The following is a 72,089-nucleotide window of genomic DNA, read 5'->3' as shown; positions in this document are numbered from 1 at the left end:
CTGTGTTTATGCAGGGTGTCCACGGGTCCTTAATAAGTCTTAAATTCAGATTTGATGGGTCTAAAATATTTTTGGTCTCATTACCGCTAAATATCTGTTTACAGTCATTGGACAGAACAAAGATTCCCCCAAACATTTCTTCTTTGTACATTCAAAAATGTATTTAAAACTTTAATCTTATAACATTATTTATATATTATTTATTGCACTTGTAATTTTGCAGTGTCAATTATTTAATCTGCCTGGTTAACAGTCCTATATAATTTTTTGTTGAACTGTAATAATTTGAAATGAAACATGATGCATACATTTAAAAAATAAGCCTTTATAAAGGTAAATAAAAAGAATGTGCTGATTTAAGTAGGTTAAAGTTGAACACTGATGAAAATATTGCTTATAACAATATTTTTTGTGAGGAATATTGTCTGCTGATAGGGAAAGTTCACTGTATATTGTAGTAATAAATATCATGACATTTTAGTTTTAGTGAAATTTAGTTTTCTTTTTACATTAAACACATTAAATATTACATATACTGTATTTATGTAATATAATGTGTATTTCCATTAGGTTTAGGTTCTAAATTTCATATAAGGTGGTATTAAAAAGTAGTAACAGTGTAGAAACCCTGTTATGAACAATATTTATGTTGGCTATGCCTAGTGAGCAGCATTTAAATGCATCGTAAACGTGGTCCCAACACACCTTGCTTTGGTAAAATTATAAGGTATCATCACATTTATCATTTATCCAAAAATTATTCCCATAATGCATTAAAAAAGGCCACCCAAAATGGTTGATGAGGTGAGAGAAATAATTGATTTTAAAGTTGAAATCAATAAATGCACTAATAAAAATAATACAATTAAAATAGGATTTTTACAAGTACTTTAGGGTATACAATAGGTCTAAAGGCACACATGAAGGAAACCCGTAATTATTATTATTATTATTATTATTTTTTTTTTTGCAATTTCTTAAAAAAAGAATATTACTGGAGCAAAACATTTGGCGAGGAAATAATTCTTAAAGTTCAAAAGTTCAATATCCAATGTGTAAATGGCGCACACTGATTCAGAAACTTCAGCCAAAGTACATTTTTGACAATATCTGGATAATATTTGAACAGTAATTTGGATAGTATTTTATTGCTTAAATTTAATGTAATTAAAATGCTTTTTTTAAATAAGTATAGAAAAATTAAATAATAATTAAAAAGTTCTGAAAGCTTTTTACACTGCTTGAAAGAGACACAATAATAATGTAATATTTAATAGTAATAATTTATAGTTATTTATATAGTTATATATCATTTATATAGTGACAAAAGCTAAAAATTATTAACAGGCAATTTGTCTCAATTTTAGTGATTTTTAGTGATTTGCTTATTTAAAAAAATAAAATAAAAATAATAATAAAATAAAGTAGATCAACTTGCAGAATTGGCTTTGGTACCCATGAGTGTCAAGGATCAGTCACATTTCCACATGCAAAGTGAAGCATGAATGTTGCTGCAGTGAGTTTTCATCTAGTGGTTAAAAAAATTTAATCAAATGTACATTTTATTTAGTTGTGTTTTATGCTTATTAGAGTATTGTGTTTTTTGCTTAGCAATATGACTTAAGCCTCTTGTGTGCTTTGCATGAGAAGTGATGTTTATACTTTGTTGAGTCCGTTTTACTATTTATGTGTATGCTTATCAAAATATTGTGTTCCCCTTCAGTCGTTTCACTACGTTACATATGGGAACTCGCCTGAGAGACCAATCATCTCTGAGCCTTATTCAAAAGGCCAATGATCATTGGCGAGTGGTATTTGCATGCCAAGCCACTCCCCCGTACATACGGGTATCTAAGAGGGCGGCTTGCAACCACTCATTCAGATTTTCGCTTCAGAGCCTCTCTGTGCTCGAGCCGAACAGCAGATTGAATTCCTGCGATGAGTTCTCACTCTCTTCCCCGTTGCCGATCTAAAAGAGTATTTTGGCAGCCACCTGGGCAGACCGGGATGAAAGAGTGAATTTCTCACGGCTGTGAAAGACATTCCTTTGAGATGCCTTTCTGGCCGTGCGCTTCTGGGTGCGGCAGTTTCCTCACTTCGCTGGACGGACATGAATGCTGCCTCGCATGCCTGGGCTGAGAGCGTGCTGAAGCAGCGTTCACAGGTGGCTTGTGCGTTCATTGCGAACGCATAACCATGGTTACGCGGAAGCCCCGCCGCTCGTTCGCATTCTCACGACGACTGGCTTCTCATAGCTCACTCGCAAGGATCTGTTGTGTGAACAGAGGGACCTGGTGCTTCGGCACCTCAGCCATCTGGGCCTTCAGGTCAACCGAGGGAAGAGCAAACTCTCCCCAGTGCAGAGGATCTCTTTCTCGGTGTGGAGCTGGACTCGGTCAACATGACAGCCCGCCTCACCAGCAAGAGCGCGCAGTCAGTGCTGTAGTGTCTGAGATCATTCAGACACAGGACAGCGGTCCCTCTCAAAATATAGAGGCTCCTGGGGCATATGACAGCTGCAGCCGCAATCATGGCGCTGAGCTTACTTCATATGAGACCGTTTCAGCGCGATCGAGTCCCGAGATGGGCATGGCACCCTGGCACACTCCGGACTGGCGTTTTCCCGCAGTGTTGCCGCCTAGTCAGCCCGTGGCCCACCACGGGTTGAGGTGCCATGTGCAACGGGCAAGCAGCATCGGGCTTCTCAACAGGACCTCGACTGCAGCGGCATGTCAATTGCCTCGAGTTGTTGCCTGTGCTTCCGACCCCTCGTCGCTTCCCACCGACGTTACGCCAGAAGCACTTGCTTGTTTGCACTACGACCACGTGTCACAGGTCACAACTCGCCCACCATCTGCTCCTACGGAGTCGAACGTGGCAAACATCGCTACGTGCCATTCACATAAAACCAGGGAAACTCAACCGTGCAGCCGTTCGGCTCTCACGGCAGTCCACCCACCCTGGAGAATGGCGACTCCACCCCGTGACAGTCCAGCTGAATTGGAGCCATTTCGGCAAGGCCCAGCTACATCTGCTCGCCCTTACCGAATCCTCCCGTTGCCAGTTGCTTTTCCTCAACAAAGTTGCACTGGCACACAGCTGGTCTCCGGGGCTCAAGTACACCTTTTCCCCAGTGAGCCTCCTTGCACAGACCCTGTGCAAGATCAGGGAGGACGAGGATCAAGTCCTGCTGGTTGCGCCACACTGGCCCACCCAGACCTGGTTCCCAGAACCCATTCCCCTCACGGCAGCCCCTCCCTCAAAGATCCCCTTTACGAAAGACCTTCTTTCTCAAGGGATGGGCACAATTCGGAAACCCCGTCCCATGGAGCTGCTCCTGGACGAGACGCGTCAGACCTCTCCGGCCTTCCACAGGCCATGATAGAAACTATCACTCAGTCCCGAGCTCCCTCTACTAGGCAGGCTTCCGCACTGAGGTGGGGTATGTTCGTTGACTGGTGTTCCTCTCGAGGAGAGGACCCACAGATATGAACGATTACAGCAGTGCTTTCCTTCCTGCAAGAGAAGTTGGAGCGCAGGCTGTCCCCTTCGACTCTCAAAGTGTACGTTGCTGCCATTGCAGCGTATCGCGATGCAGTGGATGGAACATCCCTTAGTAAGCACCAACTCATCGTGAGGTTCCTGCGAGGTGCGAGAAGGATTAATCCTCCCAGACCGCACCTCATACCCTCTTGGGATCTCTTCGTTACCCTCTGCGGCCTACGGGAAGCCCCATTCGAGCCACTTGCGTCAGTTGAGCTGAAATTCCTGTCACTTAAGACGGCGCTCCTGACTGCACTGGCCTCCATCAAGAGGGTAGGGGACCTACAAGCCTTCTCTGTCAGCGAAACGTGCCATGAGTTTGGGGCCCGGAGATTCTCACGTCATCCTGAGACCCCGGCCCGGTTATGTGCCCAAGGTTCCCACCACGCCCTTCCGTGATCAGGTGGTGAACCTGCAATCTCTGCCCCCGGAGGAGGCAGACCCAGCTTCTGCGCTGCTGTGCCCTGTTCGTGCTCTGCGCTTATACGTAGACCGTACTCGGCACTTCAGACGCACTGAGCAGCTCTTTGTCTGCTTCGGAGGTCAGCAGAAAGGGAATGCTGTCTCCAAACAGAGGTTGGCCCATTGGGTGGTGGAAGGCATCTCCCTGTCTTACTTGTATCAGGGAGAGCCATGCCCCTAAGGTGTTCGTGCCCACTCCTCTAGGAATGTTGCCTCATCCTATGCGTTGGCTCATGGCGCCTCACTAGCAGATATCTGTAGAGCTGGGCGACACCTAATACCTTCGCTAGGTTCTACAACCTTCGCGTAGAGGCCGTTTCCTCCCGTGTCTTAACATAGACTTCAGGTGAGCGGGAGGACGGCTGGTGTTGGCTTGCTGCGCCATTCCCATGTGGATCCGTGCGCCATATTCCCAGAATGTTCCCTCCGGCGAACCCTGGGTCCTCCATGCCCCGCAGTCAGGCCTAGATGCGGAGTAGTCCCTGACTGTGATCCTGCCTGGGTCTCCTTCGCCCCGCAGGTTGTGGCTATATTTTTCAATATTTCCAGCGGAGAAAACCGCTGTTTCCCTCGTGTATCCCTAAAAGCTTTATGTATATATAGAATTATTCTCATTTCCACATGTAAAGATCTCATGTGCTCCGCCCCCCCGACCCATGCTTCAGTACATCTGGCATCCCTGTGGGGCCCCCTCTACTGGCCCCCAGGGCGTTGGGAAGGTTACTTTACAATTTCCATCTGCTGACACGTCCGCCTGTCAGCACGTGGGGTTGTGCGTAACGCAGCGTCAGGGTCGTGGCCTGTTCCATGGGTCTGTTCCCATATGTAACGTCGTAGTGAAACGACTAAAGGAGAACGTCTAGGTTACGAAGGTAACCCTCGTTCCCTGAAGGAGGGAACGGAGACGTTACATCCCCTGCCACGACCTGACGTCGCACTGACGCCGGCTCGATCCGGTTCCTCAGCGGAAACCTGAATGAGTGGTTGCAAGCCACTCTCTTATATACCCGTATGTACAGGGGAGTGGCTTGGCATGCAAATACCACTCGCCAATGTTCATTGGCCTTTTGAATAAGGCTCAGAGATGATTGGTCTCTCAGGCGAGTTCCCATATGTAACGTCTCCGTTCCCTCCTTCAGGGAACGAGGGTTACCTTCGTAACCTAGACGTTCTTAGCTTATCCACACACTAATAACAAAATCAACTCAATTGTGAATTGAGTCGCCCATGCACTTCACATAAGGAGAGCTGTTTGTGATTTATCTTTTAGAGTCTAGTTTTAGTGGTTATGTTTATTATATATATGTTTAAGCTTATTCTTTTTTTGTTAAAATACTGAAATCAATTTCAATCAAACAGTTGTTCAGCTGAGTTTCATGTTGGTTGCATGGAATTGCTTCTTATGGAAAGTTAAGAAGCAAGGTTATTGTAGTTTTACTTTTTTTAATTTGTTAGTTTTCAAATTTGCAATAAAATTCATTTTTTTTTTAATAAGTTTCTTTAACAGTTTTTTTAGTTTTAGTTTTGTTTTTATTTTGTGAACACATTTCTATTTAGTTTTTATATAGTTTAGTTTCAGTTTTAGTTTTAGTTTTTTAGAGATCAAATAGAGATCACGATTTCCCCCGCAATTCTAAACTAGGCAAAATAATGTGAGACAAAACGTCAATTGCTGCAGTCTATTTAGAAGTGTTTTAGTCTATTAAACATTTAATACATAATATATGTATTTAAAATATAATGTATTTAATACATCAACATCAATTTATGAAAAAGTGGTTTGAATGAATAAATGACTCACTCATAAAAACATTACTGGATGAATCAGCGTTTTGGAATGAATCTCTCTATTGAATGACAAATACATTTTTTAACAGTTACTTGTTTCGTTTTAGTTTTTCATTTATTTATTGACATTTTTATTGTATTTCAGTTTACAAAAATGTTTTCTAATCAATCGCTTTTGTCTTAGTTTTAGTTTTCGTTGACGAAAATAACCTTGCTTAGAAGGCAGCAAAGCAATTTACTGTTTTTGCAACAAAGTTGTTATATAATGTTAAAGCCTTCCTTATGTAAATGTACAAGCTGTCCTTCATTCTAATGATTAGTAGTCCAGTCCCTGGAGACATTACAGACTGTGCTGGCCAAAGTGTTTGAGTGTGTTTGATAGAGGTGACTGTCATGCTTTAGCGTTGCTGCTGAAAGGACACACAGACGAGCGTTTTGTCTAATGAAATCAAATGCTGCCCAAAGTGCTGGCTATCAGAAGGCAGGTGTTTTTGCATTACATGAATGTATGCCAGCACACGGCTCACTGCGCCAACCTGAGCAGGCCTTACAGGACAGAACACATGCAACACTTTACTGTAAGGTATCAGTTAATGCATCATCTTGAAGAAAAACCAGCCAAATTTAACAGCATGTATTGTTCTAGGTAGATGTTTGGTTTTAAAAATATTATTTTGCATTGTTAATTCATATAACATGAACTGATTTTAATTTATAGAACTTAATTTTTTTTTTTTTAAAATGCATTAGATACAGTTGAGGTCAAAAGTTTACATACACCTTACAGAATCTGAAAAATGTTAATTATTTTAACAAAACATGAGGGATCACACAACATGCATGTTATTTTTTATTTAGTACTGACCTGAATGAGATATTTCACATGAGATATGTACATATAGTCCACAAAAGAAAATAATAGTTGAATTTATAAAAATGACCTTGTTTGAAAGTTTACAAACGCTTGATTCTTAATACTGTGTTGTTATCCACAGCTGTTTTTGTTGTTGTTATTTGTTTAGTGATAGTTCATGAGTCCCTTGTTTGTCCTGAACAGTTAAACTGTTCTGCAGGTTACACAAATTCTTTGGTTTTCCAACATTTTTGTGTTTTTGAACCCTTTCCAACAATGACTGTATGATTTTGAGATGCATCTTTTCACACTGAGGACAACTGAGGGACTCATATACAACTATTACAGAAGGTTCAAACACTCACTGATGCTCCAGAAGGAAAAACCATGCATTAAGAGCCGGGGGTGAAAACTTTTGGAATTTGAAGATCAGGGTAAATTTAACTTATTTTATCTTTTGGGAAACATGTAAGTATCTTCTGTAGCCTCTGAAGGGCAGTACTAAATGATAAAAATATGATATGTAGGCAAAATAAGAAAAATGTACACATCTTCATTCTGTTCAAAAGTTTTCACCCCCCGACTCTTAATGCATGTTTTTTCCTTCTGGAGCATCAGTGAGTGTTTGAACCTTCTGTAATAGTTGCATATGAGTCCCTCAGTTGTCCTCAGTGTGAAAAGACACAAAAATGCTGAAAAATCAAAAAATTGTTAGTTCATTCTGTCTATTGTAGTTAACAAATGGAGGCTTTTCATAAAGTGTTATGGTCGTAACGCAAATGACAATAACATAGTAGTGATGTCTGTAATCTATAGGTTAACATTATGCAACCTAGCAATGAAAAAACAAAACAAACACTATAAAGACTAAAAATGTGACCCAGGACCACAAAACCAGTCATAAGGGGCAATTTTTTGGTAATTGAGATGTATATATCATCTGAAAGCCAAACTGAAATAAATAAGCTTTCCATTGATGTATGGCTTGTTATAGGACAGTATTTGGTTGAGATGCAAGTATTTGAAATCTGAAATGTAAGGGTGAAAAAAAATCTAAATATTGAGAAAATCACCTTTAAAGTTGTAAAAAATGAAGTTCTTAGCAATGCATATTACTAATCAATAATCAAGTTTGGATATATTTATGGTAGGAAATTTACAAAATATCTTCATGAAACATGATCTTTACTTAACATCCTATTTTTTTTAGCATAATTATATATTTTTTAATCATTTTGACCCATGCAATGTATTTTTGGCTATTGCTACAAATTTAACCGTGCAACTTATGACTGGTTTTGTGGTCCAGGGTCACATATTTGCTGTAGACATATAGCTAACAGTTCCAATTAATGAGTGCAATAATAGTTTTGTAACCAAAGGCAAATATATGTGAACTCTATTCAAAAAGGCAAGCATAAAACAACATAAATACAGAAATGCTTAATTTAGTGAAGAAATGGTGCTCTCTTACCTGCTGTGATTGAATGTGTGTCTCTCAGAGCGGTTTAGAGCCGAAGACAGTCCCGTCTGTAAGTCTCAGAGAACTAGTACCGTGTTCATATCATTACGGGTCGTCTTTGTCAAGGATCCGTCCTTGTGAATAATGCACGAGCTTCTTTCGGAAACCCTGTAAGTAAAACCCAGCAGGGTAAACGTGCCTCACTTCATTACCTCTGAGTACAGAGCACTGCTTGTTGCTCGGCTTTCTGGGTTCAGTATGAAAGCATGGCCTCCGTGAGGACGGTTTTGTTTGGCTGTATCTCCAGGCAACAGAGAGCCGCCGTTCTGCTGGCTGGTTTTATTGCTTTGTTGTTGGTTTGCTGAGTGAGCAGCACAATAGATGTCAAATACAGTATGTTATATATTTATGCACAAATGTTAGTATGCATGTTATGCAACATGTGGTTCGTTTTTGTGGTAAACCTTTATCTTTTGAGATCAGCACCTGGCAGAGACCTAGTTAGAAATGGATAGTTTGGCTGAATGTAAATTCTTGCTGAAAGCAAGTTGGATGCATCTTTTTGCAGTATATGTTATTTAAATTACTCCAAACTTAGTGTTTTATAATTTATAAAAGGCTTTTGTTTTATTTTGCTCTGTGTTTGTATTTTTGTAAATTTGTTATTTATTTAACTTTATTTTATTTTGTTTTACTTTATTTTATTTGTATTTATTTTATTATTATTATTTTACTTAATTATTTTTTTTTAGTTTTTTTTAATTAATTGCACCTTATTTTATTTTTCATTTTACTTTATTTTGTGTTTTGTTTTTGTTCTATTTTCTAATCTTATTTTACTTTGTTATTTATTTTGCTTTGTTTTACTTTTTAATTTAAATTTTTTTAGTTGTACTTTTTATTTTATATTATTTTACTTTATTTTATATTTCTTTTGTAATTGTTCTGTTTATTTTTTGTTTAATTTTATTAGTTTGAAAGTTTAACCATTTCCATGCCTAAAATTTGTTATTTACTTCAGATTATTTTGTTTTACTTTTTTTTTTTTCAATTTTTTTTTTTTATTTGTTTTATTGTTATTTGTTGGTTTTGTTTTACTTTATTTTATTTTACTTAAATATTTGATTTTACTATTTTGTTTGGCTTTTTTAATTTTGTTTTTGTTTAACTTTATTTTATTTTACCTTATTTTATCCTTCATTCCTCATTCATCTTTATTCTACATTATTTTGTTTTACTTTGTTATTATATTTTGATTTATTATGTTATTGTTATTGTATTGTTTTTTTATTGTTTTTGTTTTATAACATTTATTTTACTTAATTATTGTATTTTATTATTATTATTATTATTTTAAATTTTGTTTTTGTTTAACTTAATTTTATTTTTACCTTATTTTATTCTTTATTTTAATTGATTTTGTTTTTTATTCTATTTATTTTGTTTTGTTTTTATCTTATTTACTGTATTATGTTATTTACTTTGCTTTGTTTTTTTAATTATTTTGTTTAACTTTTTTAATTTATTTTTTGTTTAACTTTATTTTATTTTACCTTATTTTATTCTTTATTTTAATTTATTTTGTGTTTTGTTTTTATTCAATCTTTAAATCTTATTTTAATTTTTTTATTTATTTTGCTTTTTTATTTTATTTTATTATTTTGTTTTTTTGTACTTTTTAAATTTGATATTATTTTACTTTTTTTTTTTTAATTACATTTTAATTTATTTTGTTGTTGCTCAGTTTATTTTTTTGTTATTTTATTTTATTAGTTTAAAAGTTTAACCATTTCCATGCCAATAACTGCTGGCCTAAAACTGTGATGCCATTTTATACAGCATGACCTAGATCTTACAGTAAGTGGAGAAAATAGTGTTTCTGTTAGATAACAGCGGGTATGCCATGGCATCGTTATACAAGAAATAGGATATATCTGACAGTAGTGAGATTTATTTTTGACCCGTTAAGTATAACATTTCACTTACAGTCACGCAAAATATAACTACATTTGCCATTGCAATTTAAGACCAAGAGAGGGCAGTCAACTGCTTTAATGTTTAGTTACCTGATACATGGTGCAGAATTATTTCAAATGCATGCAACAGAAGTCATGCAACATGGATGCAAAACGAAATGCATTTTCTTGTAAATCACTTCAAAGACAATGTCTTAATGCAGTCTCAGATGAGTCAGGAGTAAAAGGACTCACTCAGAGTTTGACTCAGACGGGTGACTTGAGGTGAAGTGATATTCAGTCACACTGAAATGACTTTGATTAGTAGATGGGTTGTTATCTGGGTCGTTTGGGTAAGGTGACGGCTGGTCTGGATCATCAAACACATCCCCTCATTTTGTAAAGTAGGACATGTGTCATTCTGCTGAGTAGGATGTTCTTCCGGATCTGCATCCTTAGGGTTTGAAATAATGGCTATGTTTGATAGGGATGTTTTTCCAGGAACAACAGAAATGATGATGCAGAAACACATAATACTCTGTGAAATCATGGTCATCCACTCTGACTGCTGTTATTAGATAATATATGGTCTTCTTGCCAGAGGAAAGCCTTTTGTTTGGTGTCATTTTGGATACAGTTGAATGTAGACAAAAAAAAAAAAAAAAAAAAATCATTAAAGGTTGTAATTATGCTTGTAATTATTTTTTTTTATAGTTGTTTTGTTTTTGTTTTACTTAATTTTATTTTACTTAATTATTTTGTTTTATTTTATTATTTTGTTTTGTTTTACATTTTTAATTTTGTTTTTATTTAACTTCATTTTATTTTACCTTATTTTATTCTTCATTTTTATTTATTTTGTGTTTTGTTTTTGTTCTATTTGTTTTGTTTTGTTTTGTTTTTAATCTTATTTTACTGTATTATGTTATTTATTTTGCTTTGTTTTACTTTTTTATTTTATTTCATTATTTTGTTTTACTTTTTAATTTTCTAGACCAGAAAAAAAAATATTGTCTTGTTTTCAGAAAAAACAAGTCAAAATTAAATGTGTTTTTGCTTGAAACCAGCAAACAAGATTATTCTTCTTACCCCATTGGCAGATTATTTTATTTGTTCTAAGCAAAAACTTGCTGAATTTTGACTTTTTTTTTTTTTTAAAGAGAATAGTTTTTACTGGTCTAGAAAATCCTTCTTGATTTAAGAATTTTTTGATAATTTGGCTGGAAACAAGACTAAAAATCTAAGTAAGAAAAGCATTTTTTGCAGTGTTTTTACATTATACATTTGTATTTACTATTAAAATGATTCAATTAAAGTAAAAGTACATTTTAATTATTTAAATATCTTTAATTCTCATTATATTTACTGTTAAAAACAGGAAAACATTTTGTAAAAAAGTACAATGATTTTTTTCCACTCAAAAATTGCTAACAATTTTTTTTTTTTACAAATAATGTTATTTTGTATTATTTTATTATGTTTGTGATAACACACAATAAGGTGTCATTTGTTAACATTAGTTAATGTATTAACTAACATGAACGGACAATGAACAAACATTTATTACACTATTTATTCATCTTTGCTAATGTTAGTTAATAAAAATACAGTCATTCATTGTTTTTTTGTTAATTCACAGTACATTAACTAATGTTAACAAACACATCTTGTTATTTTAATAATGCATTAGCAAATGCTGAAATTAACATTTACTAAGATTGTACTTAACTCATATGAACTAACTAAAAAAGTGTTTTAAAAGACATTTTTGTGCACTACCTTTTTGTATTACATCCTTTTTTGTGCTTGGTCTTGTTTCAGATGCTTCAGTGCATCTGTCACTAAATTAATCATTAATATCCTTGCCAAAAGCCCATCAGCAAATTGCTTGTGTGGGAAAGGTGATCTAAGGGCTCCTTGGACATCTCAGAGTTTCCTCACACATGACTGCTTCACACCTAAACACACACACACACACACACACACACACACACACACACACACACACACACACACACACACACACACACACACACACACACACACACACACACACACACACACACACACACACACACACACACACACACACACACAGATCTGCTTTCTGCTTCTGAGAAGCCAAACTCCCTCCTGTTTTCTTCTGCTCTTTCTGTCACATCTCCAGTCAGATGGACAGAGCCATGATGGGACACAGGAGATTTGGGATAATTGAGAAATAAAGTTTGCTGGCAACAGTTGATTAAGTGCAACATGGTTAAATAAAATATGAGAAAATTGTATTGTAAAATCAGTATCATGAATTATATTGCATCATTGAGTTGAGTGAATTGTTAAATCCTTAAGGCAAGACACTGCAGGTGAATAGGGTAAAAAAAAAAGTTATTACCTCACTTACCCATTTAATTGATTACATTGATAATTGCAAACATTTTTTGTATTACAAGTTTTTTAAAATGTTAGGTTTAAATATGCAAACGAGGCATTATTTAATAAAATATGTGCTAATTTGCATACATTTCTAGTACAAAAATCTAAACACTGGATGTAGTCAGTTTCCTTTTTTTGACTTATTAGAGTCAAATGTTTTCACAGAGGGGATTTGGGGAATCTCATTTTGTCACGACATAATTCAGAAAATACATGGAACAGACAGAAAACAATGTTTTTTTACCATTTCTGGGGGAATAAAATGTTTTATAAAATCAATATTCATGAATAAAAATGTAAAGTTTGGTGTGTGTAAGAGCTACTGAAGTGGATATTCATGGCTCAGTGTAGGAGAAAAAACTCATTCTGATAAATCTATTGACACAAATAGATAAAAGTGTTATAAAAGAAACACTTTTTCTTTCCACTAGTCTGAAAAACACTTTATGAAACACCAAAAAGCCCAAAATCGTAGTTTTCCATTCTGTGGCACCTTTAAATCAATATCTCATTTACAAACTCCCTTAAAAATCATTAAAGCTGTCACTCAACTTAGTTTGCGATCTCACAAAGCTCTATTATAATCAATGAAGCTGTCTCCACTGCACAATCAATCTCTTATTTACACTCTCTCTACTCTTTGTTTATGAAAGGATTTGTGAGATATGTCTGTGATACATTACTCAACGTTGCAAAGAACACACAGAAACCTTTGAAGCTTCAGATCACGTCAGTCGCACATGGTGCTCCTAAATATTTTTTAACACTTTCAAGCAGTAGTTTTTTAGTCTCAAATGCAAAGTATCTTTACTGTCACCTCGTATAATAACCCACTTTATAACTGACGTGACTTCAGTCTTTATGAATTCTTCATTCCCCGCTCTAGTAAACAGCTTGCAGATCTCTTGTTTTGAAAATGATTAAACTCTCTCTCTCGTATTTTCCATTAAAGGAAGGTGTTAAAAGCTCTGAGATGTTCTCTGGAAAACTGGCAAAGGGATTTTGAATCAAGGATGTGGTTTTTGCTCAGTTTTTTGGTTTTAGGACATGTGCAGACCTCAGCTGACCTACTTCATAAACATTTACCTGGAAGACGTTCAAGAAATCTTGTCTGAGACTCATCCGACGGTCAAGAAATAGAAACCTTTCTTTTACAAGCTAATTTTAAAGTCTACTTTTGGTCTAATGTTTCACTGGCTTTGGTGTGTCTCCTCAGACTTATTTTAGGTTTATTTAGGGCATGTTAAAGCAACACAAGCAAAGTTTTCCTTCCTCATTTGGTGAAATGTTTAAGGTGACTCATGAGTGAAACAGATTTCAACAAACTCTTGCGGTGTTGGGTGTAAAGCAGCACTTTTGTCCTTTTGATTAAGACTATAATTGTAGGATGACGAATGTAAAAGCATTCAGACACACTCAGATTTTTTTTTACTTAGGTGTGTTGAAGGCGTAGTTTGTGTAAAAATGAAAATTTGCTGTTAATTTACTCACCCTCCAGCTTTTTCTTCTTCTTCATTAAACATTAAAGAAGATTTTCAGATAAAACCATGGTCCTGATGATTCATAAAATCAATGAAAAGGCTGTTTTTTTTCCTCCCAGTATTTTGCCTATTTTTTTTTCACCTTTGCATAAATTAAATAGCCACTATTTACTTTTTACAGTTTTGTCTTGCTTTTCAAAGAACAAAATCAGTTACAAAACAACTATTTAAAAATATTCACTTAACACTGGAAATTTGTAACATTCTAGTAGACATTATAGCCTTCCAACCAAGCACAATTTAAACTGAACACAACTGAACACAATCTTGCTACTCAAGCAGTGAATGAACATTTGATATATATATTTATTTGCTGCTTTTCCAGTTTGCATTTACTGACACTTTTACCTTCAATACTTGAGTACATTTAAGATGAAAAAGTGCAATAAATATCACATACTTAAAGACTTTTACTCAAGAAATTTAATTAATTTATTTTTTTTTTTCTAAATGGTGACTTCAACTTCTACCAAAGTCATTTTCTGGTAAGATATCTGTACTTTTACTCAAGTATGGCTTTCAGGTACTTTATACACCAGTATCAGTCTTTGGTTTGAGTCAAACTGTTTCCTCAGTTCGATGACTGTTGGAGGAATAGGAGCACTGAATCAGTTCATTCATCACAGGATCAGATACACCGCTATTTTGACTCTTTTCCAGTCGGAGTGTCTGTCATGCATCTGAAAGTGAATTTTGATTGAGTGACTTCTAGATCTGTGCTACTCGAGCCGCAGTGTTTCAGAAGATTCACTTTGATTTGTGAACTAAAAAGAGCCGATTCAAAAGAATGATTCGTTCGTGAATCGGACAAAATTTCTGACCGTTTCTCCAATGCTCTGGCACTGAAAAAATGAATAATTGAAGTGGTTGCAATCAGTTTATTTTAGCTACATTTAAATATAAATTAGTTGACAAACGTTCAACATTTTTTTTATTTAAATGCAGCTAAAATATATAAATTAAAACCACTTACTTAAAAAAAAAACTGTAAATTCAATGAATATTTTTTCAGTTTATGTTGTAAATAATGTTCAATTTCTTGCACAGACTGATCGTTACCCTTCGTAAGACCTCAATATATCACCAGGAGCCATGTAAATAAATTTAATTTGGCTTGCATTACTTTTTTGGAATCTCAAAGTGAAGGTCGCTTCTGCACTGTAAAAAGTTTTAACCAGTTTCAACTTCAAAACCTAAGTTTAGAAGCTGCCTTAAGATTTTAAGTTAAATCAACTTAAGCCATTTAAATAAACTCATTCTTATTGTAATAAGTTAAAATGACTTAAAAACTTAAGGCAGCTGCTGAACTTAGGTTTTTAAGTTGAATCTGGTGAAAACCTTTTACTGTGTGGGTTACATTTTATATATGTGACCCTGGACCACAAAACCAGTCTTAAGTCGCTGGGGTGTATTTGTAGCAATAGCCAAAAATACATAGTGTGAGTCAAAATTATTGATTTTTCTTTTATGCCAAAAATCTTAGGATATTAAGTAAAGATCATGTTCCATGAAGATTTTTGGTAAAATTCCTACTATAAATATATCAAAATGTAATTTTTTATTAGTAATATGCATTGTTAAGAACATAATTTGGACAACTTTAAAGGTGATTTTCTCAGTATTTTGATTTTTTTTTTGCACCCTTAGATTCTAGATTTTCAAATAGATGTATCTCGGCCAAATACTGTCCAATCCTAACAAACCATATACCAATAGAAAACTTATTTATTGAGCTTTCGTATAACGTATATATCTCAGTTTTGTAAAATTTAACCTTATGACTGGTTTTGTGGCCCAGGGTCACATATCACACAGGACCACGGTTTCAGCTAAAAATCTTACTGTTCTACCGAAGGAAAAAGTCATCTTTGATGACCTACAGATGAGTAAATTAACAGCAAGATGAGTAAATTCATTTTTGGCTGAACATTTCAATAGCCGTCAGGAATATTAAGAGTAAAAAGTGACAGAATGAAATTAGATCTTCATCTCTTTGATTCACTCCAGATACAGTACTGCTTTCTAACGTGGTACTGCTTTCATTTCCGAAACCCCCAGAATGAAACCCCCATTTAAACACAAACACATGTGAAACTTTACCTCATACAATCCCACAAATCACAGTTCACACGAACCCCCACAGAAATGACTTTTTAGAGTCAGAATTTGGACACACACAGTAAAAGCAGTCAAGTTTAGTCATGTCGTTTCACATAGAAATGTTTAATTTACAGTACACTTAAACAGAAGAGAAAAACAGTATATTTTCGGCATGTGTTGAGCAGAGGGTCTCAGTACGTCATTCACAGATGGTTCTTGTTAGTGGTGAAGGCGGTGGGCTCTCAGGACCCTTTACATTTCACAGTTAAAGAACTTTCTTACACACCGTACATCTGTGATAGTGTCAAAAACCCTTCGAGTGAGTGATTGTGATCTATTTATTCCTAAAGATTAAAGACAGACACTTGAGAGGTCAGATTTAGTGGTGCCTCTATGTCTGTTCCAGATATACGGATACGCCTTGATATTTCATTAGCTTTCCATTATTAAATCCAAAACCTTCTTCCATTAAAAGAAGTCATAAAAAAGAAAAGAAAAACAAACAGGGTTGAGCAATTCGACAGATTTAAAGGAATTCTCCGGGTTCAATGCAAGTTGAGCTTCTGTGGCCTGCTTTCCTTTACCACAGGAGTAATTCAGGCTTGTGAAAACAAACAAACAAAAATCCCATTAACAGTAATGTACTTACACTGCACAAAATCCAGTACAAAGATCTAAACATCCTTAAAACAAGATACATTAACTTAAGAAGCAAAATACTGAAAGATTCATGACAATTAAATAAGTTTAACCTTAATAAAAAAAAGCAAAATAAGTTTTCCCTTTTAATTTTTTCTTTCAAAGCTTAAATCCATCTATTTTTCATACAGTTCTCAGAAAACAAAACTTAACCCTTGTGCTTTGAAAAAAAAAAAAGTTACACATAGGTGCAGAATGGACAAAAACTGTCATAAAAATGTGATTTTATTAATATTTTTTTCCACTTCATAGACGTCAAATTTTTAACCAGCATATCTATGTTCTATACATAGATACCAAACATTCATTAATTTTCAGATTTGTAAACCTTTAAATGCTGGTTTGTTTGCATAATGCCACAGGTGTTTTTTTAATGAAAAAATTATTATTTTTTTCTTTACTTATTATATTCATGGGTGTGTCAGTGAAGAACAATAACATTCATTTTGAGGCATTTAGATTTTTATGTAGTGTTAGATTTAAAAAAAAAATGTATATGCCAAATTTGAGAAAATGGCACAGTCTAGTAATAAATGGTAAAAATGTAAAATTTGAAGCCTTGCCGGTAGAATGAATGCCTATTAGCAAATATTGCATCATTTTATAGTCAAATGGCCCTGGGATAAAAAAAATTGCAGTTTTAATGGGTTTCAATCTGGACATTTTTGTCCTTAAGGTCCTGAGTGTGAATATTTTTTGTACGAAAGGGGAAATTTATTTTTTGAAGGAAATGATGGTGAAATATTAAAATTTAAATAAAAATAAACACCTGAGCCAAAATGTATGCAGTTGGCATTAACACAGGCACACTTGTAACAAAAAACTAAACTGAAATGGACAAAAATCAAGGTCGCACAAGGGTTCGTATTTTTGCATTTTGCTTTTTAAGTTGTAACAATGTTTAGTTTTACTGAGTAAGAGAATCATTTTATAATGAAAGTCGTGCACACTAAATTATAAAGTCGTTGTGATTAAATTACTTATTAGCTGGTCTATTTAATAATTTATGCACAAACTAGCAAAGTTATCTTAAAAAGATGAGATTTAACTATTCACAAAGTACTGTTAAATGGAAAAAAATTGACGTTGGTGATGCATAACTAATTACATCTGCCTAAGAAAGTAGTCCCATCACCAAACAAGCAGTTTAAACAATTTTACAGCTCAAATAACACATCTATTTACAGAATAATTAATATAAGTTGAAATGCATAAAGCGCAAGCCACAGAAACTGCTCATAGAGATGAATTTGTATTGAACCCAGAAGATTCCTGAAAAAAAGATTTGTGCAAAATGTCCTCATATAAATTACTAGTTATTTAAAGATGCATCTGGTTTACCTTTAAAAAAAAAATCTTTTGCAAATGTTGTTTTTGAGACTGGTTGGCTACAATATTTATGTGCCTTTTAGATACAGTTTGCAGTTTTCGGATGACAGTAATTTAGATTTGCTAAATATAAAACTTTTTTTGGTCACAGATAGAACATCAACATAAAAAGCTTTTCTTACTTAGATTGTTGTCTTGTTTCCAGCCAAAATATTTAAAAATTCTTAAACCAAGAAAGATTTTCTAGACGATTAAAACTTATTTTCTTGTTTTCAGAAGTTTTTGAGTAGTTTTTGTTTGAAACAAGCAAAATAATCTGCCAATGGAGTAAAAAAAAAAAAAAAAAAATTCTGTTTAAAAAAACAAGATTATTTTTGCTTACCCCATTGGCAGATTATTTAGCTTGTTCTAAGCAAAAACTCAAGTAATTTTGACTTGTTTTTAACTGAAAACAAGAAAATAGTTTCTACTTGTCTAGAAAATCCTACTTGATATTTTGGCTGGAAACAAAACAAAAAATCTAAGTAAGAAAAGCATTTTGTTGCAGTGTAAAGTATATCCATATACAATATGTACAGTTCACTTAAGGTTGCATGTATAAAACTTTAGAAAAAAGGTGAGGAATAAAATCAATGTTGTGTTATTATAAATAAAGTTCTCTTTGAGAAATTGCTACACAGGCTTGTCCTCAAAGAGTATCTGAGCGTACACTGTTCCTGTCTTTGAGGCCTTGGCTTCAGGCAGAGGCTTCATGAGTTCCAGCTCAGCGTACGTCAGACTCTCCTCTGCAATTTTGGGCTGTTGGTTCGGGAAACAAAAGCAGAGTTACAGCTCACATAAAAACATTACATACAACAACTGGCAGTACAAATTTCTGTGTATTTCACTCATTTGACTTACCAAAACCACTTTTCTGGGCTGAGGTTTTAAAAGCTTCGGCTTTCGGATTTTGTCTGCAATAGGGGCTGAGATGGAATATTTGAGCTGTTTAAACTGTATAAACTGAGATTTATACATATAATGTGGCATATAGAGGTCATTTTGGGAATCTACCTTTAGCTGGTATCTCTGGTGGTACGTCTGGCTGCTCCATGCTTTTATTTTTCTTGTACCTCCGCACCTTTTTGGGAAGAGCTGGAGAGAGACTGACCACACTAGTGACCGTCTCGCCTGAACTGGACACACATGGACATGGTTTCAGTTTGTGAGGAAGGTTATCCTTCTCATCTGCAGTTATATTTTTTTCATGTTTTCTCACCTGTTCTGTGGGCTCTTCACCAAATGATAGTTTTCTGTTAAACAGGAGCATATGAAAAAACATTATGTAATTATGTATATCATTAGAAAGCATCATTAACATGCACACTGAAGGTCACCCAAAAATGACAATTTTGAGTTTGTTTCTTCATCAGATATTGAGAAATGTGTCATTCCATCATTTGCTCACCAATGGATCCTCTGGAGTGAATGGGTGCCGTCAGAATGAGAGTTCAAACTGCTGATAAAAACATCACAAAAATCCAAAAGCAATCCACACCACTCCAGTCCAGTCCATCAGTTAACATTTTGAAAAGAGTGTGTGTTTGTAAGAAACAAATCCATCATTAAGACTTTTAACTTTTGACTAATATACAAGTCCTCTCTCCATAAAAGTCGTCTGGTCTGAATCAGGAGAGATCAAGCACTTTTTACAAGCCAAAACAGTTTAAACAGCTCTAAACAAATATGTGACTGGATTTTAATTTGAGAGGACTACAGAAAATGGTCTTTTTCATTTGAGGAAGTGTTTTTATGAATCACAGATTTGTATATTGGCCAGGTTTAAGTTTAAAACTCACCCCCTTGTTATCCAAGATGTTTATGTCTTTCTTTCTTCAGTCGTAAAAAAAGTATGTTTTTTGAGGAAAACATTTGAGGGTTTCTCTCCATATAGTGGACTTCTATGGTGCCTGTGAGTTTGAACTTCCAAAATGCAGTTTAAATGCAGCTTCAAAGGGCTCTAAACGATCCCAGCCGAGGAAGAAGGGTCTTATCTAGCAAATTGAAATTGTTATTTTCTAAAAAGCTCTGCATGAACTCTGTATTCCGGTTCAAGACAGTTAGGGTATGTCAAAAAACTCCCATCTCATTTTCTCCTCCAACTTCAAAATCGTCTTACATCGCTGCAGAAGTACCGACCCAGTGAACATGCAAAGAAGATCAAATGCCCTTTACAAAAAAGGTAAAACAGCGATGTAGGACAGTTTTGAAGTTGGAGGAGAAAATGAGATGGGAGTTTTTCAACATACCCTAACTGTCTTGAACCGGAATACACAGAGTTGACGCAGAGCTAGACAAGGCGAGCATTTAAGGTTAAAAAGTATATCAATTGTAATTTTTTTTTTCTTAAATAACTAGGGGTGTGACAAGACCCTTATCTCACCATACACGAGATTGGGTTCACAAGAAGAAATCCTTTTATTCAACAACAAAAAACACAAAATGCAAAAAAATAGAGGTGCATTTTGATATGCACTTGTACTTTATGATCTTAAAATGCAGTAATAAATATGTTAACTAATGCTGCATGATTCTGGATAAATTGAAAAACTATTTTCTTTTATAAATTAGAGATCACGAGTCTGAATAAAGAAAGGATTAGAAATCTAAACAAAATTACGTAATTTACTAGGGGTTCTGACAGAATGTTCATTGCTTAAGTCTATATTTGAACAAAATTAAAGCCAGTGTCTCAATTAATGAAAGTTTCACTATTGGAATCTCTTGAATGTATAATTCAATGACAAATACTTTTTTTAAAGGTGCACTTGTCGCCACCTCCTGGCGGAAGAGGATAAGTGTTACACCACATACCTGATAGAAGATACTTTCGTTTTGATCGCTACTGTAGAAAGTAAGTGTTTATACACTGCAAAAAATGCTTTTCTTACTTAGATCTTTTGTCTTGTTTCCAGCCAAAATATCTAAAAATTCTTAAATCAAGAAGGATTTTCTAGATGAGTAAAAATTATTGTCTTATTTTCAGAAAAAACAAGCCAAAATTAAGTGATTTTTTCGTAGAACCAGCAAAATAATCTGCCAGTGGGATAAGAAAAAAATATCTAATTTCAAACAGAAAACAAGATTATTTTTCTTACCCCATTGGCAGATTATTTTGCTTGTTTCAAGCAAAAACACACTTAATTTTAACTTGTTTTTTTTTTTCTGAAAATAAGACATTAATTTTTACTAGTCTAGAAAATCCTTCTTGATTTAAGAATCTTTAGATATTTTGGCTGGAACCAAAACAAAAAATCTTAGTAAGAAAAGCATTTTTTGCAGTGGCACCGCTGAATCGTTGTCATTCATGAATAAGATCGCGTGGGTGTTTGAATAGAGATTGTGATATTTTAACAATTATTCATGCAGCTCTAATGTAAACTCTGCAAAATGTTTTGCCATGATATCGCCACGAGATCTCGTCACACCCCTAAAAATAACTCATTGTTTCACTAGATAAGACCCTTCTTCCTTGGTTGGGATTGTTAAGAGCCTTTTGAAGCTGCATTTAAACTGCATTTTGGAAGTTCAAACTCACAGGCACCATTGAAGTCTACTATATGGAGAGAAATCCTGAAATGTTTTCCTCAAAAAACAATTTCTTTATGACTGAAGAAAGAAAGACATGCACATCTTGGATGATTTCTCTTATTAAACATCTTAATGATTCTTACAAACATACATCTTTTGTCTTCTCAAGACGTAAATTGATAGACTGGAGTGTTGTGGATTATTGTGCTGTTTTTATCAGCAGTTTGAACTCTCATTCTGACGGCACCCATTCACTCAAGAGGATCCATAAGTGATGGAATGACACATTTCTACAAATCTGATAAAGAAATAAACTCATCCACAACTTACAGTCTGATAGTGAGTATATTTTCAGCAAATGTTATTTTTGGGTGGCCTGTTCATTGATTGGTATCTGACTATTTTTTTTATCACCAACAGCAGAAATCATACCTTTTAATCGTCTCTTCCTCTGCAGATACTGACAGCTCACAGCTATAGTGAACATGCACATGCACAAGAGCCCAACACAACACACCAGCACAGCACACAGATACACATCTGAAACACAAGAAAAATACACTAATGCAAACTGTATGTTCAATGCACAGAAATTATACACACAACACAGCAGTAACAACACATTACATTATTCTGTATAACCTTGATGTATTAAGGTAAATTTACTCACTCGCCTCATGACCTCAAATGCATTTTTCTTTTTTCTTTTTTGTTTTAATCACTTTATATTACTCTTTTCCAATATACTGTAAACAGGTTTGATGTCAATGGCATTTGGCCAAGAAACACAACAACCAGAAACATTTAATGGCACAGATATCAAACCTGATATGAAATGTCCTATTTAGTCTCAATTCAAATTTAGAGAATAATGCAAATTTGGTAGCACTTTTGAATAATGGTCCATCATAAAAAGGTTAATAGTGATAATCAGAAAATATTTTTCACTTAAAAATAATATCTCTGATTTGGTAATACATGAGGAATTAGTAATGCATTTTTCGACCATGTTTACAGTAAAAAATAAATACAATGAAAATAAATGAATAAAAAGTCATTGTTATTTAATAGTTATTAATGAATTACTATTTTAACGGATATTGTTAATGTGAATTATTATTGTTATTAATGGTTATCATAATAATTAGTTGTATTTGATTACATAATAGGGACGTATCTCAGTCCCCAATTCATTTTAATTCAAGTAATTAGTCATATTAATTAATAGTAATTAATTCATTATTTTTCACCCAGAGCTGTTGTAATAATTTAAGAAGATTAGGAATATAGTGCATATACATTTATATGGTTCTTTCAGGTCCTGGTACCCATTCACTTTCAATATATGGAAATGACCCTTACGAAAATTAACCGTTTTTTTTTTTTTTTTGTAGAATTGTAGTAACCATGTTTTTTGGCATATTGACTACTATATGTATAACCACAGTTAAACTATGTTTAGAGTAGCATGTTTTATTTGTAGTAAAACCTTGGTAATTTTTTAAAGGGGTATGATAAACAGCAAGACCCTGTGATATTCTTTTCTAGGAAATTTGTTGAGTCAGTTCCATATAAAGTATGTAATATTTATTTGAAACATGTTTCAACTTTTTAGTGAACTGCGTCTTTAAGTAAAACTGAAATTTTTTCCATTTCTATTAGACTATTCACTGCATTTGAAACGTGTTTAGTAACACTTTTTTTTTTTTTTTTGGTCCAAGACAATATGGTTGAACACAGTTTTGTGGCTTACCTTCAAACAGACTCCACAGTTCCTCCTTTGGTTTGCCGGCTGGGAGAACATGGACTGCGAGAGGAAGAAGAGAGAATTGCACACTCATCACTGTGGCTCCAGACCCTCGTAATTACATGGCACATGCAGTTAAATCAAGCAAATTGCAGGGGCAATAGTGTGTGGGATGACAGCAGTGAGGCTTTCCCTCTCTCTGGATATGGCCCTGGCTAACACCCACTGTGATGCCCTGAAATACCCAGAACCACAGCAGCTGACGACAGTAAGACTAGCTGGCCCAACAAACACAGCCACCTCGGCTACTGAGGAAGCTAAACCACCTATTTGGGTGTGCAACAGACCACTAAAGCGCAAAACTGATTCACGTGAATCAAATGAGTTGAATTGATCTGGTGTGATGTTAGCAATGGAAGTGTAAGTTAAGAAATAAAACAGTAAAGACTGTGTTTTATTGTTTATATGATATACACTACTGCTCAAAAGTTTGGGATCAGTAAGATTTTAAAATAAGTTTCTTATGCTCATTAAGGCTGTGTTCATTTGATCAAAAATACAGAACAATTATATTATGAAATATTATTATGTAAAACAATGCTTTTTCTATATTAATATACATTAAAATCTAATTTATATTTGTAATTAAAGTTGAATTTTCAGCATCATTACTCCAGTCTTCAGTGTCACATGATCCTTCAGAAATCATTCTAATATACTGGTTTTCTTTTATTTTTTTATCAATGCTGGAAACAGTTGTGCTGCTTAATATTTTATGGAACCTTTTTTTTAGGATTCTTTGATCAATAAAAGGTTAAAAAAAAACAATTATTTAGAATTGAAAGGTTTTCTAACCAAATGCTTTTCGAAAGTTTGGGGTTAGTACATTTTTACATTTTTATTCTTTTTTTTTTTAAAGAAACTAATGCTTCACTAATATATTCACCAAGGATGTGTTAAATTAATAACACGTGATAGCATATATTTACACTATCAGAAAAGATTTATATTTTGAATAAATGCTGTTCTTTTTAACTTGTTATTCATCAAAGAATCCTAAAAAAAAATGGCAGCACAACTGTTTTCAACCTTCATAATTCTAATAATAAATCAGCATATTAGAATGATTTCTGAAGAATCATGTGACACTTAAGGCTGGAGTAACAGCTGACGAAAATTCAGCTTTGATCACAGGAATGAATTATATTTCAAAGTATATTAAAATAAAAACTGTTATTTTATATTGTAGTAACATTCTGCAATATTACTGTTTTTTTCAGTATTTTTGATCAAATAAATGTAGCCTTGATGAGCATAAAAGCCTTCTTTAAGAATCATTACGAGTCCTACTGATCCCAAACTTTTGAGTGGTATTGTATGTATCATTAGTACAACCCAATCTCATTGGAAAACATAACTGGAGACACTTGTTCAAAATTGTATGATGTTGCTTTTTGTGATTTGCACTAAAAGTCTATTCAGTTTTGTATGAAACCGATAAACGTAAATCTAGCAACATTTTATTACATTGGTTTTTGTACGTATCTTAGCAGTTTAAAAATGAAATTTACGGTGAGTGGTGCTAAAAGATTAATGCTCTATCGCATAAAAAAAAAAAAAAAAAACATAGCACCTCAACCCTAAACCTAACCGATAGTGTTAACATAGACAAACAGGAGATAATGCATTTGCTGAAACAACGCTGCTATTTTTTCTTGCTTCTACAAGTCTTTGTGCTCTTTTATTGTGACTTCACATTGCAAATGCAATGCTGTACCAGGTGCGCTCCCAAGCAAGTTTACTGCATCAAAAAAAGCCACGCATATGGAGCTGTTTAAGTAATGCAAATGTCAAAATGTATTTGTTTGTTTTACTGTCACTAGTGTTCATTTCCAGCTGGGAACTGCAGTGAGTTGAATGTAAAGATATGCTTTTGGAGTTGCGAAACTAATAGTTGTATTACTAATATTAAGCTTGTTATTCTGTACTTCATTTTAACTTCATTTTTTGGGCCTTTATGCATTTTCTTTATAGAATAAGAGAAAAGAGCAGAGGGGACACTTTGGGGAATTTGAGTCTTATTTAGAGTCAATATGAAAAAAAAATAGCATCTATACTAAACTCAACCCTAAACCTAACTGAAACTGTTAACATAAACAAAAAGGAGATGATAATACATTTGCTGAAACAACTCTGCCATTTTTTCTTGCTTCTACAGGTCTTTGAGCTCTTTTATCGTGACTTGTGTTTCACAAGACTCTAGGTACTTCACATTGCAAGTGCAATACTGTATCGGGTGCGCTCCCGAGCAAGTTTACTGCATCAAAAAAGCCACGCATATGGAGCTGTTTAAGTAATGCAAATGTCAAAATGCATTTGTTTGTGTTTTACTGTCACTAGTGTTCATTTCCAGCTGGAAACTGCAGTGAGTTGAATGTATAGATATGCTTTTGGAGTTGCGAAACTAATAGTTGTATTACTAATATTAAGCTTGTTATTCTGTATACTTCATTTTAACTTCATTTTTTTGGACCTTTAAGCATTTTATTTATATAATAAGAAAAAAGAAAAGAGGGGACACTTTGGGGAATTTGAGTCTTAATTAGAGTCAATATGAAAAAAAAAAATAGCATCTATACTAAACTCAACCCTAAACTTAACTGAAAGTGTTAACATAAACAAAAAGGAGATGATAATGCATTTGCTGAAACAACTCTGCCATTTTTTCTTGCTTCTACAAGTCTTTGAGCTCTTTTATCGTGACTTGTGTTTCACAAGACTCTAGGTACTTTACATTGCAAGTGCAATACTGTATCGGGTGCGCTCCCGAGCAAGTTTACTGCATCAAAAAAGCCACGCATATGGAGCTGTTTAAGTAATGCAAATGTCAAAATGCATTTGTTTGTGTTTTACTGTCACTAGTGTTCATTTCCAGCTGGAAACTGCAGTGAGTTGAATGTATAGATATGCTTTTGGAGTTGCGAAACTAATAGTTGTATTACTAATATTAAGCTTGTTATTCTGTATACTTCATTTTAACTTCATTTTTTTGGACCTTTAAGCATTTTATTTATATAATAAGAAAAAAGAAAAGAGGGGACACTTTGGGGAATTTGAGTCTTATTTAGAGTCAATATGAAAAAAAAAAAACATAGCACCCATACTAAACTCAACCCTACACTTAATTAAAAGTGTTAGCATAAACAAACAGGAGATGATAATGCATTTGCTGAAACAACTTTACCATTTTATCTTGCTTCTACAAGTCTTTGAGCTCTTTTATTGTGACTTGTGTTTCACAAAAACGCTTAACATTGCAAGTGAATGCTGTACCGGGTGCGCTACCGAGCAAGTTTACTACGTCAAAAAAGCCACACACATGGAGCTGTTTAAGTGATGCAAATTTCAAAATGTATTTGTTTGTGTTTTACTGTTATTAGTGTTCATTTTCAGCTGGAAACTGAAGTAAGTTGAATGTATACATATGCTTTTGGAGTTGCAAAACTAATAGTTGTATTACTAATATTAATCTTGTTATTCTGTACTTCATTTGAGTCATTAAGCTTATTGTTTTATGTAGAATCTATATGCCACATTTGAAACAGAATTAGAATATAGAACATGAATGGTATTTCCAGCTGTGCATTCTTATTAACCACACTGCAAATGTCTCCTGCTTTTTCTGCTTGCACATGAACTACTATTTATTTCTCTATTCGTGGCTCCTGCAGAAATGTGCTTATTTTTGGAACTCTTGCTCATGCTTGACCAAACTGGGGAGGGACAAAAGCTCTATTGAGTCATATGGTTCAAAAAAGGAGCCAGATACAAGATCTACAGTGATTTACTGACGGCTTCTGTCACTGTACGGGATGCCAAAGGGAATTTGTTGAGGACCTCACAGATGCATGAATAGAAGATGCATGTTTCAATAGAGCAGCTGCATCAATTGACATATTAATGAGAGCATTCAGCCATGAAAAGAAGCAGTGAATATATGCAAGTGTATAAAAAGCAGGGTATTTAGCAACACTTAGACTTGATGGTCAGCCTGTCTTATATTCAACACGACAAGTTGCTTGCCATTGAGCAGTGGAAATAAAAATGGCCACAACAACAAAAAACGCATAAATAATACAACCCATTTATGTCAAATCCATTTTTTTTCTTTCGCAGAAACGACCTTCAATAAAGACTTTATTGATTTGCAGCACATTCTGACAAGAGTCATGCAAAACAACTCCCTACAGCGTCGTCAAACCCACAAACACGGTCAGTATTCCCTGCTTTCTCTGTGCTACTGTGTATTTAAATGTGCACCACATCCTCCCTCACATGGCAGAGATGCTCAATGCTTCTCCTTACAAACACTGTCAGTGGAAAATGTGATCTTGTTTTAGGAAACAGAACGTTTTGAGCTTAGTGGCTTGGTTTTGGACTCTTTTACTTGGATGACCTACTGTGAAATGAAGTACAAATCCTTATCTAAACTGAGTTGTTGGTTATGTTTTTGCATCAGGTTAAGTAGTGCAAGCATTAAAATAAAAACATGCCATTTATCATGTTTTTTACAAGTTTTTGAGCTCTTTTATCATAATTTGTGACAAGTGCAATACTGTACCGGGTGCGCTACTGAGTACATTTACATTAGTAAAGCCATATGTATGAAGCTTATAATGTGATGCAAACATTAAAATATGTTAGTTTACAAATCACACACTATAGTAAATGGCATTTAGAGGTCATAACATAGTATTTGTGTTTTACTGCTACTAGTTAATTTCAACTGGAAACGGCAGAGAATTTTATGTGGGTCAAAGACGAAAAAGCGTTTAAGCATAAAAAGAGTAAATATAATACTGCTTTAAATTGTTGTTGCTTTTCCGAAAAAAAAATCTTAAAGTTTTCTGTTTAATTTACCTGCACTTTTGTTTTTATTTTTCTGAGTAAAAAATAAATATCATACTTATTTCCCTAATTTACAGAAGACCACTAAAATGTCATTCAGTGTAACAATCTTGTCAGGCCTATTTACAACAAAAATTCATTTATGACACATTAAATTTATGATGATCACCCCAAATACTAATTAGTTGTAATTCTACATTTTTAATTTGCCACTAGGTTTTGCCCATTTGTCAGTAAGATTTTTTTTACTCATTTGAAACATTTAAATATGCTCCCTTATTCTTTTACATAATTTAATATGTACAAGTCAGAATAAGCTTGAATGTTTGAATTTCAACCAAATTTTGACATTTTATTCTATAAAAAAACATTTGAAACCATTAAAGTAGACACTTTGCTTACATTTAATGTTTTCTATGGACATAAAATCACTTTAATGTGGACAACCTAATGTCTTTGACCCATGTACCCAACACATTTTTCCAATGAGCCTCTGTTGGATTTGCCACTTGCTATTGCTTGATGTTAGTCAATTTGACAAACATTTGTAAACAGGAGGAGGCGATCAATAGTAGTTTTCGTAAGTATTCCCTAAAGGAAGAGACTGCAAGTTTTAAACGTTTGCTAGAAGTGAATTTTGCAGATGTTTGGCAGTACACTCACATGCAGCAGGTCTCACACACACATGGACTAAAAGCCACAACCATCCAATTTGGATTTGGTGATATCTTTAAGTAGGCCAGACGACGCCCACCCACAGCGAGCGCTGGCTCCCCTTTTTTGGGAAACTCTGATCTAGTAGAGTCCCTGACCCCGTTTTTCCTCTTTGCTGTGAACCCCTTCACATATGGGCTTATTTTGTCTTGAATCCAGAGTGCGACAGTCTCTCCGTCCTCCATGCCGCTCATGTGTCTGTCTGTACAGTAAGTTAGTAAAGGAAAACACCACTCCGCAGCCAGCGTCAACAGCGTCTGGCTGTCGCTACACTAGTGTTCACTTTGTTGTGAACTCAACTCGGACTGCCAAAAGACAGATATATAGCGCATAAATATTAGATCACATTTCCACATGTTTTTAATGGAAAATCAAACACATACAATGCCGAAGGAGTTTCTCGACATCTGTTGCTTATGCGGTGAGTATTTTGTCAGATGTCTCAAACCTCGAGACAGTTTAAGAGTCTAGATGAGAGAAACTCTCAACAGACGTCACTCACAACCAGGGGCAGAAACGAGCTTTTCCATATTCCATTATTGCTTTTTATGCATTATAAAATCAAAATTTCACATTGGTTTTTGTTAATAGCATGAAAAACAAAGCGGTTTTTCAAACTGGCTTAAAATTCTATACAGAAAGTGAGCAAAGAACGTTCCCCCGTCACTGAAACGTTCAATAACTCAACGTTCAACATTGGTTATCAAAATAAATCTTTAATGCATTGTGAGCTGATCTAAATATAATGCCTCAGTTGACCATTTTTATTCATGTTGCTTTAACCCTGAAAGTGTTAATTGATTAAGTTAGTTTGATTATGCATGGTTATTTTGGCCCTGTTTCATAAAGTTGAGGGGTTTATTTTGGTGTCATTTTTGCCACAATCCCTCCTTAATTTCCGACCCTGTTCACAACAGTATATGGACCAACCTCAGAGCTGCATGGAGGTTGCTTTTATATTAAAACATTCCAATACACTTTAAAATATATAAATTTAGAGCTTTTTCTACAATTCCAAAATTAAAGACCTTTCTAGATTTCTAGACAAGCACCATGGGCTTTTGAGTGGCACATAGGACTCGTCCCTTACCAGTTGTTTTTAGTTTACTTCACAGCCATGAACTATACTTCATTCAGTCCAGGCTCTTTGGACAAACATGTCTGTGTAAATGAACATGAATTTGGCAACTTTACACTAAAAGGTTAATGCTTTATCGAGTAAAAAAGTTGCAACGACCCTAAACCCGACCCTAAACCAAACCAATAACAAATGCGAACATCTATCTTTTGATTTTGTTTCTACAAGTCTTTGAGCTCTTTTATCATGTTTGGACTCATGACGGACTCATACTCGGTGCTTCATATCACAAGTGCAATGCTGTACCGGGTGCGCTACTGAGCAAGTTTACTATGCCAGAAAAGCCAAACATATGGAGCTGTTTATGTGATGCAAACGTCAACATGTATTCATTTACAAACAGTGCACTCTACTATCACAACAGTTCTTCTGTGGCTTTGATTGCAGTGAAATTGAGCAAAAACAGTCAATATTATGTCTAAAATGTAAGTCATTTAATTTTACTTGTTGATAATTCAATGTTGCATACATAAATCATAATCATAATTTCTGCACAAGTCTCTCTCACGTACTAATTTAGGATGCACAAGCCTCATTTATTTAGAAACTTTTAATTGATCAAAAATGATGCTAAGTACATTCATAATGTTAAAAAAGTTTGAAATGCTGTTCTTGTGAACTTTGTATTCACTGCAGAAACCTGCCGTTTTCAACCTAATAATACTAATACTAATACTAATAGATGGTTTTTGAGCAGCAAATCAGAATATTATAATGATTTCTGAAGGATCATGTGACACTGAAGACTGGAGTAATGATGCTAAAAAATTTGTTTTGAAATCACAGGAATAAATTACATTTTAAAATAGATTCAAATAGAAAACACATTTTAAATAGTAAAACTATTTCACAGTATTACAGCTTTTGCAGTATTTTGGATCAAATAAATGCAGGTTTGGTGAGCAGAAAATACTATAATAATATAATAATAATTTTTTTCCCCCCATTTTTGTCACATAATAAGGCAGACCATTTTCTATACTGTAATAAATGCTACAGTATGTCATCTTCATATACTTTATTCATTACCTAAAGATCTATTGTTGCAATCATGTGTTTAATGTCTTCATGTTTCCAAACGTTTCTGTTTTTCTGTGAAAACAACTGTTTACATATAGTGATAGCTGGACGCTTTTGTCCATATTAGGGATTTCCTTTTACAACTTATTTTACATGAGAATGCCCTCCGGCTTCATGTATGACAAAATTAATGTGATTTTCTACTTAATGCACTTTAATTGTGTGGAAGTAGTGCTGAGGTCTAACTAAAGATACTTAAGCATATTTGATGATCATATTTGATCATACATTCCATTTAATAGTGACATTAAAACACATTTTAAGCTTAAAGAAATGTTCATTGTGCACAAGTACTCTAATTACAATTTTTATATCAGGAAGTCTAAAGTGATATGTCAGTAAATGTGTTATTAGATTTAAACTATACTTATTATAAAAATAAACATATTTGAAATATATAACTTTTTTACTTGGTAATTAATGTGATCAAATTTGCATGATATAAAATGTGATCTATGCCCATGCTGACCGGCTAATTCCGATCCCTGGCCAGTCGATTGGTGCATCTCTAATTTTTACCCCAATCCCCTGTCAATTTCCAAATCCTGCTGACAAAAGCATATGAACTAACCTCGGAGATGCGTGGAGGCCGAGCTGTTGGTGGAAGCTTTCCATCGTTCCTGATGCTTCTTGAACTCTTGGACCCTGCAGCTGTAAAGACCCCTGTCCTGTTCGCTGATGTTCATGATGAGGAGGTTGTATATCTTGCCCTGTTTCACCACTGTCAGTTTCATTTTGGGCTTGCGGAAGCTCTTGGTGTAGTTTCCGTAGAATTTCGCTTTCTGCATGTTCACCCGCACCACCAGCAGCTCCTCTCCTCCCGATTCCGGCTGAAACATCCAGCGCACCACTGGCAGATTCGCCGACCGCCGCCGCTGGCTCACCTGACAGGACAAGGTGATGTTTTGTCCCTCTGCCACCACAGTGAACGGAGATGGAGTGACTGTGACATTGATAGCTGAGCATACATCTGCAATCAGAAAATATACAATGAATAAACATTTTATTCAGAGCGATGCACCATTTAAAGGAATAATTTACTCAAATATGAAAATATTAGGGATGCACCAAAATGAAAATTTTTGGCTGAAGCCAAATAAAAGTTTTTTTGTGGTTTTCCCCCATGTATGTTGTCAATTTTTTCACCTTTGCATAAATTAAATAGCCAATATTTGCTTTTTACAGTTTTGTCTTGCTTTTCAAAGACAAAAATCAATTTTAAAATATTTATTTAACGCTGAACATTTTTAACATTCTAGTAGACATTATAGCCTATCAACAAAGTACAACTCAACTTAAAATTAATAAGTTAGTAAAATATTCTTTGGCCAATTCTAAGACTCCCTTCTTGAATGAGGCATGTGTTTAAAATGAACAAATAAATGCAGCCTTGCTGAGCAAAGGAGAATGTTAGAATAAATGCATTAATAGAGCTGTTTTAATTATTGTTATTTTTGTCTTACTTTTCTATTTTATTTTACAGAACAACAGTAAAATGAAAATACTAACATTTATGAATGTTGACAACTGCAAAAAGACCTCAGTACTAGTTTTTGCTGACAGCAGCAAAATATTGTCATCTTTGGACTTTGAACCCTGGCTAAGGAGCTGCTGTCAGAATAAATACAATTGGTGTCTGGTGTATTAGACAACGGAATGTTCTGGAGTTGATTGACTAATGGATGATTTCAGTCATCATACAGTAAAAAAAGAGCCTTTTTTGTCGTAAATTAATCTTTTCTGAAGCAATAGTCTCATCACTGCTCTATAAGGTCTTGCTTTAATCAGAATATTTGTGATATTTGCCTTAAATTGATTTCTAGGACACTTTTTAAATTTATTTTCCTAACCTTATTACATGCATCATCATTTACATTAAATTCAGAAATTTTATCAATACGTTCAATTAGAATAACTAGACTCTGTATGGTTACCATTCATATTAAATCGGTATCAACAAACTCCATCTTTCCACTGCAGAGGAAAAACCCAGCATCGAAAATGCTATTTAAATGTATTTACTTTTGGACTGTTTAATGAAGATAAGAGGTTCCAAAAATGCATTTACACAGTAAAATTGCAAATACATAAATAATGTTATAAGATTAATGTTGTACTTTTTTTTAACATATAAATCTAAAATGTTGAAAAAATGCAATACTTTTAAATATGACAGTGAGTCACTGTCTTAATGAGTGAGTCACGGATTCAACCAGTTCGTTCAGTGACAAACCAGATTCATTAAATTAAATGCTAAATCATTTAATATTGAAACACCGCTGTGTGTTTCTCAGATTCACGACTGTTCTGCTGTGTCTTTACGTATAACTATTTCGTTAACAAATACGGTCAGTGATGTGTCTAAAATGTAAGTCCGTTAATATTAACTACTAGGTTATTGAACTACTGTTGTATAAAATCAATGTCATGTTTCCAATCGTAATGGTGCTTACCTATATAATATATTATACAATATTGATCTTGTTTTTCTACCGCAGTTTGTTTGTTTCTTTGTGTATGCTGTTGCGCCTATTAGTTTTAAAATTTCTGTGATTCTTCATACTTGATAGTCCGTTTTCAGTCACCGTTTACACTGTAAGTAATACAATCAGAATCATTCTCACCAAAGTTTCGGTGCTACGCTAGTTATTGTTTGTTATTGATATTTTAATCAGGTTACTTATCCGGTCGGACAAGTAAAATTATCCTTCACTTGCCCATTCACAAAATCCACTTGTCCCGGACAAGCGGACAAGGGTTAATGTCGAGCCCTGTATTTGATCATTTTTCGCTATCATTTATTCTGCCTTTTCGCTTATTCCGAATAATTTTGGTTGCTAAACATTCAGTGCATCCCTAGAAAATATGCTGATAATTAACTCACCCTCAGGCCATCCAAGACATAGACGAGTTTATTTCTTCAACAGATTTGGAGAAATGTGTCATTCCATCATTTGCTCACAGGTGGATCTTCTGGAGTGAATGGGTGCCGTCAGAATGAGAGTCCAAACAGCTGATAAAAGCATCACAATAATCCACAAGTAATCCACACCACTCCAGTCCATCAGTTAACATCTGGAGAAGACACCAAAGTCTATAATCCATAATATTGCTTTATAAAATGGTGGTCTGGTCTGAATCAGGAGAGAAATCTGCACAGATCAAGTCCCGTTTACAAGCCAAACAGCTCTAAACAAATATGTGGCTGATTTTGATGTGAGAGACAATTTGATTTGGTCTTTTTCACTGGAGGAAGTGGTATTATGGATTATGGAAGATATTTTGGCCAGAAGTGATGGTTTCAATTTAAAACGCTTTAATGATGGTTTTGTTTCTGATAAACACACAGCTTTTGTCTTCTGAAGATGTTAACTGTTGGACTGGAGTGGTGTGGATTACTTGTGGATTATTGTGATGTTTTTATCAGCTGTTTGGACTCTCATTCTGACGGCACCCATTCACTCCAGAGGATCCATTGGTGAGCAAGTGATGGAATGACACATTTCTACAAATGTGATGAAGAAACAAACTCATCTGAAGGTGAATACATACTTTTTTTTTGCAATTGTTTTTTTTTTTTTTGGGGGGGGGGGGGGGGGGTGAACTATTCCTTTAATAGTGTCCATATTCAAAAAAAAAAAAAAAAAAAAAAGAATTCCAACTGGATAAAAAATGATTAAACACTAGTAATTTCATACATAGAATCCCAGTTGTGTAAGCCAGCAATTTGTCCCCAGACTTTAAAGAGAATTGTAAAGCAATGCACGCTGGGAAATTAAAAGTAAAAGTCGTTCCAGACCCTCTTGCTGCTGCTTAATGAGCCTTTTTGACAGGCCATCTGGAGAACATTACTTGGGTGGATCTCAAACAGATGCCCCCACAAATTATCCAGCTCTGTATTGCATTAAAATGGTATATCAATTATAATGCATATATTATATAGATGTCTTGAGCAGCAAAAAAGCATATTAGAATGATTTCTGAATGACAGACTGGAGTAATGATGCTGAAAATGCAGCTTTGATAACAGGAATAAATTACATTTTACAACATATTCAGATAGAAAACAGCTATTTTAAGTTGTAATAATATTTCAAAATATTCCTGTTTATACTGTATTAATTATTGTAATAAAAGACATTACAATTTTATTTTGATACATAATTTTAATACAAGCATAATATTATCACATTATTTATATCTAATACCGAATATATTCTAAAAAAAAAAAAAAAAAAAAAAAACTACCTAAATTGTATAAAATGCTATAGTATATGAACATTAAATAATTACATTGAAGCAGAATATGTATTTATAAATTTCAATGTATATGGGTCAAAGATGTTCAGGATGTCCATGTCAAAAGAAATGTACAAAAGTGATTTTATTTCCTTAGAAAGCACATTAAATGCATGTATAGTGTCTACTTTTAAGGTTTTAAATACATTTTTGGAGAATAAAATGTCAACATTTGGTTGAAGTAATGTTGCATTGTCATTTGGTGGCTCAGAAAAACAAAAACAAAAATGCAATGAACAAAACTTTTTATTATTTTTTTGGAAAAACAATAATGTAAAGCAGTATTACACTTATTGTTTTTATGCTTAAACCCTTTTATGTCTTTGACCCATATTTATAGTCAAACATTATGAATCAGAATATATGTTCATTTAAATACTTAGTAATAAATCATGACCAGAAAGTTATAAATAGATGCAACATTTAAATCCACAAAATCTGTCGCAATCACAGTTTTCCATTTTTTAAAGAAAGAAAACAAACTAGTGTGTCATTTCTATCTGTGAGGATGTTGTGCTATTTATAAACTCAAAGTGACCACATGTATATATAGACACACACACACATACACATAGGATTTAAGTTACATACGAATAAGGGAGGAGTCAGAAACCACAACATACTCACAGCCAGAGAGAGAAAAATGCATCACCAAGAAAAAAAAAAGAAACAAAAGAAGGATAAATGATACACTACTTGCATTTATATCAATGCATTGTGCATATTACTACATGTGGACAATAACTTAAGCTTTATCTTCAAACTCTCAGAATCAACACATGAAAATAATATAAGCATGCATTAAAAACAGCAATTATTAAACAGCATCACAGCTGATGTTAAATCCACTTACGTTCTAGTAGGATGTTAGTCAGGAGAGCTGTTAGCACTGCAGAGATCTTCATTCTCCAGTCTGATGGGCTCCATGCAACTCCAGTTCAATCTCTTCACAAAAAGTGAATTCCTCTACTCTTTTTTCCTCTCCTTCTCTTCTGTGTAACCCGAGACAGGACACGCTCTGTTTTGACTTAGTCTACTCCCTCTCTCCTCCCCCTTTGTATAGGACTACACACAATACTTAATAAAGAACATGTCATTTCCATTTCAGGAGGCTGAAATGTACTTTTTCTTCAGTTATAAACAGTGCTAGTGAAACACTTAATAGCATATTGTGTGTTTATATCCCTTACGAAAAAGAAGTTTATTCAAGTGTGCTATTAGTATACTTCTTTTAAACTTTAAAATAGGAAAGTATACTTTCAGTCTACTTTTTATGTACTTCTCAGAAGTGTGCTTTATATACCTCTCTTAAAATGACATTTAAGTACACTTGACAAAGTATATTTGAGCTCTGTTTGTGCTCTGAGAATCTGTTGTCATTGTTATATGAGCTATTGCACATCTTCTGAACAGAATTTACAAAACACAAGTGAAGAAGAAACTGAAACAACAGATGCTTCCACATGAAATCTAACACAATCATCAGACATAAAACAGCATCAAAACCATAGATATGGAAAACTGTGGAACGTTATGGAATAAATCTGTTTTGATTATCATGGATTGTCTTTTTTGTTCAAAATGTTTATTTTTTATTAAACTTTCCCACATTCAAATGTTTATAAAAAACAATGCATGAAGCTAGAATCAAATGTTTTTGTTTACAAGCAGATCCCCTGTTCTTTCTTTTGATGTTCTGTATGTTCAGATATTCATATAACAAAATATATATAAATGAATACCTAAATAGAGACATACATCAGTATACGTAAAGTATGACATAAAGTTCACTTAAAGAAAACTAGTATACTTGCAGTATAAAACTACTAAACTAGTAGTTTACTGAGACTATACTTCTGTGTACTAAAAATGCATAAAACATATTTAATTAGTAAACTGTCAGTATACCTATAAGTTCACTTTTAGTAGACTTTCAGTACAAACTGAAAACAGAGATGTAAAAGTTGTGTATTTAAAGTTTTCTTCTGTTATACTTAAAAGTATACTAGAAAGTGGGCCAGTTTAGTCCCATGGAGAATTGAAATAGTACACTTAAAAGTAAACAACTAGTACACTGATATTAGTATACTTGCTACATAAGTTTAATTAAGTATACTTAATAACATAAACTTGGAGTATACTTCTTTTTGGTAAGGGATGCATTAAAATACAATGGAAAGGAACTTTTCTTGACTGATTTGGACAACATACAGACAGCGAGATGTGATAGTATAGTTTTTTTTTTTTTTTTTTTACTATATCTGTTTATTTTGGTCTGTTCTTGGTCTATGAACAGGTTCAGTCAGTGGATTTTAGTTGAGCCCAGCAGAAGTAAATGTGTTTGTTTACAATATCATTCTGGTTCTTGAGACTGACGGCCGACTGTTTTTTCAGCTGATAGTGGAAACAGATGTGGAACAGCAGGAAAGAACTGACTGCCCTCCTCTGGATAAAGCGTGATATTGCATGGTACAGATGGGTTAAAAGCTTGAGAACACATTGAAAACCCAAGAGATTTAAAATAAAATAGTTTAGGCTTTAGAAAAAAACAAACAAACAAATAAATGGGTCAAAGACGTTAAGATGTCCACATCAAAAGAAATTTTATGCATAGAAAGCACATTAATTAAATTTAATTAATTAAAAGTGTACTTTTAAAACTTCAAATATTTTTGGGGAAAATACAGTGTCAAAATTTGGTTGAAATAATGTTGCATTGTCCTTCAGTGTAACAATATTTATGCAAAGATTCAAACAACATGCTTATTCTGACTTGTACATATTAAAATATATAAAATAAGGGAGCATATTAAATTTTGGATGTTTTGAAATTTTTGTTTTGAATGAGTAAAACAATTTTTACTAACAAATGGGCAAAACCTAGGATAGTGGCAAATTTTAAAAATGTAGAATTAATTAGTATTTGGGGTCAAAGTAATTCATCATTTAATATGTCATAAATTGATTTTTGTTGCAAATACGCCAGACAAGATTGTCAGTGGCTGTGGTGTCTTCTGTAAATTAGGGGAAAATGTATGATATTTATTTTTTGCTCAGAAAAACAAAAACAAAAAATGCATTTAAATTAAACAGAAAACTTTTTAATATTTTTGGGGAAAAACTGTTTTTATGCTTAAAGGTCACATTTTTTTTAGTTGTTGACATTATTTTATTTGTCCCGAAGAATATATATTTGCGGTATAAGTGCCAAAATCCATCGCAATATATTTTTACAGCTTCTTTTTGAGGAGCTCTGTCAAGAAAGGGGTCATTTTTGGCCCATCTAATTAATATTCATGAGCCTCTCTTCTGATTGGCCTGTTGTTTTCTGAGTGACGCACAGCCAGGCCAACCACAAGTAACTACGGTCATGTATGCTGTAGCCTAGCCTGCTGTGGATTGGTAATACTCAACAGGATATTTCAGAATGATCATTAATGTTTTTTTCTTTTTCAGACACCGAATGCAGTAAAGCTACTTAACTGTTGCTTTAGTAAAATCCATTTCACATTGGGTAACACATTGGGAAAATTACGGGAACGAGCGCTGTGTGAACAAAAGGCAGAACCAAATGTCATAAAGGCAGTGTTGTAGTGATGATGCATGTTATCGTGTGACTCTTCACGATGAAAAAATACGTGCAAAGTGGAATGAAGCAGCGATCAGGGAGCTCCTCACTATCAGCACTGAAGCACAGATTGTTCGTCAGGTTAGTTTGAGTTTAGTGAAACGTACGCGTCGCATTACATCTCACATCCAAACGTCACATGTCTTTAGGGGTTGTGTGTAAAGCATGCACAGATTCCAGAAAACCACTGTGTGAATGAACCAAATTAAGCAATTCTGGAACAAATCATGGGACACATTATATGGCTGTGTGAAAGAAGCTGAAGTTGACGTGCCTCTGGTCTCTTATATTAATGTTGTTCGGAAGCCTGTGTAATGATGTAGTTTCCTGACATCTATCGACTGAACAGCGTTTTCTCGACGTCACATTTTTACGGAGGTCACAGCGGCTCATGAAAAGGAACAGCTACTTTATGCAGGCTGTGTGCATTTTACTGTGGACTCACTATTTTGAAACTTATATGTGACCCTGGACCACAAAACCAGTCATAAGGTTAAATTTCACAAAACTGAGATATATACATCATATGAAAGCTCAATAAATAAGCTTTCTATTGATGTATAGTTTGTTAGGATAGGACAATATTTGGCCGAGATACATCTATTTGAAAATCTGGAATCTAAGGGTGCAACAAAATCAAAATACTGAGAAAATCACCTTTAAAGTTGTCAAAATTAAGTTCTTAACAATGCATATTACTAATCAAAAATTACATTTTGATAGGTTTACAGTAGGAATTTTACAAAAAATCTTAATGTAACATGATCTTTACTTAATTTCCTAATGATTTTTGACATAAAAGAAAAATCAATAATTTTGACCCATACAATGTATTTTTGGCTATTGCTACAAATATACCCCAGCGACTTAAGACTGGTTTTGTGGTCCAGGGTCACATATGGTAGTTACATAGCCCCTAGACCTCAGTTATCATGAAAAAAGCCACAAAATTTCGATTTTGACAATATGGGACCTTTAAACCCTTTTTCGTCTTTGACCCACATACATACAGACATGCAAAAATTATATATAAAGATTGATAAAACTCATTATTCAAATGTACTCTTCTACTTTTGTGCTTTTAAAGCCATTAGTGCAAGACATATTTTTCATTTTAGAAATCTAGTGTAAATATAAAGCAAATGCGAAACACAGATAGCTCTCAAAAATACATTTAGAGTGAAAGTTTACATTTATGTCTTTTTCTGTTACTGTGGCTAAAACATAAGAAAGATGCATTTTAATACAGATAAACAACTCTAAATGTACTCTGAATGTAGCTGTTCAATTTTTATTGACTTAACAGTTAGAAATACGCAGTCAAGTTTGATCACACACAGAGAAATTTAGATTTAAATGTCACCCAATATAGAATAATAAAAGAAGTAGAACATTATCAAAGATACAAATAAAACTTTTTGTGCTCTTGATATGAATAGTATATTTCTGTGTTCCAGTTTTTGTAAATATATTTACTTACATTAAAGCAGTTATGGGTCAAAAAGCACAAAAAGACCTGTTGAAGCCACAGCAATGGGGCTGATCTCCTGAATTTACATTCATTTGTTTTACAGGCCTAAACTGGCCACCATTTAATAAATAAAAAATAGCTGTAAAAGTTTGTATTTAATAGTTCTCAGAAGACATTTCATTCCCTCCTGCTCTCCACATCAGCAACCCTTTAAAACAAAGGTCATCATTTTATGAGATTCACTTTCAGACCAAACCTTAATGGGAAAGTGTAATGTGCGTATGTAAATGTTCTTACCGTGCAGATGCTCTTCTAAATGATGTATCTTTAAAAAAAATAATAATAATAATAATTAGAAAAAGTATTTTATTGTATGTGATTAAATCCATGATGGTTAATGTTTTGAGATTTATTTGAAAAGTCTAACCTGACAGCAGATCATTGTCCTGCGCCTGTTTTCTGATGATGTAGAGTTTGATTAGCAGAAAGCAGATGGAGAAGAAAAAGCCAATTCCTGCTCCTATGACAGCGTATTTGATTTCTGAGATGTAGAAATCATGATGTAAATAGGACGGTTATGAGCTCTGAATGGGTTTTGTAGGGCTTGGATTGTGTGTTTGTACCTGGTTCATCACTGGAAGACTCTTGTGCCTTTACACATGTCACCAACAAACAATCTGTAAGAAGTCAGTCAAGTCTCATTATTCAAAATGCATCAGATTGGTGGTACAGGTATGTGCCAAAAAAATTTAATATCAAGGGAAAGCCCATTTATTTCAATAATTTGTTTCAAATAGTGAAACTTGTTTGTTATATTAGTTCACTAAACTCAAAGTGAAATATTTCAAGCCTTTATTTGTTTCAATTTTGATGATTATGGATTAAAGACAAAAAAAATCCAGTATTTCACAAAATTAGAATATTTCATGTGAGCAATAAACTAAGGATCTTAAACACATGTTGGCCTTCTGACAAGTGTGCTAATGTACTGTATTATGTCCTAGTACTTTGTTGGGCCTCCTTTTGCACTAATTCCAGCATCAAGGAGGTGATCAGCCTTTGACACAGTTCAGGGGCCTCATTTATAAAGACTTGCGTAAAAACCATCCTTGATTTAATCTAAGAACTTTTCTGATTTGATCGTAAGAGCGATTCAGAGAAAACGAACGTACCACGAAATCCATGCGTACGCCAGTCATTCGGTTATAAATCACAAATGATCGTGGAATTGTGTGCAGCTGAATGTTCCGCCGTCGAAACGCCCCTGCTTAATTAATTAACATATAAAATGAGCTCATTCCTAAAGCAAAAACTCTGTGACAATCGCAAGTAAAAAGGAGCGCAAGAAATCAAATTATAGTGAGGCTGAACTATCTGCATTACCAGGCATTACCACAAGGAAACGGTCGTACGCCAAGCTGGAATCTGACGTGGAGATAAGTACTTTTCCAGGTCAAAGACGGTTTTTATAAATCTGTACTTTGACGTGGATTTGATCGTACGAACACTCTAAGATCAAATCAGTGCGTAAGAAAGTTTTATAAATGAGGCCCCAGGTGTTATGGTAGCCCACATTGCTTTGATATTTCGGGGTCTCTATTCCCTCGTCTTCCTTGAACAATACCCCATACTGTAGATTTTCAATGGGGTTTAAATCAGGCGAGTTTGCCGGCCAATCAAGTACAATTATCCATCCTGTTTGTGGACTTCAGTTCGGCCTTCAACACCATCATTCCTTCACTCCTCCTCACCAAACTAAACCAACTTTCTGTTCCTAGCCCTATCTGTCAATGGATCACCAGCTTTCTGACATATAGGCAACAGCTGGTGAGACTGGGGGAAATTCACATCAAGCAGCTGCACCACCAACACCGGCGTCTTTCAGGGTTGTGCTTTATCCCCACTGCTCTTCTCCCTCTACACCAACGACTGCACCTCTAAAGACCCCTCTGTCAAGCTCCTGAAGTTTGCAGACGACACCACGGTTATCGGCCTCATTCGGGACGGTGACGAGTCTGCCTACAGACAGGAGGTAAAAGAGTTGGCTGTCCGGTGCATTCACAACAACCTGGAGCTGAACAAGCTCAAAACTGTAGAGATGATAGTGGACTTCAGGAGGAACCCCCTGCACCTTCCTCACTCACCATCATGGACAGCACTGTGGCTACAGTGGAGACATTCAAGTTCCTGGCATCTTTCATCTCCAAGGACCTGAAGTGGGACACTCACATCGACTCCATTGTAAAATAGGCCCAACAAAGGTTGTACTTCCTTCGCCAGCTGAAGAAGTTCAACCTACCAAAGGAGTTACTGAGACAGTTCTACTCAGCCATCATCGAGTCTGTTCTGTGCACATCAATAACTGTCTGGTTTGGCTCAGCTACAAAATCAGACATCAGAAGATTGCAGAGAACGGTTTGGTCTGCTGAGAGGATTATTGGTGCTCCCCTGCCCACCCTTCAAGAACTGTATACATCCAGAGTGAGGAAAAGATTTCAGAAAATCACTCTGGACCCCTCACATCCAAGCCATCCTCTCTTTGAACTCTTACCATCCGGCCGGCGCTACAGAGCCCCAAATATCAGGAGTACCAGACACATGAACAGTTTTTCCCCCAGGCAATCCACCTTATGAACAGTTAAATGTTTGTCCCATTGTGCAAAAAATGTGTGGAATAATCTGACATCTGCTGCTACCTAGAGCTGCACAATTAATCGTTAAAGATCGCGATCTTGATTCGACCCCCCACACGATCTTAATCCAGCATTTATACGATCCAGCCAATAATCTTTTCCAGGAAAGGAAACGAGCATAACTCGTTTTGCGACAGCAGAACATACAGATACAATTCTGATACAATTCTGGCGCCTCCTGTACTGTACAACACGGCATTCATTCACATCAGATGATAACTCAGTGGCAGAGTTGCACTTACAGAGAGGCGTAATTTCCACTAGGGACATGCTTTTCAAAATCCCGTTTGTGTCCTCCCACTCTCAATTGGTTATGTTAAAGTAATCTCTCGTATTGTAGAATGAGAGTTTCGCGCGATTGTTAAAACGAAGCCAAAAGTAAAACCCACATGTGCATTCAAAAGCGATTTTAATACCCCACGACTCCCCAACGAGCGCAATGTGCGTCTACACAAAGAAATAACGGACGCAATCGAGTTTTCCCGTGACCACTGTTGCAAAAGACGGGTTTAAAAAAAAACTCATGCAAACACATTACATTATTTCATTATTTTTTGCCAGTGGGGTAAGAAAAAAAAGTCTTATTTCAAACAGAAAACAAGATAATTTTTCTTACCCATTGGCAGATTATTTAGCTTGTTTCAAGCAAAAACAAACTTAATTTTGACTTTTTTTTTTTTGGGATAAAAAGTAAGAAAAGCATTTTTTTTTGCAGTGTACATTTATTTAAATTTAAAGCAAAGTGCATTATGTCTTATTTTACTGCTGTTTTACTGCTGTTTGATAACTAATGTTCAGGGGTAAATGTTAAAAATAAAAAAAGTTCTCCAGAATCGTGATCTTTATTCTAAGCAATAAAATCGTGATTCTCATTTTATTCAGAATCGTGCAGCTCTACTGCTACCACTTCCACCCTAACACATCCCTGCATTCCATCCTATCACCTGTAGCACAACTGTACTGTACATACATATTTATTTGTCAGTTTATTATTATTTTTTTTTTTTTTACAAATTATTATTATTATTTTCTATTTTTATTTTTGGTCTATTTATGCTTACATATGTGTAATTTTTCTTATTCTCTTATTTTTATTGTCTGTGCGTCTCTGTGTACTGGAAGCTAGTAACACTGAAACAAATTCCTTGTATGTGCAAGCATACTTGGCAATAAAGCTCTTTCTGATTCGGATTCTGGTTATTCCATGGCTATTAAACCAGGTCCTAGGAGTTTTGGCCAAATCCTGCTGGAAAATAAAATCATCATCTCCAAAAAGCTTGTCAGCAGCAGGAAGCATGAAGTGCTCTAAAATTTCCTGGTAGACAGCTGCATTGACTGTGGACTTGATAAAAGACAATGGACCCACAGCAGCAGATGACATGAGTCCCCAAACCATCACTGACTGTGGAAACTTCACACTGGACTTTAAGCAGCTTGACTTCTGTGCCTCTCCGGTCTTCCTCCAGACTCTGGGACCTTGATTTTCAAATGAAATGCAAAATTTGGACAACAGACCAGTACTTTTTCTCCTTAGCCCAGCACAGACGCTTCTTCTTTTTGGTTCAGGAGTGAATTCTCCAGCTGTAGCCGCTGTCATGCAGACGTCTGTATGTGGTGGTTCTTGATGCACTGACACCAGCCTCAGTCCACTCCTTATGAAGCTCCTCCAGATTTCTGAACTGCCCTTGCTTGACAATCTTCTCAAGGCTACGGTCATCCCTGTCACTTGTGCACCACGTTTTTTCCTTCCTCTTAACACTGTGTTAATATACTTTGATACTGTGCTCTGTGAGTATCCAGCTTCTTTTGCAATTGCCTTTTGAGACTTTTCCTCCTTATGGAGGCTGTCAGTGATGGTCTTCTGCACAACCGTCAAGTCAGCAGTCTTCCCCATGATTCTGAAGCCTACTAAGCCAGACTGAGACAATTTAAAGGCTGAGGAAAACTTTGCAGGTGTTTTGCGTTAATTAGCTGACTAGATTGGTACGCAGGGAGCCTACAATGTTGAACTTTGTCATGATATTCTAATTTTGTAAAATACTTGATTTTTTTTTATTTTTATTTTTATTTTTTTATCTTTAATCCATAATCATTAAAATTGAAACAAATAAAGGCTTGGAATATTTCACTTTGTGAGTAGTGGACTAATACAACACACAAGTTTCACTTTTTGAAGCAAATTATTGAAATAAATGGACTTTGCCCCGATATTCAAATTTTTGGCACATACCTGTAATGTTGTGTTGAAGTATTATTACACATAAAATCTTTTTAAATAGAATTAAGTATTAAGTTTTTTAACAAACAAGAACTGTGATTTTGGTCATACTAGTTTAACATTAGTTAACTAATAATACAAAAAAAGATGGAATAAAAGGGGATTTAATTGCTAATGTTTTTTTCTTTTGTATTAGGAGTGCAAAATATACAGCATGGTGAACACAAAACAGCAAATAAATAAATAAATAAATAAATAAAAAACAGCAATAGAACAGCAATGATAATAACATAAATGAAAATAATCAGAAATGACAATCTGAATAATAGTAGTAATAGTATTTAAGTAGAATTAGCATGTATAGAAATAATAGAAATAATAACAACAATAATACTAAAGATGCTGATGATAATGATAATATTTTGTTATGACGGAAACAGTAATATCAATAATAATAACAGTAGTAGTAATAATAATAATAGTAATAATAACAACAGTAAAAATACTAAAGATGGTGATGATAACAAGAATATTTTTGTCATGACAATAACGGTAATATCAGTAATAATAACAGTAATAATAATAATAATAATAATAATAACAATAGTCATAATAACAACAATAATACTAATAAAGATGGTGATGATAATGATAATATTTTGTGATGATGGTAACAGAAATATCAATAATAAAAATAATTGTAATAATAATAATGATATAATCACAATAATAGTTCTAGTATTTTAGTTTTGTCCAAAAGTTAAATTTGCAACTTTGGATGGAAACAGCTATTGAATAGTTTTACTGTTAAAGATAAATACTGTAATAAATGTGTTGCTCGTTTTTGATTAAAAGTCATTTCACACTGAGTCGAAATTTTCGTACGCGCTTTTCCATTTTTTTCATATTCATCATCCTTTCAAAATGCTTGCTATGAATGCGAAAACACAGAAAAACGAACCTGATCTGATTTTTTTTTAATGACGGACAAACGTTTCAGAAGCAGTGTGTAAACGTGATTGACACAACATGAGGTTGTTGTTGTTGTTTTTTTACGTGCATAAATTTCGGACTGAGTGTGCAATGACTTTAATAGTAACTAATGGAACATCACTGTAAAGTACTGTTTTTTTGTCACATTTATAGTCTCAAAACTTCAAAACTATCTGCTACACTTTTTTAAAGGTTCTTTTGTAATATAGTCCTGCTTTAGTTTAATAACATGTCATGTGGAAGCGCTTACAGTCGAGACCTGAATGAGGAAGTGAGATTATATCTGTGATCACTTCCTCCTGTTACACATTACAGAACAGACTCCTAAAAGCTTCTCAAAAATACAATAGAAAAACAATATTACATCTTTTTCCACACATAATCGATACTTTAAAATCACACACTTGACGTTACTAAAATACAGTTGCTTGAAGGTTTGTGAACCCTTTCTATATTTCTGCATAGATGTCCCAAAACATCATCAGATTATCATATGAGTCCTGAAAGTAGACCAAGAGAACCCAATCAAACAAGTGGGAGAAAAATCATTTATTTATTGAGAAAAATGATCCAGTGTTACATATCTGTGTTGCAAAAGTATGTGAAATTCTTGGATTAGCAGGTCATTTGAAGGTGAATCTGTGCAGTTGTGTTTTTAGTCTGATCATATTTGAGGACCTCTGAAAAAGAGTTAATGTTGCTCATCAGGCTAGAAAACTATTTCTAAAGAGTTTGGACTTCACAAATCCACAGTCAGGCAGATTGTGTACAAATGGAGGAAATTCAAGACCACTGTTAGCTTCCCAAGAAGTGGTGGAACAACTAAGATCACTGAACGTGTAATAGTCTGCGAGGTTGCAAAAGATCCCTGGGTAACTTCTAAGCAACTAAAGGCCTTTCTCACATTGGCTAATGTTAATGTTCATGAGTCCACCATCAGGAGAACACTGAGCGACCATGGTGTTCATGGCAGAGTTGCAAGAAGAAAGCAACTGTTCTTCAAAAAAAGAAAATTGCTTGCTAAAGATCATGTGGACAAGCCAGAGGACTATTGGAGAATGGTTTAATGGATGGATGAAACCAAAATAGAACGTATTGGTTTAAATGAGAAGCTATTATATTCAGAGAAAAAAACACACTGAATTCTTCAAGAATCTTATCCCATCTGTGAAACATGGTTTTGGTAGTATCATGGCTTGGGCCTGTTTTGCTGCATCTTGGCCAGGACAGCCTCTCATCATTGATGGAACTATGAATTCTGAATTATACCTGCAAATTCTGATGGTTAACCTCAGGACGTCTGCTTAAGAACAAAATGGGTCATGCAGCAAGACATCAACCCCAAGCACACTAGTCATTCTACCAAAGCAGGGTTGCCAGGTCTCAGAAAAAAAATCCAGCCCAAAGCTTACTCAAAACCTGCCCAAAAAGAATAAAAACTAGCCCAATTTGTGCAACGTCCAAACACAGTTGACAACTGATTTATTCCATTAATACGCTCTAAAATAAACATTTTAATTTTATTTATTCTATTTTATTTTATTTTTTCATTTTAGCGAGACTAGTTTTGGCTATGTATGTGCATTTTTAATTATTCAATCTGTATTTGATTGTAATTTTCATTTCCTCATTTTCATTATAATTTTCAGTACTTTTTATGATAACTTTTAAGATTTACGGGCGATATGGCCAGAAATATTATGGCAATATTTTTTCCATATCTTACTATATTAGTATTTATCAAAATAATCATATACTGTTATTATTGAAGGAAATGCTTTCCATGTGTTTGTTAGACCCTGAGAATAAATGTATAACTGAATTATTAATTGAATTAAATTAAATGTATACTTAAAAATTAAATTTAACATCTTCTAGGCCAGCTTTTAATTTCGGGCCTTTTAATTTTTAATTTTTTTTTTTATTTTCCCCTACATTCTGTGTTTTCCATTTGATTTATTTTGTATTATTTAATACAAATCTATCATACAAAAGTGTCAAATTTAATAGATCAATAAATGTTTAATAATTTTTCAATCTTAAAATATAGGATAATAGCCTAAATGTGACCATGGACCACAAAACCAGTCATAGGGTTACATTTTACAAAACTGAGATGTATACATCATCACATGAAAGCTCGATAAATAAGCTTTCTATTGATGTATGGTTTGTTAGGATAGGACAATATTTGGCCGAGATACATCTATTTGAAAATCTGAAATTTAAGGGTGCAAAAAATCAAAATACTGAGAAAATCACCTTTAAACTTCTCCAAATTAAGTTCTTAACAATGCATGTAACTAATCAAAAATTACATTTTGATAGGTTTACAGTAGGAATTTTACAAAATATCTTCAAGGAACATGATCTTTACTTAATTTCCTAATGATTTTTGACATAAAAGAAAAATCAATAATTTTGACCCATACAATGTATTTTTGGCTATTGCTACAAATATACCCCAGGGTCACATATAAGAATTAATTTACAACAAAGCAAATTTAAAAAAATGTAATGACATAAGATGCTGCATGACAGCATAAAACATGGATGAAAAAATATCTTATGACATTCCTTACAAAAAAATATATGCAGGCGCAGTATGTTGTAAAACCAGCCCCAAAAAATGCAACCTGCAGCTCTGGAAGTTTTCCTGCGACTGCATTTTCAAAATAGCCCAATTTTGCTGGAAAACCGCGAACCTGGCAACAATGTATCAAAGAATGTTTAAAGTAGAACAAAGTAAATGATTTGGAATGGCCAAGTCCAATCCTTAATCCAATTAAAATGTTGTGGAAGGACCTAAGCAAGCTGTTCATAGGAGGAAACCCACCAACATCACAGAGTTGAAGTGGTTCTCCACTAAGTAATGGGGACGAAAACTCCTACATGTTATTGTGCAGGACTGATCAGCATTTACAAGAATCTTTACCTTCAGTTACTGCAGGAAAAGGGCGTCACACCAGATACTGAAAGCAAAGACTCACACACTTTTGCAATGCACAGATATGCAACACTGAATCATTTTTCTCAATAAAATAAATGACAAAGAACATACTTTTCTCTCACTTGTTTGATTGGGTTCTCTGTCTCTTTCAGGACTTTTATGAAAATCTGATGATGTTTTAAGTCATATTTATGCAGAAAATTCTAAAGGGTTCACAAACTTTCAAGCAGCACTTTATCCATGAGAAGTAATCAACTAATTTCATATTATAGGTGAAAATGTGCTTGACTCTTGCATTCAACACATTGTTATTGCTCATTATCATTCAGTCTTTGATTCTATTTTCTAAAATAATCATTTTTTACATTTAATGCCACAGTTTCAAATACCAATCGAAACCATCGTTTTAGTATATCCCAGCTTCCATAATCTTTCAAAAGGACTTACCGATGGTGAAGATAAAGCAGAAGGCTGAGAAGTATCTTGCATGTTCAGACATTCTTAAGTCTTTTCATGTCTGTCTCTGACATGGTTTGTGCAAATGCAATGTTGTGCAGTTTCAAAAATCTAACTATTTCCTGTACACTCACCAAATGATTTCTAGATAAGATTAACTGATAATAATGCGTGCAGCTCTGTACAATCACTTCCATTAGGAGATAATTGTTGCTAAAAGGCAGCATGCCAGTGATTTTTAAACCATAATGCAAGGTTTGTCCATTCTGGAGACCCTTATGGTCATGAAGCATTAGTTATTAGGTTCATTTGAGGTTAAAATGCTTCTTTCATCTGACCACCATGCAGTCAGTGTTTTGCGATTGACACGTATTGCATGCATCTCAGATCTATTGCAACAATTTGTTTTGAAACTAGAGCTCAGCAACTTGGATATGTGATAGCAGAACATTTGTGTTATTGCACACATGACTAGACCACTGAATCACCCAGATTTGACCTCAACACACGTTTGGGGTCTGCAAAATTAATTAGTACCTTTATTCAGCTGGGATGCATTAAATTAATCAAAAGTGGAAAATAATACAAAACATAAATGCAGTTCTTTTGAACTTTCTGTTTTGCAAATAATCGTAAAAACATTTTTCAACATTGATAATAATCAGTATATTAGAATGATTTCTGAAGGATCATGTGACACTGAAGACTGCAGTAATGATGCTGAAAATTCAGCTTTGATCACAGAAATAAATTACATTTTAACAGATATTCACATAGAAAATATTTATTTTAAATTCTATTAATAATTAATAATTTTCACTGTATTTTTGATTAAATAAATGCAGACTTAATGAGCAAAAGAGACTTTTTTCAAAACATAAAAAAAATCATTATTATCATTATTGTACGTGTATAATTCACCCAAAAATGAAAACTGTGACACAGAAGAGTGGAGTAATGATGCTGAAAATTCAGCTTTGATCACAGAAATAAATTACATTTGAACAGATATTCACATAGAAAACAGTTATTTAAAATTCTAATAATATATCATAATTTTCACTGTATTTTAAATAAATATTCAGAATTAATGAGCAGAAGAGACTTTTTTCAAAACATAAAAAAAATCATTATTATCGGTATTGTACATGTATAATTCACCCAAAAATGAAAACTGTGACACTGAAGAGTGGAGTAATGATGCTGAAAATTCAGCTTTGATCACAGAAATAAATTACATTTTAACAGATATTCACATAGAAAACGTTTATTTTAAATTCTAATAATATTTCATGTTTTTCACTGTATTTTTGATTAAATAAATGCAGACTTAATGAGCAGAAGATAAGATCATGTGACACTCAAGACTGGAGTAATGATGCTGAAAATTCAGCTTTGATCACAGAAATAAATTATATTTTAACAGATATTCACATAGAAAATATTGAGTTTAAATTCTAATAATATTTCATAATTTTCACTGTATTTTTGATTGAATAAATGCAGACTTAAAGAGCAGAAGATAAGATCATGTAACACTCAAGAGTGGATGCTGAAAATTCAGCTTTGATCACAAAAAATTAATTACATTTTAAAAGATATTCACATTGAAAACAGTTATTTTAAATTCGAATAATATTTCATAATTTTCAGGGTATTTTTGAATAAATAAATGCAGACTTAATGAGCAGAAGAGACACAAAAAATCATCCACAATGATTTGAACAGTATAGTAAATGTATAATTCACCCAAAAACGAAAACTGTCATGTTGTTATCTAGGACATGTAATATGAGAACATGTGTGCTGTTGCATGCACGTCTAGACCCAGATGTGACCACAACACGGCTGCAAAAAATGTCAAGGTATAGATCAAAGAGCTGTTATCATGTTGCTCTATCTGAGCCTAAAGAATCAGCACAGGTTTGAATAGTTTCTAAATGAATATTCTCACGTAAACGACAGACTTCACATCAACAGGTTCTTGTTATTCAGTCAAAAAGGTCACAAACAAGAGAGCGTTTTGCTGGAAGGAATGCATACTCGCTCTACTAGGTGGTCAGCAATGCATGTCTGCTTTGGACAGGCGCTAACAGGTTGGCATAACAAACATAGAGGATTAATGGAGCATTTAGAAACCGAGAAACATGCCACCTCGCCTAACAGTTTACATTTGATTATGTTTTGAGAAACTGGAGGCCATAGCATAGAAATTGGCCATAGCAACTTTAGTCTTTGGGCCTTCAAATGGACGAAGGTGTCAGATTCTCTGAGCTACAGAGAAATATTTCTTATTATCTGTTTGAAACAAAATACAATATTGTTATGTTAGGTATTACAGTCTAAGTGACTGATTTGTGGTCTAAATAGTTAGTAATAATAGGTTTAAACAGGTTCTAGATTTCAAAGCATGAATCTTTTGATCATCTAATGGATCTTAGCACTGGTATTAACAATGTGTTTAGTGGAGCGTTATTGCATGACTGCTTTTTATATCACTTCTGAACACTGAGAGCCTTACAGGCTGATGTTTCTATATATACTCTAATATATATAGCTGGACATTCTTGGAGGTTCATACAAAGTGTCTTACTACGTTTAACACAATTTAAGATTTAAATTAGCAACATTTATTGTCAAGTCGTTCCCTTGTCATTGCCTTTAAGTTACATCTCTACTTTAAGCTCAAAATAATGTAAACTCTATGCTTGGCTTGCATGTTTTATCATGTTTAAATGCTAACAGTCTTATTCATTTAAGAGGATGATAAAGCCATTGAAGATGTAATAAGTCTAAAAAGTTGTAAACTGAAGAAAATGAAGATTATTGGAGTATGTTTTACAAGAAAATACAATTTGATTCTTTTTTTTATTATTTGTAAGATTTACTAGCAAAAGTGAAAATTGTTTTATTTTTCATATTTATATATTTATATTTCATATGTTTACTGAATATTTACTGTGTGGAAATGCATAATTATAATGGGTTCTGAATGTACAGATCACACATTTTGGCAAAAAGGTCAAATAAAATGATAAAATAAAATAAAATAAAATATAGATATTTTTTATTTTCAAAATTGTATTTATTTAATGCTTACTGCATACATAAATAACAACAATAACAAATAATAAAATCAGCTCATATTTTTATGTTTTCAATTTTTATTTTGACCTCCTAAGGATGAAAATCAATATTTCCTGAGGGTTAAACAGCTCTTACTTACCCAAATGAAAACAAAATATATTTTGTTATTATATTATTTTATATATTATGAATTTAAGAGGGTGATAAAGCCATTGAAGATGTAATAAGTCTAAAAAGTTGCCTTTTTTGTAATTATTTGTGGAATTTACTTGCCATTTCTGAGTGAGTTTCAGTTTTTATATTCTTAGTACATAGATGTTTACTGAATACTTACAGTGTGGTAATGCATAAGTATAATCACACCAAAAATTTTGGCAAAAAGGTAAAATAATAATCTGCCAATGGGGTAAAACTTAACTTATTTCAAACAGAAAACAAGATTATTTTTGCTTGTTTTTGCTTGTTTCAAGCAAAAACTCACTTAATCTTAAAACAAAAAAATATTTTTACTCGTCTAGAAAATCATTCTTGATTTTAAAAGTGTTAGATATTTTGGCTAGAAACGACAAAACATTTAAGAAAAGCATTTTTTGCAGTATATATATTTAGATTTTCAAAATTTAGTTTAACCCATGAATGACAGTCAACATTTTCAAGCATTAATTTGTCTGTTTACATAAATGTTTATTTAATGCTTACTGTAAAGCATACATAAATAACAACACACTAAAAAATAATACAAGCAGCTCTTATTTTGTGTATTTTCAAAATTTAGTTTGATCTCCTGAGGATGACAATCACTATTTTCTGAAGGTTAGACATCTCTTGGGTCATATTTTGCACTCAGTGTCTAAAAGAATAATGCTGTGTCTTTCAGTATAGCCTGAACTTGCCACTTCTCGTCTTGTCAAGCACACTTGTGAATTTCCATAAATACTCACAGCCTGTTGTCAGTCCAGAAGCACATGGTAAACTCCAACCTCTGTCTGCCCAAAATGCTTATCATAATCTCTTAAACCATAACAGAGTGTTAGGAGGCTGCTGTTCTATTTATATCGAAATATTTGCAACATGAGAAAAGCAGTTTTTTTGTAATAGTACTGTTTCACTTTATCATACATATTATGTTGTTTTTGAGCATCATATTGCACAAAACGGAGAATTATTTTATATTTGAAGTATACTACAGCTGTAGTAAGTGTGAGAATGACGACGGTTGTGTTTGACAACTTTTTTTAGTGGACAAATAGAGTATAAAGAAGTGGTTTTATATCACACTGGCATTGCTTAACTTTGGCAGAATGGGTGTTTTTGCATCTTTATCCTGTGAATCACCTCTATCAGGAGACATTGCTTCACAGAACTGGCATACAGCAGTGTGATTTGTTTTCATCACAAGATCTTGATGTCTCAACTCAAGTCTGCCTCCACTCCAGATATTTTTCGCGACAGCACTGGAGCTTCGAACGAGACCGTGTCAAATTAATCAGGTCTGTTGCAATACATCAGTGGTGCAATGTGATCTGTATGTTCTAGGAAATGTTTATATCCTTAAATATTAATATTATTGAATCATAGAGGGATTTCCCTTGTTTATTAATGCATTTTTTTATTAAACAATATATGTATTATTAGCATTAATAAACAAAACAATCATTCAATGCTTGTTTTGATAGTTGAGGCCTATATGTGACCAACAAAACCATTCATTTTTTTTAAAATTGAGATTTATACATTATCTGAAAGCTTGTTTGTTAGGGTAGGACACTATTTGGCCGAGATACAACTATTCAAAAATATGCAATCTGAGGGTGCAAAAAAAATATTGAGAAAATCACCTTTAAAGTTGTCCAAATGAAGTTCTTAATGCATATTACTAATCAAAAATTAAGTTTTGATATATTTGCGGTAGGAAATGTACAAAATATCTTCATTGAACATGATCTTAATATCCTAAAGATTTTTGGCATGAAAGAAAAATCAATCGTTTTGACTCATACAATGCATTGTTGGCTTTTGCTACAAATATATCCATCCTATTTAAGACTGGTTTAGTGGTCCACAATCATGTAAGATTTGAAAGGTTTTGGAAGAAATTAATACTTTTATCTAGAAAGGATGCATTAAATTGATTAAAAGTGACAGTAACAACATTTCTGATATTCCAGAAGACTTTTATTTCAAATAAATGCTGTTCTTTTGACGTTTTTGTTCATCAAAGAATCCTGAAAAATAAAAATGTATCACTATTTCCACAACAATATTAATGAAGTTTTTTTTTTTTTCATATTAGAATGATTTCTGAAGGATCATGTGACACTGAAGACTGTGTAATGAAACAAAAAAAAAAAACAAAAAAAAAAAAAACAGCTTTGATCACAGGAATAAATTACATTTTAATGTATATTCACCTAGAAAATGGTTATTTTAAATTGTAATAATATTTCACAATTTTACAGTTTTTACTGTATGTTTAATCAAATAAATGCAGCCTTGGTGAGCAGAAGAGACTTAATGTTCAAAAGTAGCAACCCCACATTTTTGGACAATAGTTTAATAGTTTTAACATTTAAAATCTATGTATTATTCACCCCTAAAAAAAATATTATGTCATAATTTCCATCATATTGTTATTTTGCCCTTTTCCATACAATAACCAGAAAATGTCAAGCAAAAAATACCATAAATGCATCATATATGTGACCCTGCACCACAAGTCTTAAATAGCACGGGTATATTTGAAGCAATAGCCAAAAACACATTGTATGGGTCAAAATTAGTAAAGTTTTTTTTTTTTTTTTTTTTTCAATGTAAATATTTGGTAAATTTCTTACCGTAAATATATCAAAACTTAATTTTTGATTAGTATGCATTGCTAAGAAGTCAACGTTAAGACAACTTTAAAGGCGATTTTCTCAATATTTAGATTTTTTTGCACCCTCAGATTCCAGATTTTCAAATAGTTGTATCTCGGCCAAATATTGTCCATTCAATATTATCATCAATTAAAAAAAATGGACCCTTATGACTGGTTTTGTGGTTCAGGGTCACATATGTGACCTCGGCACTATATTTGAAGTCTTCTGAAGCCAAATGATAGGTTAATGTGACAAATAGAGCAAAATTTACAGCAAGCCCATAACTTAAAATCTTTATAAAGTATAAAGTATAAAGTTAGATATTTGAGCTACACACAAGAAAGAAAGTCTAAAAACATAAGGGTTTGTGGACAGCTGGGTGGACTGTTTATTTTCAGGTGAACTGTTTCTTCAAGTGTTACATAACGAAGCAAAGGTTATTGCATTTATACCCATTCTCTCCCTCGAGTCCAGCATGGCAGTCAATACACAACAGTAACCTGAGCGTCTCAACGTTGTCAGCAGGGCATTCTGTGGGCAGCGAGTGCATGTCGAGGCCAGCGGATCAGACATACTAGTATTTATTGGCAGCCGTGATGCTAAAGCAACGAATGATAGCCGGCCCGGCTGCTTTACTGCCGGCCCATGTGTGGACGTCCATCACCTCAAATAGATCGCGCTCCCCTCCGCTGCCACCCTGAGAGCCAAACGGTTCAGCTGTCCTATTATAGCCTTGCTCTGGAATAAGAGGTTGAGTGGACATGAGAGCTTTTGGAAACGGTGTGACTGGGTTGCTAAGGATAGAGGCTCGTCTGCCCTCTCCTTGTCACCTTCCTCCCCTCGAGGTTCACATTAGCAGATGGTAAAAGGGAAGCGCACTCCAGTTGCATACAGCGGTCTGACTGCTGACACAGAGTCTTACCGATATTATTAGGGAGGGACTTTCCCCATACGACCACATGAATCATGTACAGGAATAACATTCAGTTTGTGGACAAAACATAAGTCACTGTATGCGTGCATGCACTGGCACTGGGGCAGGGCCTTTTAGGTATCCTTTACAGTACCAGTATGCAAACTTTAGGTACATTTTAGATGCTTTTTAATAAAGGCGCTATCCCAGTGACAGCTTTTTTTTCCCTGAGTGTATTTTCACTCACTTTAGCTGATTTTGTTTGATCTGTCTCCTACTTATTTTAAAAATACTGTTTCCTCAATTAATAAAAAAAAAAAAAAAAAAAAAGCTTACATCTCATAGCACACGTGAACCTGAATCACAAAACCAGTCATAAAGGGATTTACAGTATGCATCATCTGAAAGTTGAACACCTTGATATATGAAGGATATGATAGGATATTTGGCTAAGATGCAACTATTTAAAAATCTGGAATCTGAGGGTGCAAAAAAAAAAATCTAAATATTGAGAAAATCACCTTTAAAGATGTCCAAATAAAGTTCTTAGCAATGCATATTACTAATCAAAAAATAGGTTTTGATGTATTTACGGTAGGAAATTTACAGAATGATCTTTACTTTAATATCCTAATGATTTTTGGCATAAAAAATATAATTTTGACCCATATGTATTGGCTATTGCTACAAATATACTTGTACTACTTAAGACTGGTTTTGTGGTCCAGGGTGACATGTAATTTTGGTTAGACATACACAGATGGTGTACTGTATATGGATGCTTCTTTCCGCCACTGAACAAAAAAAAATGCAACTTGTTATCTCACAATTCTGACTTTTTTTTCTCAGAATTGCATGATAAAAACAATTGCTTTTTTTCCCCTCAACTCACAATTGCGAGTTATAAAGTTTAAACTTGCAATTCTGAGAAATAAAGTCACAATTGCATGATATAAATTTGCAGTTGCAAGTTATAAAGTCAGAATTCCAAGATATATACATGCAATTCTGAGAAATGAATACAATCAAAATAAAAAAGGTAATTGCGACTTTTTATCTCACAATTCTGACTTTTTGAATTGCATCATATAAACTCACAATTCTGACATTTTTCTCAGAACTGTGAGATATAAACCCACAATTGCCAGTTATAAAGTCAGAATTGCGGGATATAAACTTGCAATTCAGACTTTTTTTCTCGCAATTGTGACTTTGTATCTCGCAATTCTGACTTTTTATGTCACAATATAGACATTTTTTTCTGAAAAGATTTAACTTAAAGAATTCATCACTACTTCACTAAAGCAGATGCTATGATTTCAAAATACACATTGTAAAAAAAAAATACAGAAATCATGATGTTAAAATTTTTATATTATATTATGTTCATGCCTTATAATCAATTTCTAGGTGATAATACAGTTACATTTTGTGACAATATATAGTGAGTGTATGTGTGCTGGAAAGATATGATGTACTATATATCCAGCTTTATACATATACAGCTTTTTTGACAATTACAATCAATAATACGTAAATAACATAAAATATATAAATTATATAACCAATACATGAATAACAATTTAAATATCAGTCTGTAAAGTGACCCCTGGACTACAAAACCAGTCATAATGGTATTTTTGGCCAAGATACAACAATTTGAAAATCTGGAAAAATCTAAATATTGAGAAAATCGCTTTTAAAGTTGTTCAAATGTCGTTCTTAGCAATGCATATTGCTAATCAAAAATTAAGTTTTGAAATATTTACAGTAGGAAATTTACAAAATATCTTCACGGAACATGATCTTTACTTAATATCCTAATGATTTTTGGCATAAAAGAAAAATCAATAATTTTGACCCATACAATGTGTTGTCAGCTATTGCTACAAATATACCCGTGCTACTTATGACATGTTTTGTGGTCCTGGGTCTCATATAGTGAATAAAAGGCATATATTATTAATCAAGCTTTTTATTTTAAAAAATAAAAATAAAAAAATCTTCTTTTGTGGGAGAAATTAAGTCTTTTAGGTTTGGAACAACATGAATATTCAGAATATTTTTGGGTGAACTATTCCTATAACATATCGTTTAAACTTCTGTATGTTAAAATGTTTTTTAAAATGCCCATTCACACCAATCCCAATAAACATATCAGCATCCACACCAATGCACAATAATGTTCTGTTTATTAAAAGCACAAGCTACAGTTATGTCAACTGCTGCTTTAAATACTCAGTGGATTCTGATTGGCTGTCAATATTTTTATCAGTCACCAGCTGGAAAAAGCAATTGTGAATGTTTTTTCTACAATATCATTCCTATGTTTTGCTAATGTTATATCTGTGATGAGCTTTGTACTTCTCATATAATTCGAATGATTATTAAAACTTTACAGTTATAGTTAATGTCGTTGATGTGAAAGAACTGTCAAAACTTAAAGGGGTTATATGATGTGGTTTGTTGTTTTTCTTTGTCTTTGGAGTGTTACAAGCTGTTTGTGCATAGATAAGATCTGTAAAGTTGCAAAGCTTAAAGTCTTAAAACCAAAGAGATATTAATTATAAAAGTTAAGACTCAGAAACACCTCCCTAAAATGGCTTGTTCAAACACGCCTCCAGTTGTTTACATCACAGGGTGAGTAGATTAGCATAACACTGCCAATATGTATATAGAAAGAAACGTTAATGTTACTTTTGTTTTTAAAAGGAAAGCATCAATCCCGATCGTGATGCAGCTTCACCCACAGCACACGTGAGTATAAGGGTTTTTTATGCATCTTTGCAAACGGCCTTTTTTGTTAATGTGCTTGTTGGCAAGTTTCGCTGCTATACGCGGCTAAATGGGGCTAAAGTAAACATTACGGCTCATAATCCCACAGCAGACAAGGGCAGGGCGAGCAGAGCTCATTTGCATTTAAAGGACCATGCAATACAATGAGTAGATATTTTGCAGAGCTGATTTTGACAAGGTAAAAGGGTGTTTTTTTACGCTACTATTGAGAGTTTTTAACCAAATTATATTATAAACTTTTCATTAAGACACTAAAGAATCATATGAACTTAATATCCGATGAATCCTTTAAAGAATTCAGTTCTGAGTATTCAGATGCCAGTTTTGAGCGGTGTAGAGTACTGCTTGTTTCTCGTTCTTTGATTGCAAATGCAGACATGCTGTTATGTTTACACGACACGACGCAATGCAACATGTAAAAATACAGTATGATTCATTATACTCAGTAGCTATGTCCCCACTGGATGCAACAGATGCGTCGTTTCTAATGGGTTTTATCGTTTCTGTCTCGCCGCGCCGAGAAATGGCATGGTGAGGGGCATTACATTTCCATCACATGCTTTTCTGAACCTAAAACTGCTTAAACACATTGCAACATCATATGACCCCTTTAACAGTTATTGCTTTGAAAAGCACTATCAATATTCTTGAGGCTCTGGCCTGTACAGTGGAGAAACAGGTGTTGCTTTGACATGTGACAGATAAGATGAGATATGAAAGGTGTGCCAGAAAGAAATCAGGCCATTACTGTATGAAATTCAGGCTGCTTCAAATAGAGCCACTTAAATAGCTGTCTATCTAGCATAGCCTAATAAATTAAGTTACATAATGAAGCATTAAGAAAGAGGATACAAATGTTTTTTAGGATTGAATCTGGTCATGCTTCCATAACCACTTTCTCCAACCAAGAACTATCTCCAACCAGTTTGTCAATTAAAAAAGCCTAAGCTTGAATGTTTTCCTTTTCCAGTCTGACCGACTGGAGGCAGAAGTACTAGAAAGACACCAGCAGGATCTGCTTAACAACTGTGGGCAGTCTGTGCTGGTAATCAGACTCCATTAGCCACTCATTCTACACTTTGAGTTTGGTGACACGGCTGTGGGGTGATGCAAGGTGCTATATTTACCTCCCCTGTTTGTGAGACAAATGACTCCTACTCACCACAGCCACCGCACAACAACATCCCATGTGTCCGGTGCAGCCGTGCTAATGTGAAATGGTTTAGTCTCTGTAGGATCGGAGAGGTATAGACAGCTATGGACCTCAAGTACCAAAATAGCAGATGACCATTTCCATTTCATCTGTCGCACACTCGACACCAAAGAGTCGCTCAGATATTTGCGCTCGCTTACTCCTTCCTGTGTTACAGCTCTGGCCTTGCCGGCAACTATTTCGGTGGGGTGTGTTCGGTTCCTTCTCCTTCAGTCTTTTCAAGCACTTACTTGAAGATGGATTTCTACCAGGAGCTTCAGGCTGCGTTCAACGAAGGGCGTTTTCGTGGTGCTCTTGTATGGAGTAACAAAAAAGTCTGACTTGTGTAAAATTTACCTTTAAGGATAAAGAAGTGTCTTCGTTATAATTTTTGGTCTAATGGATTTGTCCGCGGATGAACTACAGAACTTCAAAAAAAGGTAAGACTGGCTTTTAAACACATTTGTTTACTTTTCTGACAGAAGCTCTGTTTGAAATTTTCTTAGTGTAAATGATATTTTCCTTTCAAAGATCTATTTTCTCTTTCATGTTTTCAGCCTGTTATTTTGAAGAACTTTCCTTGAGGTTAGTCAGGGCTTTATCACTATACTGTAGATCTTCGTTTCATATAAATAACATAACAGATGTGGGGAAATTACCCAGACTGCAAGCTGACACGGAATTATGGGTGGTGGAAAAATGTTGTGCTGTCCAAATCGTCTTGGCCACTTAGTGCATGCCTTTAAATGCTCACAGATATACCTCAAGATTTGTCCTCGGTCAGCATTTAAACTCTCAAAAATGTCTAATATTGCTAGATTGTAGTCTGAAACTTTTTATTTTAAGGCACATTCCTATTCCATGACAGACAGAAGCTCTGATGAGAGGGTTAATGGATTTAGGTCAGAGGATAAATATGGGTTAATGAGTTATTCCCAGATCAACCACACAGCTGCGATGAGACAACTATATGATGACTAATTTGTGTTCTAATAATGCTGACAAAAATGTTGGATAGCTTTGTTGAGGCAGTTCAACAATGTTGACATTTAGGCGTAGAAGCTTTTAGTTTTAAAAAGCAGATCTCTTATACGAGGCACACTGAAAAGTAGTCTGCATAACTTCCAAGTGATTTCCAAGGGTTATGCAGGTGGCCTGTGTATGTGAAAGGGCAGAGAGACATCTGCCTTCTTCTAAAAATAGTCGGTGTTTGGCATGGTGTGCCTTTCTTTACTGTACATAGTCACAGGCAGGATTACCAACCTCCTCTGAGGTCAAAACTATTAACTTGTTTCATCTTAAAAATAAAAGCTAGGACAGTTTTTAAAAAAACTAATATATTTTCTGTAATTTTTTGCAGGAAATTCACAATGTAATCTCTCATACGTGGCGTTGACAATGTAAGAAGTGTCAAGCCAGGTCAATTCTGCGTCAGACTGAAGGACTTGGCATATGCATTCATCATGAGCAACCAAGAGAAGCGCCACAGGACAAGCATGCAGCACCTCCGCTATCTTGATAGCTTTATGGATGAAATTGACCGCGAGGTCATGAGCCTGACGGATCGAGCTTTCAAGAGTCTGTGCATTGGAGATGAAGCAATCTACAATGACTCAGAGTTTTCACCTTCTCCAGTCAGCTGCCACAAGCCGACGGTGGGGGACATCTCAAAAAAGACTCAGGAGAGCTCATTTTCTGCTGTAAAAAAACTTAATTCTTACCCCCTTAATGGAGCAAATGATCCATTGAACAGATCAAACAAGTTAACCAAAGACTCTTCGCTTTTTGCAGTGTTTGCAGCCAAAAAGAATGGTGAGAACACCAAGATGACAAATGGGGAATCATGGGATAAATCTGCTCTACTTAGCATCCAAAGAGAGCTCTCTGAGTTTTCTTCAGATTATCACAGTTTAACAGCAGAACCTCTTTCCCAAGTCAAAAATCATCTCAAATCAGATGAAAAAGCCTCTGGCAAGAAATCAAGCAAGGATGCTTCGACACCCCCGGGAAAATCTTCTAAAAGTAAACAAAGCAAAAACAACAAACTGAGAAAACTGAATTGCATAAACTTTTTCCTCCACAGCGAATTCAGCCCGTTTTTATCATGGAGGGATTTTAACAAATTCTCCATTGGGCAGGAGCACATTTCAGACATTATGTTGAGTGATAGACCACCCGAATGGTATGATTCACCTCTTTACAAAGAATTAACTGCAGCACATGGACACTATAATTTAAGTGTCTCTCCAGCAGTGGAAAAAGAAGTTGAAAAGTGTCCAAAACAAACTGAGACTCATCCTCTTACACCACAACTTCCTTCTGTGCAATCGGCAGCACCTAAGGTGCCCCCAAAACCTGGGAAAGAGTCCGAGCGCATCCAGCATAATATTCCTATAAAGGCTCCTCCACTTGCCGCTGAACAGAGATGCAATTCAGAAAAAGTGGAAGCTTGCGTTCCCTGGCGAAAAACCCGAAGTAGAGCAAAAAGTGCAGCTCCTATGGGTGATTTCATCAACTCACCAGCTTGCGAAAAGACAAGCGGTGGAGAAGGGAGTGCACAGGTGTTTAAAAAAGATGTTAAGACGATAGAGGACCAGACCTCCGCTAGTTCAACTCCTTTCAGTATTTCACAACTGTTGACACCAGTGATACCCTCCAGACATGGGACGGGAACTTCAGAAATACTGCAAACTGTTCTCTCGCCCAGTGTCCTGGACGTCCCAGCACTCCCTGAGAGAGATCTACATCCGTCGCCTGAGATTAAAAGAGAGGGGTACAAATCCATAGCATCTAGCTTGTTGTTCAATCTCAAGGACAACAGAAAACGGGTTAAGGCCATGTACAGTCCACCGAAGTTTAAAGGTTTGGATGCGACAAATCAAAGTAAAGTGTCTCCCCAACCTGAAACGCCAAAAGATGTGCTTGAGATTCCAGAGGTTTCAGGAACTAAAACAATTTCACCTGGTCGTCACAAAGCCATCATATCTCCAATGAGTCCTTTGTTGGAAACGGGAGACACTCAAATTGATGATGGAATGCCAGATGACTATTTGGCATTGAGTCTGCTTCAATCCGGAAAATTAAAATCAAACAGGAGCCCTGCAACTAAAGCAACATACCCGTCATTACAGCTTTACCGAAAAACTAGTCCTGAAGAGATTAGAGAAAATGCCCAAACTGACACTAGCTCTAAGGGTTTCACAGAAAAGGCGAGCAAAGATCATGAAACAAAGCATAATTATCCAAGTAAATTGTTGCAAAACAAAAATGATCCCTTAGAGTCAATGTTAAATGCCAAAAAGATTACTGAAGGTTTAAACAGTGAAAGGACTCTTGAAAAGAATTCTGGAAAAAGCCCAAGCGTAAGTTTAACAAAACCAGAAGAACAAGCCAATAGTGATTTGATTAGTACAAATCAAAGTAAGGACAGGTTGAACACTAAAGGAACAGTTAGTACACAGAAAAGCCCTGTTAAAGAAAAAGAGGCAGGAACAAAACATGTCTTTTCTGCACGACAGAACAACTACATTAAAAGTCAGAGATGTGTAAGTACAGATGATGATAACGGTCATGATGATGGTAGTTCTAATGCAGAAAAACAGCTGATGGACATAAAGGATATAATTGATAATGATGAGTGGTCCAGGCATTCCAAAAATGCAAAAACAAAAGAGGAGCATAATGCAGGAATCCATAAAAATAAAGTACTAGATCAAACAACAGTGAATGGACCACTATTGAAAGAAAATGTTCATGCAAGAGGAGAGGCTACCACAGCTAAACAACAGAGTAGTATTTTATCAAAGAATGGTTTGGAAACTCAAAGAGAGCAAAAAGCAAAAGATTCCTCAATGAAAGGAAACATATCTGCAAAGAAATCATTATTTGCATCAAAGGAACCGGTGCCAAATAAGACAAATGCACCGTTAAAGAGAGAGAATCTTGTCATGGATAAGTACGACTTGGCCAAAATGGCTTTAGAGGAAGTAATTGCTGAACGAGAGCAAAGGAAGTTGAAAAATGCAAGAGTTGGTTGTGAAATGCCTCAAGATGGTCTTGAGTTACCCACCAGTGGAGTGGACCAACTGCCTAGTATGTTTATGCTGAATGAAAGGGGGACAAAAGATGGCAAAGGTCAGAATACTGTATCTGCTTTTAAAACTAATTGGCAGACTGTTCAAACAAAGTCAGAAGACATGGCCAAACATGGTGAAAGTCATGTGCCTGAGGTAAAATTAGCCAGGCCCTGTAAGCAGGAAGCATCTAATGGGCAGTGCCAGAATGTAGAACCAATAAAATATAATGAGAGAGACAGATTGTGCCTAGACCATCAAGAAAGCAATACAAATAAAATCAGCAAGGGTGATAAAATATGCCAAAAGAAAGAGTCGATGAATAAAAATATAAGTCATGCAAAGAAATGTACAAAACGGGATGATAATTTGGAACGTAGAGATGTTTGCAGTGTGGGACAGTATGAGGAAGAGTTGTGGGTTGACAAAAAGGGTAGCTCCTATAAACCTGAGATACCTCCACGAAGAGGGAGAAGTAATTCTCAGAGTAACGTAGAGGAAAAGACAGTAAGTAATTTGGAAATGAAAAGAGGAGGAGACACTACAGTCAAAACTGAGATCATGGAAAGTCAGAAAGTTAGCAAAGTTCAGTCAAGTCAATCAAAGAGTCGAGGCCCAGTGAGAGGAAATGTATCGGCTCTGAAAGAGAAATATGACAAAGAAAGTAAGGTGAACCACAAGGATGTTCAGAAAGATCTGCCTGTTCAAGACACATGTTCTGAAGAGCAACCCAATGAAAAGGCTCCAAAGGACAAAATGAAACACAAATTTGTTCCACCAAAACTCACAGTCAGTGATCCTGAAAGTGGCACTTATTCCATTATCTACAAGGAGATGGATTCAGAGAGTGAAAGAGAATCTTCAAAAGAATCAGAAAGAGGCGAGCAACATTCTAGTTCACAGAGGAAACTCAGTGTCACTCAAGACTCCCAAAAGACTCTAGGTGATCTCACAAAGAACAGAAATGAAGGAAGGCAAGACAAGGTAAAAACAAATGAGAAGGAAGAAGGTGCTATAAGCCTGAAGGAGCTTGGAGACAAGCAGAACAAACCCAAAGTTCCAAAAGTCAATATGAAAGACTTCCTAAGTGGACTTCTTGGACTTTCAAACTCAGAAAGGGTCAAAACTGCCGATGAACATGAGGAGGAACTCTCTGAAACATTGTCCTCAGAGTCATACAAACCGGATAAAGTCAGAAAGGACAGCATCGCAGTATACGATATCCTTGGACAGTCCCACTCTGTGTCCTTGTTCAATGGTAAACAAACACATCACAGCAGTCCCTCTTCAAACTCAAGTGAACCCTCTCTATTACACGAATCCGAACTGGAAGGGTTGTTAAGGAAAGCAGAAGTCTGTAACATAAAAGAAAAGCAAGATGAAAAGGTGAAGGAGAATTTCCAAAAACAATCAATAGATTCCTACTCTTTAAGCAACCATGAAAGTGAGTCGGATGTGTCTGACAGGGTAATTTCTCCACCGAGTGATGTGGACAGAAGAGGATGGGTGCACAACTTGATTGAGTCAGCTAGAAATTTACCACAAATATCACACCATCAGGATCAACAAGAAAACAGCTTGAATAGATATGAGGAAGATCTGGACCTCTTCAAAGATCATTCTCCGGTTGGGATACCTGCTATATCAGTCAAGAGCCCCCAACCAAACCAACCAGCAATGCAGTTCTTGTCCCTTCCAGGAACTCACCTGGTTACAGGTGGAAAGCTGTCAGTTGGAAGTGCCTCGGTGTCCGAGGAGGATGAACGACGCTCTGCTGTGAGCACTTTATCTGAGGGAATTGATGGGTATGAAACAAGCGGAGGGGATACGATGGAGGAGAACATCCCTAGCACTGCACCAACGGAGGATGCGGAGGAACCCAAGGCACCCAGCGAAAGATCTGCTTCAGCCTGCAGTGGAAACGACAGTCAGGGTCAGAGCAAACCGCCAGTTGTACCTCCAAAAACCGAAAAGGCTCTACGCAGAGCCATGAAGCTCACCACAAAGAGGATACAAAAGGCTGAAGCTAAAAGTAAATCTGAGCATAAAGGCAGGAGTGGTGACAAAAGTGTCAAGACTGAGAGGAGGCACCACAGCACTGACAAAGTACATGAGAGATCAGAACGCAGGTCACTCAGCAGTGACAGAATCAGCAAGCAAAGCGATGACGCACTTGAGTACAAAACTCAAAAAAGTGAGAAGCATGCTAGACACCATAGTGGACACAAGAGCCAAAATGGAGAAGAGAATGATCCTAGTAAAAACGTGCCACATGCAACTAAAGGCAAAGATAGACAAACTGTTGACTCAAAGAGCCATCGCAGTGAGAAACAACTAAGAGGCCCATCAAACCAAGGGGATCATTTGGACAATGGCAATGTGAGTAATGACAGTGACAGATTGGGCAGAAGCAATGAGAAATACTCGCCCAAGAAACTGGAACGTAGGACTCAAAGTCTTGATAGATTTATGAGGGATAAACACGAAAACACATTGAGCAGCACTAGGAAAATCTCAGAAGGGCAAGCATCTCCGTACTCTAATCCTAAGGCGTTACCTTTGCGCCACAACAGCATTGAACATACTTATGCGCCAGCCACTAATCTTGTAACGCAGTCCTTCCCGATCACCCAGAGGAAGCTTTTACAAGACCTTGACTCTGGGCAGTACTTTCTGGTGGATATGCCTGTACAGGTCAAAACAAAAACTTTCTTTGACCCAGAAACCAAAAGTTACGTGCAACTGCCGGTACAGTCTTCTGAGGCTGCTGTGCGACAAGCTCCGCCATTGGAGGTTATGAACACGCCATCACTTATGCTCTATCATGGCTTTGTTCCAGTGCCTGTACCATCACAGAAATCTGTTGTCAGGACTGCAGGATCTATGATTCCTCCTGATGACCTAGAAGACTTTGAACCTAGTAGGAAACAGATGCAGGAGGACTTTTATGAAACACATAATGAAGATCCTTATGCCGAGTCGGTGTATATTCCACAAGAACACACACCTGAAGAGGAAATTGATATTGTGAGATGACAACATCTAGACCAGTGGATGGTCCAGAGATTGATTGTGACTGAAATCAGGGATTTGTGTTGTTTATAGATTACAACGGTTTCACTGTTTCCGACTTGCAGTCTGGTGTGACATGGAAAAGTGTTTCTAGTACATATGCTGTTCTTTGTTTATAATGCACAAGATGTGGATTGTAAATGTTTTATTATTGAAGTAAGGCAATATCCTAGTTTTCTTCCTGTTGAAAGCACTTGTCTATTTGTAAGGGGAGGTTGAGATTTGCCTAATTGAAGGTAGTTTTGCTTTCATAAAAATCTGAGATTATTTTGATACATCTTGTGTTTTGGAAATACTTAGCCCACAGTATTTTTCACTGCAGAAAAGTATTGTAAAAATTAAGAGATCAACTTAGGTGTTTTATATGCTTAAAATGGTGTTTTTGACAAATGCTGATTGCATCACTTTTCTGGGTGCATTTTGGAATGAACTAGTCTATTTAAATGGATTGTTGCTGAAAAAGAACCATTCCAATAAAAGCATCATCAATGAGCAATTGTTAAATTATTTTATTTTGATGATTATACTAACTTTTATCTGAAGAAGTATCAGACTTGTTGACTTGCAGCAGATTATTCTGCCAGAAAATCGTTCTGCACATGGATGTCTACTTAATATCGTTATGAAGTGCCTCAAGCAAAACACTTGAGTAGCTTTCAAAGATTTGATGCCACAAACCTGAGGAACCTTGGAAAATCAGTTCTTGCTCACTTTCACTCATTGTTTTAATGTGATATTTTGGTGATTTTAGTCAGCTTTAGCCAGCTTTGTCTGCAAAATGCTCTAGACTACATTGCGCTTAGCCCATTCCAACACCAATCTGCCTCCACTAAGTGGTGAATAGGAGTACTGCAAGTTTCTTATGACCTGGGTTTTTAACATTATGTGTACAGTGTACATTTTAGGACATCCTCAGACCTCAGTCATACAACGAAATGGCATGATGCCTCAGACTGAAAGGCTTCAGGTGTTAGGAAAAAGGATGTCAGGTGTCTGGTTTCATACAATTAGACATCGGACCAAACGGACTCAGATTCAAAGGCATCAGGCGAAACGGGTGTGACGTCACGCATGCGGTTCAGAACAAGCAAAGTGGTGTGGAACATAATTTATTCGGAACAATTCTGGGAGAATGTTGGTTTATTTATTAACAATAATATCCAGCAAGATGTATCCATTAATTTCAAAGGCTTTTTTTAGGACATTGTGATTTGACTAAAAGCAATGCTTCTTTAGTTATAAACGTATTTTTTTTTCTTTGTAAATTTTATATTCACAAATGTAAAACCTTTTAGTCTGAGGCATGATGCCATGTAATGTCAAAATGTAAATGTAAACCGTAGATGTGGTATTTGTCATGACAAACATTTTTCAGATGCTGAGAAAAATAATCCACGATATGCATGTCTTTCTCAGGATTGCAAAATACATTTGAGGGAAAAAGTTTACATACACCTTTGTAGAATCTGCAAAATGTTAATTATTTTACCAAAATAGGAGGGATCATACAAAATGCATGTTATTTTTTATTTAGTACTGACCTGACTAAGATAAATAGATATGGTCGTCAATAATAGCTGAAGTTATAAAAATGACCGTTCAAAAGTTGCATTATTAAAAGATAAAAACTTTTTTGAATTTGAAATTTAACTCAAATTTCTTCTGGGGGGGAAAAATCTTCTGTAGCTTCTGAAGAGCAGTACTAAATGAAAAAAGATATATTTTGGCAAAATAAGAGAAATGTGGTGCACATCTTCATTCTGTTCAAAAGTTTTCACCCCCCGACTCTTAATTCAAATGAACAAAAAATGAAAAATAAGTTGTGGGTTTCCATCAGTATGATGTCAAATAAATAGAGTGTCAAATAAAGTTTTATGTGAAATATCTTATTCAGGTCAGTACTAAATAACATGATCTCTAAAATAATTAACATTTTGCAGATTCTGCAACTGTAGGTTTAACTTTAAACCTGAACTCTATGGGCAAAGCTTCAGTATGATGTTTCCAAGCCTGAAAAGGCTTGCAGTAATGATAGTGGTCGATCTTTTTCTACTTATAAAAGACGTGATCGTAGTTGCTTGCATGAAACATCTTTAATTTGGTTTACATGTACAAATACCCATACAAATATTCAAATATTCAACTAATATTAATGCTATCTAAATTTACATTTGAAGTGTGCCAAGTGATGCTATGAAATAAATTACAGTACACATTAACAAATACATCCCCATTTTATAATTTCAATGGCAGCCACAGCTACCCGCTACCATGTCGTCATACTGTTTTAGAACAACATTTTCCTCGTCGTCGAAGTACAGGAGACTGATTGGGTGAAGCACATCAGGTACACAGCAGGGTTTCCCCGCCTCCTGAGAGAGTTTCAATGCGCTCATGATGGACCTCACAGTCGCGTGATTTGTAGCCCGTAGACCTTCACTCAGTGGAAATGGACAGGAGCCCATGCAGCTGTATGCATTATAACCTCTGGGAGATATTATCCACCCTGACCAGCCAATTTTAGCGAAGTCTACATAGAGGTTTGTCCTCTGGCATGTAGAAGTTAATGCACGCAGACTCCTGCGGTTACGCATCGTTGACTTCTCGAAACTCGCTATAGGCTCCAGGAGTTTAAGAGATGTGCTGATATTTTGTCCTAAAAGAGAGTTGATAATGACATCAAAACTTTCGAACACAAAATCTGATTTGTGTTTTTTTTTTTTCAAACAGTAATGCATTTCAGAAACTATGTTCAGTATTCATTATAATAATAATTTAATGCATTAAAATGTATTTTTTCAACTTTGGGTACTTGCATGTAACTGGGGTTGATTTTATTTTTATTTTTTATATTTTTTGAAACCTTTTAACCAAGACTTCATTATCAGGTTGGCTTGAGGACCTTGCTAATCATGCTAGTAACATGCTAACAACTTGCTAATCATTCTAGAAACTAGCTAATCATGCTCGCAACTTGCTATAGGCTAGAAACATTAGAAACATGTTAGCAACTTGCTAATTATGCTAGAAACATGCTACCAACTTGCTAATCATGCTGGAAACATGCTAGTAACCTGTCAGTCATGCTAATATGTCATGTAAATAACGTGCTAATCATGTTAAAACAGGCTATCAACTTGTTAGGCTAGAAACATGTTAGCAACTTGCTAATTAGGCTATAAACATGCTAGTAAACTCTCAGTCATGCTAATGTCATGTAAATAACGTGCTAATCATGCTAAAAACACGCTATCAACTTGTTAGGCTAGAAACATGTTAGCAACTTGCTAATTAGGCTATAAACATGCTAGCAACTTGCTAATCGTGCTAGAAACATGCTAGTAACCTGTCAGTCATGCTAGTGTCATGTAAATAACGTGCTAATAATGCTGGAAACATGCTAACAACTTGATAATCATTCTAGAAACTAGCTAATCATGCTCGCAACTTGCTAGTCAGGCTAGAAACATTAGAAACATGTTAGCAACTTGCTAATTATGTTAGAAACATGCTAGCAACTTGCTAATCATGCTGGAAACATGCTAGTAACCTGTCAGTCAGGCTAATGTCATGTAAATAACGTGCTAATCATGTTAAAAACATGCTATCAATTTGTTAGGCTAGAAACATGTTAGAAACATGTTAGCAAATTGCTAATTAGGCTATAAACACGCTAGCAACTTGCTAATCGTGCTAAAAACATGCTAGTAACCTGTCAGTCATGCTAGTGTCATGTAAATAACGTGCTAATAATGCTGGAAACATGCTAACAACTTGATAATCATTCTAGAAACTAGCTAATCATGCTCACAACTTGCTAGTCAGGCTAGAAACATTATAAACATGTTAGCAACTTGCTAATTATGCTAGAAACATGCTAGCAACTTGCTAATCATGCTGGAAACATGTTAGTAACCTGTCAGTCAGGCTAATGTCATGTAAATAACGTGCTAATCATGTTAAAAACATGCTATCAATTTGTTAGGCTAGAAACATGTTAGAAACATGTTAGCAACTTGCTAATTAGGCTATAAACATGTTAGTAAACTCTCAGTCATGCTAATGTCATGT

General features: G+C 34.8%; 3 protein-coding genes across 3 annotated transcripts in view; 1 reads left to right on the top strand and 2 right to left on the bottom strand.

The window, feature by feature from the left end:
- Positions 1–16,246: 16,246 nt before the first annotated feature.
- Positions 16,247–36,598, bottom strand: vstm4b (V-set and transmembrane domain containing 4b). Its single transcript, XM_073828358.1, has 8 exons — positions 36,472–36,598; positions 31,891–32,289; positions 23,486–23,539; positions 22,165–22,272; positions 19,421–19,454; positions 19,216–19,337; positions 19,063–19,127; positions 16,247–18,960 (listed from the first exon to the last, which is right to left on the bottom strand). Exons 1-8 carry the CDS (start codon positions 36,521–36,523, stop codon positions 18,835–18,837), a joined length of 960 nt encoding a protein of 319 aa, XP_073684459.1. The 5' UTR covers positions 36,524–36,598; the 3' UTR covers positions 16,247–18,834.
- Positions 36,599–60,908: 24,310 nt separating this feature from the next.
- On the top strand, positions 60,909–68,510 carry LOC141298456 (uncharacterized). The gene is made up of 2 exons (XM_073828974.1): positions 60,909–61,313; positions 62,234–68,510. Exon 2 carries the CDS (start codon positions 62,337–62,339, stop codon positions 67,980–67,982), a length of 5,646 nt encoding a protein of 1,881 aa, XP_073685075.1. The 5' UTR covers positions 60,909–61,313; positions 62,234–62,336; the 3' UTR covers positions 67,983–68,510.
- Positions 68,511–70,261: 1,751 nt separating this feature from the next.
- LOC141298305 (bone morphogenetic protein 2-like) overlaps positions 70,262–72,089 on the bottom strand; it is a 9,585-nt gene continuing 7,757 nt past the window's right edge. The window contains exon 5 of the mRNA XM_073828810.1: positions 70,262–70,674. Coding sequence (XP_073684911.1) covers positions 70,262–70,674 — 413 coding nt within the window. The remainder of the gene's footprint in view (positions 70,675–72,089) is intronic.

The sequence above is a fragment of the Garra rufa genome, chromosome 22, assembly GCF_049309525.1.
Source record: "Garra rufa chromosome 22, GarRuf1.0, whole genome shotgun sequence".
Classification (NCBI taxonomy): domain Eukaryota; kingdom Metazoa; phylum Chordata; class Actinopteri; order Cypriniformes; family Cyprinidae; genus Garra; species Garra rufa.
The sequence above is the reverse complement of the archived record's forward strand: the minus strand, read 5'-3'. Positions and strand labels throughout refer to the sequence as shown.

Coding starts and splice junctions, on each gene's coding strand:
- vstm4b (XM_073828358.1), bottom strand. CDS start 36,523: ATGAAGATCTCTGCAGTGCTAACAGCTCTCCTGACTAACATCCTACTA. Junction 23,540..31,890: donor GGCCTCCACGCATCTCCGAG/GTTAGTTCATAT, acceptor TTCCTCTCGCAG/TCCATGTTCTCCCAGCCGGC. Junction 19,338..19,420: donor GTGAAGAGCCCACAGAACAG/GTGAGAAAACAT, acceptor ATGTGTGTCCAG/TTCAGGCGAGACGGTCACTA.
- LOC141298456 (XM_073828974.1), top strand. CDS start 62,337: ATGAGCAACCAAGAGAAGCGCCACAGGACAAGCATGCAGCACCTCCGC.